General features: G+C 36.2%; 3 protein-coding genes and 1 long non-coding RNA gene across 4 annotated transcripts; all 4 read right to left on the reverse strand.

Annotated features, from left to right (window-relative positions):
- Positions 1–238: 238 nt before the first annotated feature.
- On the reverse strand, positions 239–3,443 carry LOC105387381 (ecdysone oxidase). Its single transcript, XM_048628260.1, has 4 exons — positions 3,245–3,443; positions 2,596–2,729; positions 2,153–2,313; positions 239–2,002 (listed from the first exon to the last, which is right to left on the reverse strand). The coding sequence occupies exons 1-4, from the start codon at positions 3,390–3,392 to the stop codon at positions 613–615; spliced, it is 1,833 nt and encodes a 610-aa protein (XP_048484217.1). The 5' UTR covers positions 3,393–3,443; the 3' UTR covers positions 239–612.
- A 4,163-nt stretch (positions 3,444–7,606) lies between these two features.
- Positions 7,607–11,268, reverse strand: LOC119691696. Its single transcript, XR_007267493.1, has 4 exons — positions 9,182–11,268; positions 9,030–9,107; positions 8,781–8,952; positions 7,607–8,015 (listed from the first exon to the last, which is right to left on the reverse strand). It is a non-coding gene; the product is annotated as an uncharacterized LOC119691696 (long non-coding RNA).
- A 4,006-nt stretch (positions 11,269–15,274) lies between these two features.
- Positions 15,275–20,222, reverse strand: LOC105387400 (facilitated trehalose transporter Tret1). Its single transcript, XM_038109683.2, has 9 exons — positions 19,555–20,222; positions 19,212–19,298; positions 18,530–18,768; positions 17,930–18,100; positions 17,399–17,551; positions 16,872–16,998; positions 16,398–16,633; positions 15,989–16,183; positions 15,275–15,640 (listed from the first exon to the last, which is right to left on the reverse strand). The coding sequence occupies exons 2-9, from the start codon at positions 19,279–19,281 to the stop codon at positions 15,275–15,277; spliced, it is 1,557 nt and encodes a 518-aa protein (XP_037965611.2). The 5' UTR covers positions 19,282–19,298; positions 19,555–20,222.
- An 87-nt stretch (positions 20,223–20,309) lies between these two features.
- Positions 20,310–47,755, reverse strand: LOC105392195 (orexin/Hypocretin receptor type 1). The gene is made up of 8 exons (XM_038109736.2): positions 47,511–47,755; positions 29,960–30,566; positions 27,172–27,319; positions 26,636–26,777; positions 25,979–26,091; positions 25,334–25,433; positions 22,309–22,421; positions 20,310–21,694 (listed from the first exon to the last, which is right to left on the reverse strand). The coding sequence occupies exons 2-8, from the start codon at positions 30,500–30,502 to the stop codon at positions 21,528–21,530; spliced, it is 1,326 nt and encodes a 441-aa protein (XP_037965664.1). The 5' UTR covers positions 30,503–30,566; positions 47,511–47,755; the 3' UTR covers positions 20,310–21,527.
- Positions 47,756–70,649: the final 22,894 nt, after the last annotated feature.

Below are 70,649 nucleotides of genomic sequence, written 5' to 3' on the forward strand. Positions count from 1 at the left end.
ATTAAATAACTGAAAAGTTATACGTGACATCCATGTCTTTATTTTGAGCATGCCTCAATGAGATAAAGCAACACAAAAAACTATACAAAAGCTACTTTTGACTCCAAAAAACTTCATACTGTCTTCACCACACACTAGATGCTGGTATGATCACGAGACTCACTAGTTTTGCCAAGCGAGTAAAATACTATGCCTAGGGTAGAATTTTAATGTGTTTATTTAGCCGGATTTTAAAATACAATCAATGTCCCGAGGTACAAGCGTCCCAAGGTACGTTACGTTACCCTACCTACTTAAATACTAAAAGAAGGTAAAAGTTCAATAGATACCTAAACTAAATCTCCTTGGTGTCCTGACCATCATCATGACCTTCCAGTAAAAAAGTTCCACTTTCAAAATGCCGACACCAATTAATAACACAATTTTTTAACCATTTTATTATAATTTTTTACTAAAATTGAACTTTTTTATTTGGTAATATTCTGGAGCGCTATTAAATGTACTTGAACTCGTCTTTTCCGTTTAGAAGTAATTAGGTGCTTCTGTCATTGGAACTTTTTCTTTCCTCGAGAGTGTTACAACAACAATAAACTTATGTGCTGATAATATTTATTATGTGGTGTGCTTTTTGTGGTGGTGGTGATGATGGTCTGCTTTTATCAAATCCGCTGCATATTCAGCTTGCATTAAAATGTAAGCCAGAGTCTCGCCTCCACTGAGCCTCAATAAAGAGCTAGCATCCACTATCCTTAGTCCGGGAACTCCATGTACTTTCAGTGTGTTGTCCACAACCCCACCTTCACCCATTCTACACGTGCTCGTTGGCATAAAATACGTTATCAGCATCTCCTCGATGTAACATTTCCAATAGTCATACGTGTCAAACTCATACTTGTCGCACGCTGGAAGTAAAAGTTTAACTGGTTTAGAATCTTCAGCCTTGAGAGGAGTTGAATTTTTCAGGCTCACTACCCTTTGAACTCCTCTGGTAAATCTGTCCAGGTCTTCTAGATCATTGAAAAATCCAGTGTGAACTATCGGATTGTCTTTCGGATCTGTGCTTCTTAAGGTGACATTGCCATAGGATTTAACGTTTTTCAATATTGTGAATATGGTTATGATTTCATTGTTGGCACTGGCAAGTGTGAGATCATTGCAGAGGTCTAAATTGTATTTAAAATTGTTAGTACAACCTATGTAGAGAAAAGGTGACGCAGCACCAAATATGACTGGTATTTGTTCAATATCAGCTTTTTGTCCGCCCGTTAAACTAAATTCGCCCAATACAACCGGTATCGGAAAGTTTCCTAAATTTAGTAATGATATAACAGCTTCAAGTGATCGCCCAACGCCCTTTGCTCCAGTTAAGAATACAGGCACAACAGGAAAATTATATACTTCTTCCCCCACTGGCAGTATAGCTCTGGGTTTGATATTGTGTTTTTCCAACTGCTCTTTTGGGCCAATTCCAGAAAGCATCAGGAGTTGAGGTGTTCTGTATGCACCAGCTGAGCTTATCACTTCTTTTCTAGCGTAAAACGTTTGAGTTTTTCCAGATTCCCTCATAACTTCTACTCCTATAACCCGATTGTTATCATCAAAAACTAACTTTGTGGCTAGAGTATATTTTAGAAGGTAGAAATTTTTCCTATTCTTTATAGGCATAAGATAGGCTTGAGCGGTGCTCATGCGAGTTCCATTGCCTATAGGAAACTGTCCAGGGCCAGTACCAATCCTGTTAGGGTTGTTAACGTCGCTTAGAATTTCATCGCCCGTTTCCTTAGCTGCTTGTAAAAGCCTGTTTTCTGCTGTCTGAAAATCATTGTTCTCGTCTGATATGTGAGCGGTGACTGTGAGCGGTCCATTTGTACCATGGTATTGTCTGTCTTCACTGTTCAAAATGTCGGGTATGTCTAAAGTTTCAGATTTAATGAAATATTTTAGACATGTTTCGTAATCCCATCCTGGTACATTCCAGTCATCGCACACGTATCGTTTACCTCTGAAAAAGTCATAAAGAGTTTTTAACATCATACTTTCCGTAACTTGTTGTTATGAAAACTGTTAACTGGTACTGAACTTTAATTCACCAAAAACTGTGTAAGCATATAAACTGATGATCGGTTATTTACTTTGCAATATCAAATCTTACCTGTAGTGACCCAAAAAAGATGAACCTGAACTTCCACCGAGCATTTTTCCAGAGTTTTCTATGATTCGATTGGTTTGCTGTGCATTGCTGTATTCGTTCGGTTCTAAATTGAATTCCCAATCAATTTCCCCTTTATCGGGAAACATCAGCAAAGCCGGAACCTATGTGCAATCAGAAATTATTAGGTGTTTTACTATTTCACTTCTAGTAAAATAATGGTCAAGGATAATATAATTGGCTTTTGACCTCATTATTCAATACTCAAATAAAATTAATGTGATGAATATTGGAGGAATCAATAACTATGTTTAGCAGTTTTTTTTACTTCTCATTCTAAAGTGGCATCTCCCCTTAGCGGAGGTTAGCAATCACCCTGCTGATTTCCGTCTTTTCGCTGTCTGATCTGACTTTAGTTTAGTTATTTTCACAATATAATCACTCACCACACTAGACACCGGCGGGTCCCCCCCAGCCTCGATCAGCAGCACGTCCCAGCCCTTGACCTCCGTGAGCCGGTTGGCCAGCACGCAGCCCGCGGTGCCGCCGCCCACGATGATGAAGTCGAAACTAGCGCCATCTGGAATTTGTTAAGTGATGAATTTGTAGAGAATGTTATAATAAGAACTTAAATATGAATGAAATAACGGGAGATTGTAAATAAAAACAAATGGAGTAGGTACCTACCACAAATAACCATGTATACCTTACAAATAAAATATACCCTATCGCGAATTTTAACAAGGATTTTCGTATTCAAAATAGCTATATTCAATATGACACAAATTACTTCGTAAATGTCTTCGTTTTGGCTTCGCGATAGCCCACCGAACGTTAGCAAGTAAACAACCTTAAGAAGGGATAATGTACCTATAGGTACCTAACTGATTTTGATATTTTTCATCCAGAACAACGATATTTTCCTTACTAGTTTCCTTATTTGTTGAATTTCTATGGCTTCAACTCACCTGAAATCAATTTATTCCATTAATTTAAATACAAACTGTATAAGTAGGTAAGGTACCTATGTTTATAGTGTGGATTATATAGTAATAAACATATAAGTAATAATATTGAATAACTGTATTTACTTACCTTGAACATTTGAAGTCTGTGGCCATATCGGCAACCTATCAGTTAGTCTCGATGTTAAAAGTGAAAAAGCCACCGATATAGCTGAATAAGTGAACGGTAGAAGAGCATTGCCGGCACTGTTCACTACAGTTGATAACAACCCAGACATGATAATACTGGTTTTAACGACTCCAGTAAACTGTTTAGGACATTTACGTTTTTCGGAATTTATATGAACGAGCTAAATATATAAAACCGTGTTAATTAGGCACGTTTGTAAAGCTGTGTCTACAATTTTGTTTTCGAGAAGATTTAACTTCGAAGTACTTACCTAGTATCAATAGTAAAAATTGGGATTGCCTTTTTCCTACAAACTCATATACACACATATACCGATCTCATAAACAATGCACTGCAGAAGAGCGTTTTTGAAATAATCTAAAATAAAACAAATCTGATATTTTATATTACTTATTTTTTTTGAATGCCATCGATGAAACTATCGATAGCATTGCAGTAGATGAGATAATATTGTTCATACTATCAATTAGGAACATTACAGTGTGCCATTCACAAATGTACTCGATAGGTATTGATCCGCGCCCCTTAATAACTATTAAAACCAAAGAAACTCCAGTGAAACGCCTGTCGAATTACTATCTACAATTTTTCAGCAACTTAAATAATGTAGGAAGTAGAGTAATAATATCTATTATCGTCGAAGGACTCCGTACTAGTAAAACAACAGATTTCGTATTGTGGTCGCAGCTTTATTTAATCACTAGCTGTTCCCGCGCGCGTCGCTTCGCCTTAAAAAGTTTTCCCGTGGGAATTCCGGGATAAAAAGTAGCCTATGTTCTTTCCCAGGGTCTAGACCGTATGTATACCAAATTTCATTTAAATCCGTTCGGTAGTTTTGGCGTGAAAGAGTAACAGACAGACAGACAGACACAGTTACTTTCGCATTTATAATATTAGTTAGGATAATGAAATTATGTTAATACTACGCAAATAGAAATGTTGAAAGCGTACAATATTTTGTTAATTATTAATAGTTTTAACCACTTGTGGAAGTAACATATTATAATTAATTGATCATATTTTTTTTTTGTAAAAGAAGAACCGGCAAGATTTTTATATTTTTAATTTACACTCAAGTCTATAGCTTCCCTATACATTATGCGTGTAGTAGTACAAGGTATTGCTCAAGTATGTATGAATTATGCTTATTGCTAAACTAGCTTAACTATTCGCGCATCAATAAAAAAATCTAATGGTTTTAGTAGTTTTGGTAAGTTTTGTTGAACTTGAAAAAAAACATCGTGCAAAAATCATCTAAATTAAAATTCATTAGGCTATTTCCCGTTACCCTGTAATAATTAATTGAATTTGGCCCATTACTAGCAAACACTTGATATTACGAGAAAAATCTGAAAACTAGGTATATATATTTTATCCAACTATAGGTACATACTACATACTTAAATCCATAAGTCGTAGCTGACAGCTACAACAATTATCTACACTTATCTACAACTACAAAATGATGTAAAACACCTAAGAAAACATTAAGAAAAGCTAAGTTACTGGCAAATATATTCAATATCGTAGACAAAGGTACGGAACCCTTTGTGCGCGAGTCCCACTTGCACTTGGCAGGTTTTTTTATTGCTGAAATTTTCGTCAACTGCAATGGAACAATAAAATGAATCATTGATGTAATCAAGACTTGCATTATAGTTGATTAAACAGATTAGGCCACAAAAGTTTATTCTCGTGTCATAAACACAGTTACATAAATCTTACGTCGTAAACTTTAAACAAGATGAATGTCATTGAAGGTTTAAAAAATATAATAAACTAATGTGTATAAGTTTTAGAAAACGTTTAACTTATTAATTTTTAAAAATACTGTCTAAAGTTGGCTATATTTGTTCATGATCAAGCCACCAAAGTTGGTGTATATTATTGGTTTTCATTTCAATCAATCATACAAAAGTCATTCTATTCCCAAGCAACACCAGGTGGATCGACTTATCTACTACAGTTACTCTAATGACTACTTTAACTCTTCATCATCATCGTCACGACCCATCACGTCCCCACTGCTAGACCACGGGTCCCCTTTCAATAAAGAAAGGGTTTTAGATTGAACTCGGCATAATGATCTCAATAAATTCTCATTGTTTTGAAATCTATCAGATTGAGTTAAGGAAGAAAACCAATGAAAAAATTTAAGGGGTCAAAATCAACCCTTAAAATAAACTGATCTGAACCATCTGATTTATAGCATTTTTGTCTAGGTTTTTATTTAACAATCAACACTACAGTCTACAAGAGTGCAAACTGCAGCAGCACGACGGTGTAGGTGGCGACGACGCCGATCACTCGCAGCGGCAGCCTGGCGTCCACCGTGAACAGCCCGCACGCGCTCCACGCGCCGTACTCACACGCACTCACACGCAACACGTTCTTGCATAACTTTTGAACTTGCACTGAGAAAAAAAGATTATAAGACCGCATAGTATCTTAGATAAATTTATATATTATGTGATGAGAAGGTTTAAATGTGTAGACCAGGTATAAAAATGCGTTCGTGAGTCTTTTTGAATTACAGTATACCATCGCTCTTACGGTGCAGGAAAACATGAGACAATCTGAACATCAAGATTTATCGAACACCTATCTCTGATTCCCTACCCCATTTCGAAACACTATTAATTGAATGACGTTTCTAGCGTGGTGAGAATGAAGTCCAAGCTTAGGAAATTAGTTTAGACCGTAAGGGGTGGCACAAAGTTTCCATTCGAGGGAGTCATGTCTAGATACTTACACTCCCGCATAGAAGAAAATAGAACATAATTATTATAAGACCCTTGTTTTTATGTTCTATGACTATGACTATATTCATTTAAAAATATAATTACCTATCTCTTACCATCATGGCTTCTAGATAAAACTGATAATATAACCGATCTGACGTGAAGAAACTTGGTATGGAATGTTTCACGTTTCACACAAATTATGATGAAAAAACTTAAAATTTTGGATATCCAAACCAAATACCGTACGATAGGTAATGTGAAGAGATCCATATTTATCTGGCTCTGGAAAAACAAAAAATAAGTCAGTGCTACTGAAGTTTTTAATAGAGACAGTTTTTCATATACTTAGGTAGGTAGATACTTACATTAATATTAGATCCAGTTAAGCTCACTTGTACATAAATAATAATAAATATAAATAGTTCCGCGGTATAGTAACATACCTGAAATGCAATTTATTTTATACACATTTATAATTTGGCATCGATAAAAAATACAATAACTTCATTTAATGCTGTGGTTACTAACTTACATGCCAAGAAAACACTTGTTCTGTCAGTTGTACTACCCGTAAAATACATTTAAACGTAGAAAACAGTAAATCGCTATCAACTATGTCGTCTAAATCTGGCGAAACATGTTGGGGCCCATCAGATAATATTTCTAGTTTTGAAGACCACAACTTGAGCTTTGATGTCAAAAAGTCTATTATGAATACTGAGTAAATTAAATGAGTATCAAAGAAAAATCTATTGAATGATAAAAACAATTCTAGGACGCTTCCACCCACAAAAAATCTTGCGTTTGATGTAGCTATAAACGTTTGTAGTGACAAAACACCAAACAGCAATCCATGGGTCCACTTTTTATATCTTTCAAATGTTTTTATTTCCTTATCCTGAAGGATATCATCAATTGATTGTAATTTCAACAGTATATCTACTATAGACTCACTCCTTAATATTCCTGATGCTACATTCACAATATATTCTAAAACTACTAACACAATATTGGCTATGAAAACAAATTGAATGGCTAAATACTTTTCTTCCATGGTGTCAGTTACAAAACTTCTTATTAAATGAAGAGATACAAAAGATATATTTGCCAAAATTGAGACAAAAATATAAATCCTCGAGTTGGGTGTTATGAAATTTCTTTTTAGTCGAAACTTATTCGATATTATTAAACTGTCAGCAATGTATAAGGGTTTAATAATCTCCAAAAATTCATTATTCAAATAATTATTATGATTTTTAGACAGAAAAGAACTTGTCATCTTGAAGTATTATTGGAAATGTGTAAGAAATAAAGCTTGTACGTAACGTATGCTTTACGTAAATCTATTAAATTGATGGCTTTTAGATTAATTAATACAAACAACATTAAGAAATTAGAGCTATATATTTATGACTGTATTATTTATTTTAGATTATTCTTATTATTTATTTTAGATCTACATTCTTGGGTACTTAAGTATAATATTTTATATGTATAAGGTATATTAAAAGAAAGAACTAAATCATCTAAATAACATGCAAATGTATGGTACTAATGATATAATAATTGTACAACATTCTGATAAAGACAGCAGTTCCGACAGCCATCATAAGAGAATAGCCTCCTTTTTGTTTTTTAAACATGTTTGAATGAATAATTATCACTGTAGCTACTGTGTTCCGGTGATTATACTGATATGACTGTATCCGTATAATCTATCCTAACAGAATCTGCAAAGGAATAATCACTTACTACGTACATACTCCTTTATCTATAAGTTGTTGGTCCATGTATGACTATCAAAGCCTACAAGAGTGCGAACTGCAGCAGCACGACGGTGTAGGTGGCGACGACGCCGATCACTCGCAGCGGCAGCCTGGCGTCCACCGTGAACAGCCCGCACGCGCTCCACGCGCCGTATTCACACGCACTCACACGCAACACGTTCTTGCAGAACCTTCGTATTTCTGAAAAAGAAAAACATCTACACAATCAGAGCCTCTATCGCAGGTTAATGTGGCAATACGCTAGCGTTGTACGATACTATACAAACATATGGAAAAAGAACAGCGCCAACGTAGTCACTTTTAGAACTAACAAATAAATGATGATGGCCACAAATATATGGAGGCTGGGACCAGCACCAATAGAAATGAGTGATACGTCGTTGAAAAGGTATTTTTTTGCAGCTAGTCCTGATTTTCTGTCCAATTAGAATAATCGTACCTTGAAAGTTTTTATATTTTATTTCTGTAATTTTAATGTTATTGTTATTTTTTCACATTCATTTTTATTTTTTTTGACAAAATGATCATCTTTCATTATAATATTATATTTGTTTATTATCTCAGTAAGTAAAACCAGTTGAAAGTAATTTCTCCCATTTTAATAATACGTGTTTACGTGTATTACGCCCTAACTGTCATCAGGCGAGAGAGTGCAATTCCATAGAAAAATCCTTCCTTCCGACGAATATATTTCAAAATGGACATTTTATACGCATTTGTCGTCATAATATTTTTTTTCTCACTTGAAAAGAGCTATCCAACGATGTATGACTCATCTTTATTGGACATAGGTCCCAAAACGCCCATTGTCATTTGCCTTACATTTTGACTGTGACAATTTTAATGACGATACGCAACGTTAACGGAGGTTCGAAAATCTTCTATATAATCGCTGCAATGGTGCCACATTATCATCATAAAAAACTGCAAAACCAACATTCTTACCTTCATCTTTGGATTTTTTTAACACATTCAAGCAAACTGCATTAGCTTTGGCCATCATTGTATTGAAAACTTCACATTTCACGCAAAGTAAAGTCAGTAAGATAAATAACTTGAATACCCATGTAAAGAAATGAAAAATTTACATAAATATGTGTCCTGGAGTATGAGGTTCCTGTAAATTAAGAGATTTTTTAAATATTCATATCATAAGATTTATCGATAACAAGTATAAGTAAATCATTAACTTACTGTTGGTGGTGCCATGGTCAAATTAGCCTGTACATGAATCAGACACAAGCCAAAAATCTCAACAGCAGCGTAAAATATCTAGAAAATATTTTAAATTAAATATGATTTCAAGAATTGCTCAGCTATAATAGCCAAAATAAAAATCAACATACCGGGAGGCCAAAAACCTTCTCTGTTAGCTTAAGAATACTAATAACACTTCTAAAAACTTTTAGCATAGTTTCGGTATCCTTTGAAATATTAGCCATAGTAGGTACTTCTACTGGTACTAAAGCTGAATTTATACAAACATCTTTAACTTTTACAATCCATTTATTTAGTCGATTTGTTGCATAATGAACGAAAAAAACGCTATAGATTATATTAACATCGAGGCTGAATCTACATGATGTTATGCAAAACTGTAGAATACTTGTTTGCCCGAATACGAAGTAGTTACTGGTTGCTGTTAAAATTTGGCAGGAAACAGAAAACATAAACACAGCTCTTACTAGTAACTTAGATTCCTTTAGTTCCAAAGAATTAATTTTTAGTTTTCTATCAATGTTTTCAATGTTTTGCATAATGTGGACAACATAGTCGCTTTTGAGTACACCCGAAAAGAAGTTAACCATGTATTCCAGAATTATGGATGTTAAATTAAGTACCACTAAAGTATTTAAAAAGTCAATATCGTATTTCTTTATCTCTGTCAAATTTATTCTCAGGCAATGTAAAGTTATAAAAATTGTATTGGCAAACATTGACACTATTTTGTAAATCCTTGAGTTGGGTACGATTGAAGTGCCTTTACAGCAAAATTTTGATGAAAAGAAAATGGAATCAGTTATTGTTAGTGGCTTGACAACATTTTGAATTTCTTTAAACAAAAACATTTTGCAACTGATCTTCTTTAAATTTGTAATTAAATGTAATGTTTTAACCCTGTGAAATAAATACTATTTGATTAATGTCTGAACCACCCTCTTACTATTATTTAATACTAAAGGTCAACCTTACTTCATGAATAAGTGAATACTAATCAATTAGAATAAGAAAGCATGGTTTTTTAACGTAATAGATAAGAGTAATGTTGGATATTACGTATTCCTGCAACACGTTAGAAACTACATTGACACTAGAAAAGGCTTTTACAATAATAGGCACTTCCGTAAACTGGCTGACCACATTTAATTTTAGAAACTAATATTTATACGACAACACACAAATATAAACAATAACAGGAATCAATCTACTTTAATTGCGAGCAATTTCTTTTGACGTAGCCGAAGGAAATTTGTTGTTTATTGAGAATTGAAAACGATAGAAAGAGACACGCGACTGTTACTTCAAAATAGTTTCCTACTTAATTATCGTAATTGGAAAAACATGCAATGAGTAATAAAAAGTGCTCCTTGTTTTCCGTGATCATAACAAAAATATTGTGTTACTTTCAGTATATTTTAAATTTGCTGCTGTTATAAACGATGGTTGTGTCAATGGAATTATTGCTGAATAACTATGTTTCAAAGGAGTTACAACATATCCTAAAACCACTAATAGTTGTGAATCGTTGCATTCTTTCATCTCGATTTCAAATTAAAGACAGCTTTATTATGTCAAATTCCAAAACTTTTCTATTTTTATCGTTTTTAGTTCACGTCGGCTTGATTGGATTTATTTGCACAACGAATAATGACATATCGACATATTTTAACTACCAAATTATCTCTTTAAGTGTAATGGTTTGTGTGGCATTGCTGTCTGTTGTTACTGAGTTTATTTTGAATTTCATTGGTGTAGTGACCGAAGGTAGTAGTGTTATCAAAATCATATTGTCCATCCAAAAAATTGATAAAAAGCTTCACAACAATAGCTTTAAAGTTTTTAAAGAAGACAAAAAAGTGGTTTGGGGTTTATTTTGTCTTTTGATGACTTTTCATTTGACTGCAACGATATCAACTGAAATGCTTTATAGAAGAGGCGCAGCTGATTTTATTTTCAACATAATACGGGTGGCTTATGATATAAACATGATTTACGCTATCTTCATACTAAATTTTACAATTACACGTCTGATTATATGGCGATCAAAGGTTGAAAGTTTAACAGCATCCAGTAATATATTGAATAAGGACCTACAATTAAGTTTGACAGAATCTATTGATATACTGGCAGATATTTTTCGTCGACTTTTGGAAATTATTGAATTAGCTAACACAGCGTTTTCACTACCAGTTAGTACCTCTACCTACTATCATTTTTAGGGTTCCGTAGCCAAAATGGCAAAAACGGAACCCTTATAGTTTCGTCATGTCCGTCTGTCCGTCTGTCCGTCTGTCACAGCCGATTTACTCGGAAACTATAAGTACTACAGTGATGAAATTTGATGGGAATATGTGTTGTATGAACCGCTACAAAAATATGACACTAAATAGTAAAAAAAAGAATTGGGGGTGGGGCCCCCCCCCATACATGTAACTGAGGGATGAAATTTTTTTTTTCGATGTACATACCCGTGTGGGGTATCAATGGAAAGGTCTTTTAAAATGATATAAAGTTTTCTAAAAAACATTTTTCTTAAAGTGAACGGTTTTTGAGATATCAGCTCTCAAAGTCGTAAAAAGTATGTCCCCCCCCCTCTATTTTTATAACTACGGGGTATAAAATTCTAAAAAAAATAGAGGTGATGCATGCTAATTAACTCTTTCAACGATTTTTGGTTTGATCAAAGTATCTCTTATAGTTTTTGAGATAGGTTGATTTAACTGTAATTTTGATTTGCTGCTACGGAACCCTTTGTGCGCGAGCCCGACTCGCACTTGGCCGGTTTTTTAATATTAAAAATTATATATTTTTTTGTTTAAAATTATTTATCTAAAAAAACATTATTTCACATATAAAAGATAATACAAATGTTTATTTCCTTAAAAAACGGCATAACTATCTATAAATTATCAAAATTTCTTGTTACAGATTTTTTATTACGTGGTAGATTTATTTTTCATTTGTCTTGTAAATGTTGAATCAAAAGTTCTTATGTCCGCAGTTTTCGTAAGTTTTTTTTATAATATTAACAACTTATTTTAAATTATAGGTAATATATACTTATACAGGGTGTTGCAAAAAGGGTGAGGTAAGCCGAAACCAGCATGTGCAGCTTGTTATATCTAAGTCCGAAACTGAAATCAGAATTTGAAAATTCGCGAAAAAATATATTCTTTTTTTCATAGAAACTATAAATAAATAAATATGTGGGGACATCTCACACACGGCCATCCGACCCCAAGCTAGGCAGAACCTGTGTTATGGGTGTCGGACAGCTGATATATCTACACAAATACATAGATAGATAGATACTAAATATAAATATCAACACCCAAGACCCGAGTACAAATATCTGTCTTTAAACAAATATCTGCCCCAGCCGGGAATCGAACCCGGGACCTTCGGCATAGCAGTCAGGGCCTCTAACCACTACGCCATTCGACCGTCTTAGTTGGTCACGTGACTTTTTACTATGGAGAATGAATAATTGAGTGGATGAATATCAATCTGCCATATGTCCACCTACCCGAAAAATTGACTTCTTGATTTGGTCGTGTTCTCCGTTAAAATGTCAGTTTACCTATGCCCTTCAAGTTCCAATAAGTGCAAGGAATCCATGAGAAAAAAGCCGTTAAAAAAGTAAGTTTTTTTCAAATCCTTTTTAGTCTAACCGTTTCGCATTACAAATTTTCACAAGTCCATTTCGGCCAATTACAGTGCGTAATTTTTTCAACATAGCGTCAGTCTTGGTGAGAATTTAGAGGCTGTGGTGTGTGCTCCCAGTGTTTTATAACGAATATGAATGAAAATGTTTAGGAAATTGTGATTGTGGACCCTGATAAAGCTCGGAAAAGGAACAGATTGAAGAGTGTAGCAAAAAAAAACGACAGAAAACTATGGCGAAGTAAGTTTAAAACCCCTTTTTTTCCAACCCACGTGTCAATCACAAAGCATTTTCGTAGTAAACACAGGGCCGTATCGGGTAGAATATAATACGGTAGGTAGGTACTTTTCTACGGATAAATTTTGGTTGATTAACTTCTTTGTATTTAATAGAATATAGACTATATTAGTCTTACTGAGTCCGGCCCATGATATTAGTATTTTTCAAACAACTATAAGTCTTGTATGGGCATATCAAACTGCTATAAGTCCAAACTGTTTACTAACTTTTTTACGCCTTTCTATGAGTGTTATTATGGATTTGTTTATTAAAATACATTCTTAAGGTCACAAGTCAACTGATTAAATCACGGGACAAGTTCTATGACCATTAAATAATAGAGAAAACAAAAACCTCCATTTTCCAAATTTTGCGTGGACGTGACATATGGCAGTTTGATATTCATCCACTCAATTTTTTTCGAGAATTTTTAAATTCTGATTTCAGTTTCGGACTTAGATATATCATGCTGCACATGCTGGTTTCGGCTTAGTATACCCTTTTTGCAACACCCTGTATACTTTTTTATTATATATTATTGATACTTGTCTTTGTAAGCTTAGACAATACAAGGTTCCCATCGGTGCAACCACATTAAAGAAAAGTATCTTAAGCACTAGATTTTTCTCAATACAAACTTACGATATTACCACAAAAACTGGACGCATGTTTAAATAGATGTTAAACGCTTTGTTATAGGGCCACTTGCACCAACATATAAAATGTAGATTAACCCTCAAATTCATAGAACATAATTATTATACAACAAGGTTAGAATTGTAATAATTGAAACACGCGATTATCAATCTTTTACGTCAGGGAATAAGTTGAAATTTGTAAAACACAATGTAAATTTTTTAAGCTATTGTAAAGTGTCAAAAAGCTCTATGAATGTTAATATTTTGGTGCAAGTCGTCCTTAGTGTTTAAACTCCAATTTTTTTCAGGTAGAAAATGATCCAGATTTTATTTTCAACTCTATTATCCACTTTGTTGCTTCTATATCAAAGATTGCAATTGCACTGATATTAGTTTGTGCAAAATGTAACATCTTGTACTCGGAAATCAAAGCTGCAAAGCGTGTTGTCCTAAGAACCCTCAGGAAAAGTGAAAATGGTAAGTATTTAGACTAATATTTTATATTGTGAAGTAGCACACTGCATTTCGACATATTATATGAATATATAATATATGTTTCTCCTTAGAATCAGTGTGTCAGAATATTCCAACAGTCACGGAACAAAAGTTGTTCAGAATAACTGCAGAGTCATCCCCTTTTGGCTTACTATATACTACTGATTGCTGGTAGGTACTTACTCAATTAATAATTTAAATTTTCAGAGGAAGTACATCGTCTATGTAAGAACGTGTTGCGTGTGAGTGCGTGTGAATACGGCGCGTGGAGCGCGTGCGGGCTGTTCACGGTGGACGCTAGGCTGCCACTGCGAGTGATCGGCGTCGTCGCCACCTACACCGTCGTGCTGCTGCAGTTTGCGTTATTATAAACTATTCAGTAGCTAAAACTTACCTCCATAGACACAGACAGACGCGGGAGGCCACAAGGATTTATACTATCATCATCATTATCAACATCATCAGCCTATAGCAATCCACTGCTGGACGTAGGCCTCTCCCCAAACACTCCACTGGATGCTATCTTTAGCTTTCCGCATCCAATCATAACCAGCCACCTTTCGCAAGTCGTCACCCCATCTAGCCAGAGGGCGTCCCACACTACGTTTTCCTAGTCGCGGCCTCCACTCTAGAACACGTTTACCCCATCGGTCATCGGTTCTTCGACAGATGTGACCAGCCCACTGCCACTTAAGCTTACTAACTCGGTGAGTTATGTCGGTGACTTTAGTTTTCTGTCGGATTACTTCGTTCCGGATACTATGTAGTGACTTAATAGTAATGATCTAGTGATAGTGAAATAAAGTTTATAAAGCTGATTTTTTCAAAAAAATCTTACAATTTGAGAATTGGTAGGTACTATTTTCCAATTATTTAGACGTGATTTTGAGATTAATAGCTATCAATCAGACAATCTAGTGACATTTGAAGGCAGATTTAGAGGTAGGTAAGGTGGTGATTATATGAATTGTATTTTTCGGTTAGAGCTTATTTATGAGTTGTGATTGGGAATGGAGTAAAGGTGGTTTGCAAAACCTTAAAATCTCATTATTTGTATCCATTGCATTGTAATGTGTCTTATTTTTATGATAACAATATAAAATATATTACAGTATTATATTAAAATTTAAGTACCTACCTACTTAGTTATTTAATTTCTCTGTAAACAACAACTCATTTTGTTCACTATTTTCTTTACATGCTAAAGGCTTAACAACCAATGTATTGAATTCTTTCAACAAAACATCAGTTTGTGCTCTGGATTCTACAGTTTTCCTAGAAGATTTCCCGTGGGTCTTCAAATCTTCATAAATCTCATCGACAGTCCGTATTTTTGTTTCTATCACGTAGAATATGGTGAAGATGAAGAAGATGATAGAGATGAAGACGAAGAACAAGAACAAGTAAGAATAGCCGATGACGGGCAGTAACACTGTGATGATCTTCAACTGGGCAAAGTCGACGAAGAACAATGAGCTCATGAGAACTATTGATGCTGTAGCACGGATCTGAAAAAAAGCAGTAAAACATAGTTGAGTATGAGTAGGTAGTCTATCGAATAGACAGTATTGGACGAATTGTATTATTATTATTAAAAAGCCGATTAAACTTCTTGTTGTAATGGTCGGCTGAGTTTCCATATAGTCAGCAGTTACAGCAGAAGACTTATTATCATATTATTTATTTATTATTATTATTAATATAATTTTTTGTATTTACATGGTATTAATTTGATGGCGGGCAACAAGTCGATACTTCTAGAAGATAACAGAAACCATTGCTGGCGTTGCTACACATCTAATGGTGGCTAATTTGTAGCTAGTGTTCCTATCTATGTAATTTAAAATAATACTCACATTAAAATGAAACATTTCAGTAGTGATAATGTAAGCGATTGGTTGCACACCGGCAGCATCGAACACAATTCCAACAGACAAAGCGGCGATGGGAACCCAACCTGGGAAATATAGTCCTGAAGCCGCCAGAAAGAACCAGATACTTATGATTGATAGACAAATGGCTTGAGCAGCTATTGTGATTAGAAGTAGAGGCTGAAAGAAACAATACAATTATAATTATGATTGCTGCAGTTCTTGATGTAGATATTTGTTACAAATTTCATTAGGTTATGCGTGGCATTTCCTGAACATATCATTGGGACCCCGTTATGCACTAGACGCTAAAGTCCAAACTCTCTTTCTTAGCTTAGACCATGTCCTACCACGATCCCGCAAGGATAATATTTTCAAAAACAAATATATTTACCTTACGTCCAGCTCTATCCACAATTTGTCCCGATACAGATGCTCCAATGCACTGTGCTAGAGCCAGTAGTATGCCTTGCTGGTTCGGGGACAGGGTCAGGCCAGCCCCAGGGACTTTGCCGGCAGCCCCGAATATACCCCCAGCTAATGTTAGAACAGCGAGAGACCCATTTAACTCCCTCAAGCCACACACTCCTATTACTATGAAGAAGGCCTTTGCTGTGATTTTGTCTGCAACTGAAAAAACAATAGTTAAAGTTACAGCTAATATTATAAGCTAAGATTTGGTACATAGCTTGCCAGACACAGAGAAAATAGACTCATTGCAATTCAGGACCGCATCACCATAACACGAAAATTTAATGAATAATTTTACATTGAAAAACCAATTTTATTGAATTGTATCATTATAATGTATGATGGAAAACGAACTAATGTTTACTATGGCAAATCTAAATTTGTAAAACTGACTCACATAAAAGTTTTGGAGCAAATTTGGGCGACCCTCGCTTCTTTTCCTTCAGAAGAGCCTCAAGGTCCGTCTGGACTCGCGGATCATTTGGATGTAAAGAACGAAACCAAGCAATGGTTTTTGTTGCTTCCTGAAATAGCAAATAGAGGTAGGTAACTATTCAAAATTCATAACAAGATAGGTAACTAACGGCGATGGAAATGAATGTAATAAAATCGTAGATGTGATCCTTGGCAGAGAGTTAGAAAAATAAGTTCATGTATTTGAAGTAAGAGCCGTGGCTGATTATGATGATAATGATGGTAGAATAAGAGATAAGACTGATGTATAAAACCGACTTCAAAAAACCACTAAATTGTAAGAAATAATTTAAGGTTTACACAAATTCTACTCGTATGTGACAGTACAAATATACCTAAGCAGGAACTTTTTTGATGTTGGTGCGATGACAAAGTAATCTGAAGAAATATGGCACCAACTTCAAAATTAATGTTACATCAAAATAAATATGACTTCAAGAAACAACTAACCTCAATTTTACCCTTTTCCAAAAGAAAAGACGGTGAATCTGGAAGCCATAGTTGCAATGCGATATGAATTACTGGTAGCGATACCATTATCCATAGAATGGAATAAAATGATACCACATCTGTTAAAACAAACATCAGCAGGTTTCCAAACGTCTGTAAATAGAATAAAACGATAAATTATAGGTATTTTGTCTTTAAAATTATCAAGGTTACGAGATGGCAAATAAAGTAATGTAAATAGTAGTGAAGAAACTTAAATTACGGAAGAAATAACTACAAATGATTGAAGCATTTGTAGGATTGAACAACAATAATAATAATCAAAATATTTGGTAATGTTGGTATATGTATGTAGTAAGTACATACATAAAAACAAGAAATCAAAATCAGAAAGGAATCAGCTAATCATAGTGATATAGAAAATGGGTGGTATGGTAATCATACTAATCATGCTTACTTAAAAACAGAAATTTCGCGTTACTTCAAGTATCATATTTTTCACAAACCCATAATTATCCAGAAGCAACTAACCAAACTGAGGCACAAGAAGGACCCAGTGAACCCTCTGATGGCATCCTGGCTGATCTCCTTCACGTACAGAGGGCAGACCGTGAAGGCTCCGCCGGCGCCGAAGCCTACCAGAGCGCGGGCGAGGATGAAGCCCGGGGGAGTCGCCCACACCAGGGGAATGCTCCAGCCTATCTGGAACATTGAGGAAAATTGAGCCGCTTGAATGCCATGAAATCAGACACAATAGGAATCAATTGTCTTCACATGCTAAATTGGGACTTCGGGATGCAAAAGGTTAGTAATCTGACGTTCGATCGAGGTGTTGGGTAGAAGAGTGTTTTAGACCATGAGCTATGCTATCTTCTAGCCTGTTGTTCTGAGGCCAGTATACGGTAGTGTTTGGATAATGAAAGGCGAAACTGAATCATGACGCTAGTGTCGCAAAAACTCGTTTTCTTTAGCTTTCATCTTGGAAGGAATTTATGCTGTATCCCCATAAACCATACCTTCAAAGGCCTTCAAAGAGGTTCATTTCATTGTGCCAACGGCAAAAGCAGATCAACTGTTTTTGATTACTCACTCATGTAGGTACTTATAAGATACTTTCATCTACTAACTCACCGCAGTAGGCACAGAGCAGAGTACCAAAGCCACCTTCCTTCCAAACTTATCCACAGTCAGGCCATACACGAACACAGTGACAGGCCCAGGGAAGTACAGGAGTGCCGCCATCCAGGACAGGTCCTCGTCAGTCAGCGGAGGTGATGATGGAGAGCCTTCAGCAGCTTCTCCCTTTAGTAGAGCCTCGTATGGGGAGATCCAGGTCATGGCCAACCCGTACAGGAATATTGGCATGCTTGCTGAAATTCATGCAAAAATGTTATAATATAGAGTTATGATGTCGATTAAAAAGGGACATAATTTAATTTTAGTGATGTAAAGCCTGTCTGGAAGAGATCGCTTTTAGTGATAAGGCCGCCTATTGCGTTGTATCCACTGTATTATAGATTGATATTTTGTATCCTGATACCTCAATAAAGTAGTGTTCTACTCTATTCTATTCTAAAGCAATTTTTTTGCAGCTATAACAAAATATTTACTTACATTCATAGTTTTTAACAAAGATTTTTAGGTTACGTTTAGTTTAGACATTGGTAAATTTTAATTTGCTTTCCGAATCGCTACTAATGATAAGTTAGGTACTTTATTTTTAAGAGATAGGTTGTAGTAGGTACTTATAACTATTGTAAGCGTATAGTTTTAAGAGTTGTGAATAGGAATATAGAAAGTGAGTAAATCCTACCGATAAATGATCCCCATATCTGTATGACGATGCGGCCACTGTTCTTCGGTTGTAATACTTGTTCCTCCATTGATATCACAACAATAGCTGAAAGAATTTATTAGATAAAATAGATAGATGTATTTCGTTCATATAAAAAGGTGTCTGGAGTGTCATTGTAGCTAAGTAGGGTTCTTTACCGATTTCAGCTTATTGTTTTTGTATTTCTTCAAGCAAAAATAGTTCCTTCACGGATAAATAACTGGAGAAACCACAAATTGAGAAGTCCACCCGGTGGTCAGTTTTGTCACAACTCATGCAATTACTTACTTACTGCTACTTAGGTAGATAGGTAGGTACTTACTTTTTAGCGCAAGGCTGTCGGGCACAATCCGTCATTGACAGGGACACAAACGTACTATCTAATTAGGTAGGTACCTTTTGCACAAAAGTGCCACTAACCACTACACCAACTAAATATTAAAATTGGTTTAACACATTTAACTCAATAAGTAAATTTATACAATAATGTAAGTAAAGGTTCTTCAACAAAGATACCAATTGCACACATTGTTTCCATCGCACACGATACAAGAATAAATAATAATGGAAATGTATTACTTTACTTGTAGCTTGTAGGCATTGGGTAGATAAATATTAAATACTTATACACCCGAGCCCGCGTTGTTCTATGCTTGTAAGTATGACCTTGCACGAAAAAATATTACCATAGTAATGCCTGCTTTGCATTTGACAAAATACTTAATATAATTCACTTGAAAATAGATAATTCTTGCTTTATTTCACACTTAAATTATCTTTCTAACTCTCTGTACACTGGGCTACAAAAATAAGTAATTATTGCAGTTACACGACTTAACTCGATAATAACTTTTACATTTTCACAACATTGTTGTCGGTGCGCGGTGGTTGCGTTTCTGAGACAAAAATGGTATTAAAGCAACGGTAGGTGAGTCTGTATAATATTTAAAAAGATAAACTATATTATACTGCTAAATCGTGAGAGGAAAAGATTTATTATTATTTTTTCCAGGATAAATCATTAATAATCTAAAGAGGAATTTTTAAATGAAACATTAATTTTTTTGGTAGTACGTATAATAAGGGTACTTAGGCAATATTTACAGTTTATTATCTTTTAGGTATAAATAATACATAGGTAGCTAAGTAGGTTTACTTAATCCTAAACCTAATAATTTAAATTAATAATTATGCACTTATGTATATTGGTACAAAACTTAGCGGTTAAAAAATTATTACATTATAATACAACGTTATCATAATTACCGATCTCTCATATAAAATCACTCGTCACAACACAACACTCTGTCATATGCCTTCCTCATCTAACACCTGGCCACCCTATTAATATTACATTCTTGCCATGCAAGTTTCAACTAATTTTCTTCAACGTTTTCTTCAAAGTAATCGGCCACAGTAGCCATACAGATCGACGCGCCGCTCATAGCTGTTTCCGGGCCTTTATTATACATAAAAAATCTCTTTTGCTCAACTTAGTTCCAATATTACCCCCAATAGGTATAACAAAGGACCATTCTTCGAGCCAATCACAATAGGGCTGTGCTGTATTCTATACTCATGTTCTGCTTATCTTGACGTTCTCATACCCCGGTTACATGGCATCTTTATCGACGTACCTATCATTTATGTTGGTACTCTTTTAACCTTTTGCGTCCCAAAGTCGCGATATCAAGCCTGACGACAATAGATTTCTATCGCGACTTCGGGATAACAAGGGGACAAGGGATACAAGCGGTTATTACACATTCCACCAATGCAATAGCCGTATTTATCATGAATCAGTATATACCAACATATTTATGTAGATTGCCAACGGTCTCGCACAGCCAGGATAATGTGGCACAGGCAGATACCCCAATAATGTCCTCTATCCAACTACTGACTACCATTTTGGCGGATTGTGGAAAACTGCCCCTCGACAACCTTTTCAGCTAAGTTTTCTTCATCATCATCATCAGCCTATAGCACTGGACGTAGGCCACTCTCAAAGCACGCCACAACCAGCGAGGCCTAATAAAAAAGGAAGACGTAGCTAGAGCTCAACTTGCTGGCCACCGACAGAGAAGGCAGAGCCTGGAGCCATCCCTATACTCCTCGGAGGAGTAGCGGGAATGAAGAAGAAGAAAGCACGCCACTGGATGTGACCTATAGTTTTCCACAATCATGACCGTGGTGCCCTTTTGCAGTCTTCAAGGTCTATGTCAAAAGTTTCCACTCGAGAAACCCACGTAAAGGAACTTCACTGCCTCTCAGACTAGAATAGAAGGGTTATGTCTAATGGAAAGACCTCGAAGACTTCAGCTCCAGCCCTTGCGAGGAGACCACCTTGAGGGGGGTGGGGGTGTACGAGATGGTCCTCTTCATGGTGGAGTTGAACTTGACGAAGAGAGTGGACCCCGACGCGCAGCAGAACGACTGGCGGAATTGCTTCCGGAATTTGTCTGGAGGGAGAAAACAGAAAGTTGGTTAAACATGGTTTGTTTTATGAGGTATCTGTCAGCCTTTTTTAAAAATGTTTAAAGTTTATTTTATAAGGTATTGAGTGCTGTAAACATTCTATTTTACGTGTGTGTTTACGTGTCTTCATCGTTATCTTCATCGTCCACTGCTGGACATAGGCCTGTGCAAAGGAGTCAACACTCCTCGGATTTCCTCTTACAGCTACAAAAGTCTGCTTGTCTAAGATCGTTGCTCCAGCGGTCGTCACACCATGACTGCAACGATTTGCAACCACGTTTCGGTTTAGTATGTAAAGAGTCCACACTTTTCTAGTTTTGCGTTTACTCTACGCGAACTTTACTTTACCTGAGCATGAATTTTCATCGTGACCGTGAAGTAGAATTCATCGAGTAATTTTGTATGAAAAGATGAACTGCGCCCCTGGCGGTTGGTAGCAGAACTAAAATTTATCTACAAAATTCATCGAGTAATTTCACGTCACGTTAATGATGAAAATTCATGCTAAGGGGTCTGATGCCTTGCCTTCTAACAAAGTGAGCAATTGGCCATCTGGGAAGGTAGCCTAAGAAATATTTCAAAGGTTTAAACCACGTACCACTCATGAAGTTGTAAATGAGCGGGTTGATGGCGGAGTTGGCGTAGCACAGCACGTGCGACACGAGCGCTAGCAGCGTCATCGCGTCGTCCTGCTCCATCACCAGCGTGTATCTGTGGGGGGAAAAGAGATGGATAGATGTTTTAATTAGTGTGTAAAATCTTAGCCAAATTTTCAAAATTTTAGATTTATCTTCGATTTTATCTGTACTACCGCAAAAAACTTTAAACACTTAACAAGTATTTAAAACGAAATTTGACAGATTTTGTAGGCGTTTGACTGCGCTAAACATCTTTTATATACTGTCTTAAGTTTTTGTGGTAAGGCCCTACTTATATCTTTAATGTTGGAGGCCAAGATCCACTTCGTGTAGCTGAGCCAAAGGAGTAACCATATATCTATAAGTACTCATTAAAAAAACGGCGATACGGCTCGTAACCTATCACAAATGTAGAGCGAGTCACCTCTGACTACCCCTTCGGGGATTACAGTCGTGCTCGTGAGAATAATATAATAATATATTATTATTCTGTATTTGTATGCATAATAAATTGTATATGTTTTTTTAATAAAATATCGTCGCTATAACTGCTAAAAGCAATTATCTCTAAATTCTGCTTGAAATAACTTAACAATACCATATTACAGGGTTTCGCGCTCTTTCATCAATGAAAACCTGCCATTTTATAATTTAATTGCTTTTCTAAGTATAGATTTACGATAATATGGGCTGCAAGAAAAGAGCCTACTCTACTTTTATGTTATTATAGGTAAGTAATAGTAGAAACAAGGTGACTCGACTTTTGAAACTCTAGTACATATTATAAAAACAACTATTATTTTTTAAATTTACACACCATGTATAGTGCCACAAACTTATCTGTTCCGGTGAGAGCTCCCGTAATTGTCTAATATTTCTTGATTCTATAAGATTTTAAGTAAGCCTGTAGTGGTAATTCACCCTTTCGGTTTTAATAAATCCATCTAATCTATATCAATATATAATTCATAGGTAAGTAATGAGATATGGATCAATTTAGTTCGCTCTCACCGGAACAGATAACTTTGTGGCACTGTAAGCATTGATGAAATAAATAATAAATTTCCTTGCAGCATATAAGTGTATCACGAAAACGTTAATATATTATTTAAAAAAACCAACCCAATAAGGACAAAATTACTCAAGTATAATAAATTACGGAAAACTTTTTGATCTTCCCCAGAATTCCAAGAAATTATTTATGCTAAACTAATATTATACACATGCCTTCATCACAATGTACATTTTCCTTTAAGTAGAGTTTAATTGCTTTTCTTCTAAGAATGTTCTATGTACAGTCAGGAAAAGAGTAGGTATGCCACCCCAGTGCAAACACTTTAATTTTAATGATCAACTGACTAATAAAGCGTGTCTTGATAGCATTGCTTTCAATTGTGTTTTCAATTAAGGAGTACAATAATACCACGTGCTTTTACGGTGATGGAAAACATCGTGAGGAAACCTGCACATCTAGATTCTAGATGTGTATCCTAAGTGCATTGTACTTACCCAAAAAACGGCGATATGGTTCGCAACCTATCACGTGAGTACATATGTGCTGCGAAAAGTGGGTGGCTCGCTTGTGAGCCACCTCTGACTACCCCTTCGGGAATTTTAGTCGTGAGTGCATATGTACATATATGTATATGATATGATAGCATGCCCAAGAGGTCTAATACGACCTAAATCGATACGGAAAAATTATGATATTCACCCTTCATGATTCTTCTACCCATGAGCTTTAGGATCAAAAAAGTTTGCGCTGGGGTGGCATATAAAAATATCTTTTGCTGATTGTACCTACCTAACTTTATTATTGATCTTGCATGTGTATGCTAATTTATTTAAGCAATATTGCTAGATGTCTGTTTCACACGAATAGAGACTTGCTAAATGTTTAGATTGTAATGATATTCAAATGATGTTTAATATTAGGTAAGAACTGGTAAGGACGTAGTAGCATTTTTATGTATGTCTGATTGCAAGCAACAATTCTATGTATCTTAGAAGAGGGTAAGAATACTATGATGTATCTTAGAGAAAATACTAACTATGTACTTACGTTATATTTATTACAATTTTATTGAACAATATAGTCCGCTACACAGTGTAGGCCACTTTTTAATTCGACAGTCATGAGTGTGAACGACAATAAAAATAACTAAGTATATTACGTATGTTACAAAATTAAGTGTTGTAAGTAATAAAAGGAGTGCATTATTTTTATAAGTATGGATTTTGAACAATCATAGCTAACCTTCAATCATCTTTCCAAAACGACTTCGTTACCGCAAATAGACAAGACACCATTCAACTTGTAATACCCCACTTTTTCAACGAGGGTCAAGGGTCAAACAACCTACCTGAGTACCGACAGCACATGTACGGGAAAGTATTTTACAATATCTTTCAAAACGATGTCGTTACCGCTAATAAACACACAGAATATACCGCTTAAATTATAGGGCCTTACCACAAAAACTTACACAGTATTTAACAATTGCGTAGCGCTGTCAAACGCCTACAAAATCTGTCAAATTTCGTTTCAAACACTTGTGTTTGTTGTGAGGTAGTACGGTAGTACAGATAACACCCCACGTTTTCTACCAGGGTCAAACCACCTACCTGAATACAGACAGCAGATGCACGGGGAAGTATTTAATGATCTCTTTTAAAACTAAATTGTTACCGCAAATAGACACGCTGATACCATTGAATTACAGTCCAACTAGAAAGTCATGAAAATAAAGAGTACGATTTTGCAAAGACTTTTTATCATTGTCAGTTATTTAGGTACTTAAATACATTTAAAAAATTAAATACCGATTGATAATGGCTTTTTAACGGATTTGTACTTTAATAAATATTATACATCTATCAAATCATAATATGGTCTTTAACAATTTGCAAGGATCCACTTCCGTTTTCAGGACTTTATAGTTGGACTTTATGACACCCCTCTTTTTCTTCAAGGGTCAAACCTACCTGAGTACGGACAGCAGGTGCACGGGGAAGTAGCACACGGCGAACATGGCCACCACGGCCACCAGCATCTTGGCGGCCTTGCGCCGCGTCACCAGGCGAGCTGGAAGATGAAAGAGCCTTGTTGAATTATGCTGACGGTACAATTTGACTTCTTATTATATTTCTAGTAAGTATGTGATGCACTGCACACAGCTATACATTAAGCACCCTATGACAGATCATGACGTTTGATTGGCAGATGCTTATTATTGCTTATGCTTGGGGAAAATTCATTTTCCCTTGAAAAGCAAAATGACAGATAAAATGTATGGATTTGACAGCTGTCATAAGGTTATTTTCTTAGATACTTCACTTTAGGAATCTCATACCGAAGTCCTACAAAATGGTAACAACGAGCTTTATCATTTCAAAGGTTTGGGTGTAACTCCATAAAAATAATATTAAAATCTAATGCTCCCATTTTGGAGTAGGTACACACTACACAACCTGCAGTTCCAGTGTTATTCAGAAAATAAGAAGCTGGTTGAAATTGCTATCTTGGAAGACAATTATGATGATGTCGTCAATCCGGACAAAAATACCTTACGATCGTAATTTGGTCACACATCTTCGGCTACTTGGAGACACCATAATGAAGACGCTAACCTTGCTCGGCTGTGGCCAGGGAAGCAGTCTCGCAGCAGCCAGGAATGCGGTTCGACCTCCAGAGCACCCGCACGATCTGGCAGTACGCTACGGTCATCAGCAGAAGCGGTATTCTGGAAATTGTATGCAAGATTCTGTTATGCTGTGGTGTGAATGAAAATGAGAAGTGAGTGAGAGTGAAATTATTGGAAACCTATCTCCCAACTTAAGTAGGGATTTGTTTAGTTTTCACAGCTGCACCCGATTTCGCGTATGGCTGCGTGGCATAAACGGAACACTTGATGGTTTTTTAATTCCCATGGATAACGATACAAGCGTACAGATACAGCTACAGCTTTTGGAAAGCTGTTTTCAGAATACTTATTCTATATCGACATATAAACTGTGTAAACTGTTCAGTAAAGGTCAGGAGCTAAATTACGGTACGGAGAAATTGCAAATATCAGGATATATCTTCGTTTGAAATAAGATATCATTATTTTTATTTTACTATTTTGTCAGGGCCGTAAATTTGTATACTACCTATGTGAAATAAGAACTTGATATCTTTATCCATTTCTGAGAAAACGATGATGACAGACAGACAAACTTTTTTTGGTTCCCTTTTTCCTTTTGAGTTACGGAAACCTAAAAATAACCCTCGAAAAAGATACTCACGTGTACATAAAAAGCACTTTGAAGATGTGCCACACGAGGTCGCTGGTCTCTGACCAGGTGGCCATGCACTGCACCAGGTACTCCAGCTGGAACCTCAGCGGCACTGTCTGCACCACCGTCAGCACTAGCAGCTCTGGGGCGTCTGTGGACGGTGGAAGAGTTATAAATGGAGGCTATTTGGAGGCAATGGAAGATTTACTGTCTATTCGATCTTTGTCTTAGCATCTGGAAAGAACAGATTTTCTATAACCTTCTCGACTTCACAGATCACGCATTTCTATTATGTATTCTCATAGGTGTCTCCACACGACGATATTATCGCTGATTGGTTGAGTGTGCGCGAAACATCAACTCGTCACGATTCTCTCGCCTATGGAGATAGGATAACAGTAAAGTTGTCGGGTGTAGGAAGGGACCCTTCCCCAGTGAATTATCAACTGTGCCTTATACACCTCACCCTTACGGCATAGAAATTATATTTCGTATCAAAGCTAGACAGAAATTAAATTTATAACATTACAGTAGCATCCACTTACTAAATGTGAGAGCGATGATCCATATCTTCAGTATGGTGACCTTGGCCCAGCCGGTGCTGGACTTGAACCGCAGCGGGAGGCAGATGGCGTACCAGCGGTCCAGCGAGATGAAGGTCAAGGTCAGCACCGACACCGTCACGGACACCGACTGGAAACCACACGATCAGCTGTTACAGATGTCTAGTACAGGTTTGATAGTTTGTCAAAAGGTTTACGTTTTCCCGCGCCTCTAGCGGAAACTATTATGAAACTTTTGAAAGATAAGATAATCCTGAACCTCCTGCAGGTTGACTGGTAGAGAATGCTCTTAGCATTAAGTCCACCTCATTGTACATCTACTTTTGTAAATTGTGCAATAAAAGCATAAATAAATAAATAATGTATGTAGATTTGCAAAAGTTTCATTTTACACCCACGGGTGATAAAAAAGTTCCACTCACAAAATGCCAACACCAAACGACCAAAATTTTTTCAAACATTTATTTTAATCTAAAATTTGAAGAAAATATTACCGTATTTAGTGGGTAATCCTGATGCTCTGTTAAATGAACTTCAATGTTGCAGAAGGCGTCATTAAGCTAACCTTTTCCGTTTAGAAGTCATTTGGTGATTTTCTCAGTGGAAGCTTTTCATTGCCCGTGAGTGTATTATGTCACCTATGACAGATTTTAGAGGGTCTCCTATTCAGGCATTGACAAAAGAATAAAGAGGACTTGGCATAAAAATCGGTACTTAAAAATATATCGTCGTCTCTTTTTAACTTATTGGTGTTATCGTACGTAAAAAAAAGGACAACAGTAGTTTTGTCTTTGCCTAAAATTACAACATTGCGATCGGTCGCCATGTTGATTGACCAAGATTGACATCCAAACACAAGGTACTTCAGCTGTCAAACAATTTGTTTGTTTACATTTTTCAAGAAAAAAGCCGCCATTTTAATTGACACCAAAGTTTAGGTAAGCGCATTTTTTTCGTTGATATGGCATGTCCTCTCTTTATTCTTTTGTCAATGTATTCAGGAGAGTTATTGATAAAAAATGGCGACAGCTGAAAGAGGGTGAGGTCAGACGGTCATCAACTTTTGTTTAATGACTTTTGGAAATTTGAACAGATTTAGTAATAATTCCGCCCTCGACGAGAGCAAAAGCAAACGTTTTTTTTTCAACACTAGTGCTACGATATTTTATTATTAAGTAATTATTTGAAATCTTGATTGCACATAAAAACATACACTCACGTGCAAAGAAACAGTTCCATTTATAGTGCCACAAACTTATCTGTTCCGGTGAGAGCGAACTAAATTGGTCCATATAATCTATGTCAATATGAAATTCATTAGTACAGTAAGTAATGAGGTATGGACCAATTTAGTTCGCTCTCACCGGAACAGATAAGTTTGTGGCACTATACGAACTGCAGACTTCAAATGGACCCATTTTTTTTAATTTATCATAGCTAATCTAAACAAAATCTTTACCTATTTAGTTGGTAATATTCTGATGCACCATTAAATGTACTCAAGTATTAAAGAAGGCGACATTAAGTTAGTTTTTTTCCGTTTACGAGTGTTTTGATGATTTTCTCAATGGAACTTTTTCATTGCCCGTGAGTGTAGTACAAATGCGAACTTAATGCTATTAGCATTCTCTACCAGTAAGTTAACCTTTGATAGACGATGGAACTACTCAAACATGGAACTTATCCCACGCCGCCTTTAATATTTAGAATGTTTGGGCTTAATATAACACTTTGCAACACCCTGTAGAAATTCCAGTAGTGAGTAGGTACCAAGCCGACACAGATTTCAGGCAATATCCGCCCTAAGAAAATTCCGCCCTAAGGAAAGTCAAATATATTTTTCCGTGAATTTCCGTTGTATTTTCATATCAAAGCCCCTAATTTTGGTTTGTATGTTTGTCCTAATTAAGCGCCGTGTTCTTGTCAGTTAACTGAATCAACATACAGTTAATACTGAATAAGTATTAAGTTTTATTGGGGGTCACAGCTTCCTACCAAAATCGGAGTGTTTGCGTAAAGACGTAGATACCTTCCTACCTACTTACAATCTTAAGGCGTTTATAATATTAATAGGATTTAGGTTGCTAATTTTTTGCTGATATCGTCGGTATACTTTACTATACCTACACCAAGAAGCAATAATTTTGTAACTGTGCTTAAAATAACAAACTAAAAAGTTCTTACGATTACAGGCTCTTTTGTCCAAGAAACCCCTAAAATTTACTTTTTTGTGGTTTAATAAGATATTAAACCACAAAAAAGAATTAAAATTAATTAAGAATAAAATAATAATTTAAAAAATTGCAGCCATTTGACGTTGGCATTTTGTGAGTGGAACTTTTCCATTGATCGCGCGAACTTCGCCGGAAAAAGCTAATCAAAGAACTTATATTATTTCAGACCAAACCCTTCTTTGTGTTTCGTCTATAACGTAATTAATTGCTGGCTTAAATCATGTCGTTGAACTTCAACTTCAACCTTTTAGTGAGAAGGCTTTCATGAAGGTTACCTAAATTAATGAAATTATGAAAGAAATTCGGTTGGTATTTTGAATCAAAGCTTCAAGTTTGGGATCTATCTCTAATCTTTAAATACATATTAGAATTTAATTGGATATGACGTGTAGAAACATAGGCCTTTGGCCTTACCAACTAAACTTAATGCTAAACGCTCTCAGTTGGAAAATGCCTTATAAATGTATCAAATTTAGTTTTAAACACCCACTAAACAAGGTATTAATTTTTTTTATAGTTACACATTTAAAATTTACCTGAAAATACAGCAGCACCTTACACAGAACATTCCCCAGGAACCATGTCTCAGTAACATCCCACAGCACCGTCGGCGGCAAGCAGAACAGTATCACCATGAAATCAGCCAACGCCAAATTAACTATGAAATAGTTCGTCACAGTCCTCATTGTCTTGTCTCTGTACACCGCGACACATACTAGAGCATTCCCTAATAGTCCTGTCACAAACACTAGCGAATGCGTTGATATAAGAACCCACTCATATGCTTTCGGGTAAATGTAATTGTTCAGCATATTCTTGTATTCTTGCTCTGTCATGTTGCAATAGCTTTCATCTCCGACACACGTTTCGTTTGCGTCTAATGTGTTGGCATTTGTTTGTGCCGCCATTTTGTTTTCCTCTATTCCTTTTGTGTTATTGCCGTTATTTATGTATTCAGTGATTTTGTTAACATCCTCGTCGACTTTTTCGTATGTTCTAGTGTTATTTTCTTCTGCTTTGTTGCAGTGGATTGTGATGAGTAGAAGTAAGAAGTTCGTGGAAAATTTAGTTAGAATCATGGTTGCTGCTTGAGATCAGTTGGATAGTCTGCGCGGATAGTCTTGTAGTCACATGGTTGGATATCTGAAACAAAAATCAGCAGTAAGTAATAAGAGAAATACACGTATCATTATATTGGTATATCTAGTATGTAAGTACGATATGGATTTCTTTATGGTTATGGTACGGTGAAGGTTTCGTGGAGTACAATGTTTCAAAAAAAACGTCTGTTAGTGAAATATCCGTAAGTTTTTGCCGCAGTGTCCTAAGTTGAAAACAGCATCACTCCCTGCGTCATTACAGTAACATTGGCAGTGAGCACTGCATATTAGACCCAAAAAAAATAATTAAGTACGGTGGCCTGCGCCTAAAAGTATACAGGCGGAGTTCTTAAAATAGCGATCCCTGATGATGAAGGGACCAGCTACATCTGTTATAAATCCGGGGACGTGTTGTGTCTGATATGTGTAGCAGTGGTATTTATGTGGATGTGCTTGAGCAGCATGTGAGCCTGAGATCGCTATTTTAAAAACTCCGCCTGTATACTTTCAGGCGCAGGCCACCGTACATCCAGTCAAAAAGGGCACCCCCCTGTCGCACCCTGCTCAAAGGTCCCCATTATAAGTAGTAGCTGTCGCGCCGTATGGCCACTTCTCTTGCGACTATGGGACTCTATATGGAGTGATAAATATGTCTAAATATCCATCATCACAACCCGTAACGTCCCCACTGCTGGGACAAGCGTCTCCTTCCAATGAAGGAAGGGTTATAATTATGGCTAGTCCACCACTCTGGCCTAGTGCTGGTTGGTGGACGGTGATGGTTAGGCATGGACTAGGCCTATAATTATACGAGTATGTGTATTCTGTATACTTCTTCTTGTATACCTACTTCTACTTTATTTAGATCATAAACATGTTGTAATAGGCTAAGTTTTTGTCAATAAATATATTCTATTCTATTCTATTCTATTCTATTTGTGTTTGTCGATCGCCAATTACAGAGATACCTTAACTATGATGTTGAGACGAGAATAAATTACTCATAAGTCGATAACCCTTTAAAAGTGGTTTCTGATTGTTGACACGGCAACCAACTACCGATAACAACGAAGGAAATATTAATTATATTTTTTATAAAACTTTTAAAAGGTTCTAGGTAAATATCAAACTACTAAAAGAGGGGAATGGCCTCAGCATCCTCATTGTATTTTGATTTGATTTTTTTGAAGTTATGTTTAGGTAATTCGATCTTGATCGCAAATAATCATAAAGTCATGAGAAAGCCCCGTAAGGGTCAACGCCTACTTTCGGCATCGGCAGGCATCAGGAAATATCATAATACATTAACTTCATGGAAATAAAGTTGATTTCTCTATGATAATATGGACACTAACAAAAATACCGCTTCAGCAATTATCATGGAAATTTCTACTTTATTGCACGATGTTAATGTATAATGCTATTTTTCATCAACAATCATGATGCCTGCCGATGCCGATAATGGGCGCCAGTACTCCAGTGGCATGCTTTGGGAGAGGCGTCCCGGCTACGTCCAGCAGTGGACTGCCATAGGCTGATGATGATGATGAAGTACTTGGAACTAAGTTTGTGAGGTGACTTTGTGTAAGTACATAATTATGTTATGCCATGGCAAAGTCCTATGTCCAGACGACTAGATGTTGATTGGCTGTCGATGATGAAGACGATATTATTATATTAAGTAGTATCAATATCAAGATAACCGGATGGCGTAGTGGTTAGTGAACCTGACTACTGAGCCGAAGGTCCCGGGTTCGATTCCCAACTGAGTCAGATTCTCGGGTCTTGGATGTGCCCGTAAAATGGCAATAGGCCCGCCCTCTATTACATTGGGACTAATATATCACTGGCGAAAAGTGGGTGCAGCAATGCACCTCTGCCTACCCCGCAAGAGAGTAGGTACATTAGTACAAGGTGTGAGTGTTTTTTTTATGTTTAGTTAATTCGATCTTGATCGCAAATAATCATAAAGTCATGAGAACACTCTGTAAGAGTGAGAGCCCTGTAAAATGCTATTGAGTGTTGTCGATCTCTTTTTTCACAGCTGGCGTGTCATAAAATGTCAAATAACAGATGCGTATCACGTTATAAAATAGAATTAAAAAAAAAATTAAGCTCATATTAAGTATTTGGTACTAAGTTTGTGAGGTGACTTTGTGTACATTTATGTTACGCCATGGCAAAGTCCTATGTCCAGTAGACGACTAGACGTTGATTGGCTGTCGATGATGAAGACAATATTATTATGTTAAGTAGTATCAATGTCATTTGCCTTTTTAGAGGGTTTTAATACTGAATTATACATGCACTCAATGAAATTTACGAGCTGAGAAACGAATCCGAAAAAAAATAAACAACTGTAAACTTTATGACCTGAAAATACAGCCTTTTTATTACTGATGTTATTATTATGAATTGTAATATTTTACGTCTAGAAAGCTTAAAGTACGGTGAGAATTTTAATATCGGTACAGTCTCCCGAAGAAATATCTGACCGATCTGATCTGTGGGGGTCCACATAGTTCAATTAGCGGTTACTTTGCTGAGAAGCGTTAAATAACATGTATCTTGGCAACCTGTCAAACACATGCATAGTGTAAACTTCTGCATATACAGGGTGTTGCAAAACGAGGAATACTAAGCTGAAACCTACAGCAGCATGTTGTATCTAAGCCCGGAAATGAAATCAGTACTTATGTCAAAATTCGCGAAAAAAATAAATCCATAGAAACTTTGTTGGTCACGGGACCATCCTGTATATGCCTATGATGCCCAGCCATAAATGTTTCAAGGGTGATACTGATAAGATAAATATATCTACATATTATATGATATCTAATCAGCAGATGGCAGATAGTTCTTGCTTCTTTAAGTAAGTACTTTAGCAAGAAAGTCAAGAACTACCACACAATAGATTTTATTAAAAGCTGTTCATTCTATACTGAAGCGCAATAATGAAACGCGTATTAGGTATACGAGTACATACCTAGCCTAAAAAGGGACCCATCTCAGTATTTCATTATTATTTTAATCCCTTTTTAAACGTTTTCTTAACAAACGCTCCACCGCCTACGCCATTTCAACTAATTTTCAACTAAAATAAATCTTTGCGTTGCGTCGATTGATTTGTATGTTTTTGTTTACACGTTCACAGGATGGATATCTATCAGTGAGCGACTGAAAACAGGTCAATGCACCTTTAATACACTCACGAGCAATAGAGAAGTTCCAGTGACAATAGCACAAGTTTAATTCCGTCTGCATTATTGAAGTACATTTAATAATAATAATATAATAATTATGTGGCGACATCTCACACACAAATATCTGCCGGGAATCGAACCCGGGACCTTCGGCATAGCAGTCAGGGCCACTAACCACTACACCATGCGACCATCAAATTTAACAGCGCATCAGAATATTACCTTCAAAAACTTAAGTAAGTATTAAAAAAAACTAAATTGCAAATGTTTTAAAAATTTGGGTCATAATTTTTATAACTGGAACTTTTTCTTTCCTCGCGATTTAGGCCTTTCACTAGAAGCGTCACAACACTCTGTAGGTCTAGGACAGGTTTGATAGTTAGTCTAAAACTATAAAAGTTTACGTTTTCTTGCATACTAAGTGGCGCCTCTAATGGAAACTATCATGAAACTTTTGACAGAAAATGTATGCAGATGACTGGAGAAAACGTAAACTTTTTTCGTTTTCATAATAAATAGCAAAACCCGTACTAGCCTCCTGACCCCGAGAGGTATAAATGTATACACTGTTATAAAACTAAAAAAAAAATACTACTGAACTGTTTTGTCACTTTGTCAAAGAACAAATTGTTTAAGGGATAGGTACTTTATACAACTTTAAAGGAATAACAGGGATACTCCATAAAACTTTTAATATAGGTATTTTTAAACTATATATTATATTTTTTTTCAATGTGTCACACGCCAGGTGTCAGGAGGCTAGAGGGTCTGGTCTGTCCTCGGCCTTCCTCATTCACTACATACTGCTTGTCTAAAGCCGTCTGTCAAGCTCAAGCGAAATGGACATAATTACCAACGCTACTTTTTCCTGTTTGCTCGTTCTCTCGAGAATTCAGTGATATCCCTATGGAAAAAGATAATTGTCTGCTATGCCGAAGGTCCCGGGTTCGATTCCCGGTTGGGGCAGATATTTGTTTAAAGACAGATATTTGTACTCGGGTCTTGGGTGTTGATATTTATATTTAATATCTATCTATGTATTTGTGTAGATATATCAGCTGTCCGATACCCATAACACAGGCTCTTCCTAGCTTGGGATCGGATGGCCATGTGTGCGATGTCCCCACATATTTATTTATTATTATTTATTATTATAATTATTATGGCATAGTCCTTCCAAAGTCGAAGCGAGCAACAAAGGTCTACTGACCATTGCTAGTAGGCAAATGGCATATTATCAATACTTTCTTTCACCATACCAGTTAGATTTAAAAAATGATAAACATAGAAAAAAATATTATCTCGGTATATGCAAGCAAACATTCTGAAAAGCGGATAAATTTATGTATTTTTTTCAGCAAATGCCAGTTTTAGTTTTTCTTCTGGCTCGGTCACGTCCAGAATTCCACTACGCGCACAAATATTTTTACGTTACACATTTTTCTATCCGTATCTGTTACGTTATTCAGCTCAATGGAATCCCAATGGCCCAATGCAAAATATAGATGGAATAATTTCTATAATATTATGTACAAATGAACGAGCAATCGAACAGCCGTGTGATCTTTCTTCCCATTCGATTCGATTAAGTATATTAATTTAAGTTCTATAAATAACATATTTAGAATAGTTATAATTTGTATGATTTTTGTGAAATTTTAATAAATTTATCTTATCTTATCTTATTCTTATCTGCTGGCCTAGCACGGGGCGCAAGACTCACATCAATACGTGACATAAGCTCTCAAGGGCAGGTGAGTGAAGCGCGATGCAAAACTTTGGTCACGTCTCGCGTATAATATATTCCCTGGTAAGTACAATTACCCAAAGACATAAGTTTACCTATCAGGGCACACAGATTGTTCGTATATATACGAACCTATACATATACAGGGTGTCCCAAAAGTCAACGTCATCCCTTAAAGGGCTGATAGGTCAGCTCATGAGAGGCAAGAATATCACAATATGACCTTAGTAAAAACTCGATAATTTTCGAGATATTGACACTTTTATAAATTTGCTGAAAATCGACACCTTGGATCAGTTTTTTGCGTGCCGCCGGTACAAAAATCCATATTGTTAGAATTTGTTTGGTGTTGCATCACCCTGTATAGCCCAGCTTTTGATCGCAGTCAAAAAAAATATCGAGTAATGCTGTATGTTTAAAAAAAAACACGGTTTTCAAAGTCATAAAAGGTAATCGTATTTTTTTATAAACAACTTTGACTCTACATACTGTAAAAAAAATATACCACGCAAACCTGGCACCTTATTTTAAAAGATTGCTCATTTAATGCAGTTTCCAAAATGGTATGAAACGTTGCTATTGTTTCAATTAACAAAAAAGTTATTGCTATTTTAGTACAAAACGACCTCGATGTAAAATTGTTTGAAGCAAATTTATCTGACTGAATTTATTAAGGGTAAGTCATGTTGGAATGAGTAAAAGTAAAATAAGTGGTGGGGTCAGCCGTGGCAACAAAGATGACGCAAAAATAGCTAAGAAAAAACTTACCAAACTCTTATAAAACATATTTTGCGTTTTTTACACCTTATTTAAAAAAAACAAACATTTATTGACTTTTATTTTTATTTCTCAAAATAATAACACCACATTATTATATTAAGTACATAATCAGCAAAAAATAATACTCATTAATGGTCATAATCATAATTTTGAGAGTTTGGTTTTGTTTAACAATAACTTTAAAATAAATAACAAGTAATTAGAGGTACTTAATGTTAATGACAAACTGATCTGTCCCTTTTTGGATACTGTGGGTGTACAATGTACACGTGTAAGCGTTTTACTTGTACAATATCACACATTAGCACTTCTCAGGAATGTACGCTACCATGTGCTACATTTATGGGGAATGTGGAGTTGCTATAGTCCACTTTTCTCGAGAAAGATACTCAAAATGCGTTTTTTTTAATTCTGTGACAACGTTGTCTCTTTTCCCACTCCCGGCCACACCATCTATTTTACTTTTACTCATTCCAACATGACTTACCCTTAATAAATTCAGTCAGATAAATTTCCTTCAAACAATTTTACATTGAGGTCGTTTTGTACTAAAATAGCAATAACTTTTTTGTTAATTGAAACAATAGCAACGTTTCATACCATTTTGGAAACTGCATTAAATGAGCAATCTTTTCAAATAAGGTACCAGGTTTGCGTGGTATATTTTTTTTACAGTATGTAGAGTCAAAGTTGTTTATAAAAAAATACGATTACCTTTTATGACTTTGAAAACCGTGTTTTTTTTAAACATACAGCATTACTCGATATTTTTTTTTACTGCGATCAATAGCTGGGCTATACAGGGTGATGCAACATCAAACAAATTCTAACAATATGGATTTTTGTACCGGCGGCACGCAAAAAACTGATCCAAGGTGTCGATTTTCAGCAAATTTATAAAAGTGTCAATATCTCGAAAATTATCGAGTTTTTACTAAGATCATATTGTGATATTCTGGCCTCTCATAAGCTGACCTATTAGCCCTTTAAGGGATGACGTTGACTTTTGGGACACCCTGTATACATATAATATATACCTACCTACCTCTCAGAGTTGAAAGATAAATAATATTTTTTCATATCACCTGTCACTCATCAGTGGAGCTAGGTATAGTGCCACAAACTTATCTGTTCCGGTGACAGTTCAAGTAAATGTCTAATATTTCTTAATTTTATAAGATTTTAAGTTTGCCCGTAGTGTTAATTTGCCCTTGAGGTTTTAATAAACCCATCTAATCCATATCAATATACAATTAATTAGTAAGTAATGAGATATGGATCTCACCGGAACAGATAAGTTTGTGGCACTATATAGTATATTGAAGTGTTTGTGGTGGGTCATAAACAATTTTGCCAACTGTACTCCACTCTTTTCGCTCTTTGAGATTCTTGGAAAACCAAATTAGATTTTTTATCCCTAAAACATATTGGATTTTCAGCCATAAGTTTAATCACAAAATCAAATTATTGTATATTTTATTTTTATAAATTTAATTACCTCCTTTAAAGGGAGTTGCAAAAATTATTTGAAAATTCCTGTTTTTTATTGCTTCTTCATAATTATGTAAGTAAAATACCAACAAAGTTTCTATGGAGAAACAGATTTTTATTCGCGGATTTCCAAAACTGGTAGAGCAAAAGTTGTTCAGAATGTATAGAATACCTTTTTTGTAACACCCTGTAGTTATTTATACAGGCTGGTATGTAATCAGTACCTACTGAAGCCAAAAACAGCAGGAAACATGATATCAGTAGTAAAATATGTATTTAATTTTGATACAGCGGCCTATTATTTAAATTAGATTTATGTAAAAAAAAAGTATACATGCTATTAACACTTTACTATGGACTACTTTGTCCGAAATAAAGATTTATTATTGTCATCGTCATAATTATTATGTCATACCCATCACGTCCCCTCTGCTGGGGCTCGGGTGTCCTTTCAAAGCAGAAGGGCAGGTCCAGGTCAGGTTTTAGGCCTGGTCCACCACGCTGGCCTAGTGCGGCTTGGTGGACCCCACCAAACACAAGCTACCTTCCTATACTTAGTATTATTATTGCAGAAAGGTTAGCTGGAAGAAGGCAATAAACCCCTCCTTTCTTAAATACTTTCACTGCGCTCTTGTTATTAAATGTTAATCATAATATTATTTTATGCAGTAAACAATAATGTTTTGAAATAAAACTGATAAGCCTTCTGTGAGCACTTATAAAATCCAGAGCTTGTTCATAATTTTCCAAAACCCTGAACGACTGCAGCACTTCAGAATATAATTAATTTTCCATTTCAATTTATTAATAAATACAGGCCATTGTCCGTTATATTATCTTTTGTTTACTTGCAGATAAACATTTAATTAAACATCGCGAAATATCGTTATGATAATGATACTTTTGACGTGTTTATGAAATGGGAACTATTATTAGTATCCAGTATTAAGGGCCGGTTTCACAGAAATCTGCGATATGGGTGTCGGACAGCTACATCCTAATCCTAACTAATATTATAAATGCGAAAGTAACTGTGTCTGTCTGTTACTCTTTTTATTTTAACGCCAAAACGACTGAACGGATTTAAATGAAATTTGGTATACATAATATATGGTCTAGTCTAGACCCTGAGAAAGAACCTAGGCTGCTTTTTTAACGGAATTCCCACGGGAAAATCTTTTTAAGGCGAAGCTCGCGGGCACAGCTAGTATTAAATGAACACAATATAAACATTACATTTAGCACCCGAGTCCCGAGTACAAAATGTGTGATCGAACCCAGGACCTTCGGCATAGCAGCCAGGGTCACTAACCACTACACAACTCGGTTGGCCATGCTCTGATGAGCCGTGACAACGCTGTATACATATACAGGGTAATTGGTAAGTAGACCTGATCCTTTCAGGAGGTGATAGAGGAAGGCATTTCCAGACGATTGAACCATATAATGCATTATCCGAAACTTAACCATTTCTAAGATATTTACCCCCTTATTCATAGAAAAGTTACAAGACGTTTTAACTAATAAACTGTTTTGTCCCTCTCTGTCAAAGAACAAATTGTTCTTTGTCGGAAAGGGACAAAACAGTTTATTAGTTAAAACGTTCTGTAACTTCTCTATGAATAAGGGGGTTAATATTTAAGTTTTTTTTTTAAATTGTCAAAATTCAAAAAATCTTTAAATATTAAATATCTTAGAAATGGTTAAGTTTCGGATAATGCATTATAGGGTATAATCGACTGGAAATGCCTTCCTCTATCACCTCCTGAAAGGATCAGGTCTACTTGCAAATAACCCTGTATAACCCTGCAATTTGATGAAATGTCTGGGACAAGGATCGCTCAACATTACATCTTTATATGGCTAAGCTATGACGTTAGTTGCTAGCCATAATTGTGTGTGTATGTGTTTGTGTGTGTATAACATACCTACATATACTATATATACCTACCATAACAAAGCTTTGTGTGCGCACGAAATTTTATACGCCAATTGGTGTAATTTATCACTGATGTGATGTAATGACATCAATTAACTCAAACTCAACTCACTCAAACTCAAATTTTTTTATTCATCGTACAAATATAAAATTTTCTGATGAACGTCAATTTTTACAAATTACTCTTAACATGCTTAACTTGTGACACTTATGTCACGAAACATTAGCCTGTATTTCGGTGTATTATTATTATTAAATTCTTCATTGCACAAAGTAAATTGGTACAAAGGCGAACTTAATGCTAGCAGCATTTTCTACCAGTTAACCTTTGGTGATGTTGAAAAAGTGATTGGTAGTGCTTAAGGCTTTTAAGAAAGAAGATGGTTTATATTGAGTGCTTAACCGAAATATTAATATCTTATAATATGGAATTTCATAAATGTTTACGTATACAAGCTTATAGAATAGAATAGAATAGAATATTGCTTTATTGAACACCACCATAAATCAGATATACAAAAAACATACTTGTAGACTAGAACTTATGTAGGTACAATAGGCGACCTAATCGCTGAGAGCGATCTCTTACAGGCAACCTTATATTATCATAGCTCCCAAACTGACTACCTGGGAAATGGTAATTAAAAAACTACTAGGTACCTATATAGTGAAAAGTCACTTGACAAAGAAACTTTCTACCTCTTATTATAAAACGTAGACCAAAGAGTACAGTACTGATTTAGAACCGGCTATTAGTCCAGACTCTGGACTCTGGACTATAACCGGCTCTGGACCCCGGAGTTTTCATATATATATCTATAGTCTAAAAAAATGGGCTGTATTAAATCTGCCTCCCGATTAAAGTAAGTACCTATACTTACCAAAATATACATTGTAACTTTGTAATGAATACACACACACACACACACACACACACACACACACACACACACACACACACACACACACACACACACACACACGCACTCACGCCTTGTACTAATGTACTCCCTTGCGGGGGTAGGCAGAGGTGCATTGCTGCACCCACTTTTCGCCAGAGTGTTATGTTAGTCCCAATGTAATAGGGGGCGGGCCTATTGCCATTTTACGGGCACATCCAAGACCCGAGAACAAATATCTGTGTTTAAACAAATATCTGCCCCAGCCGGGAATCGAACCCGGGACCATCGGCTCAGTAGTCAGGGTCACTAACCACTACGCCATTCGGTCGTGAGTGTAATGAATACACTCACGAGCAATGAAAAAGTTAAAAGATGATCCGACTAGCAAATCCTCTTACCACAGTGATAAATCCTAGTTCAATTTTACTGTTTTTAACCGACACACTAGGAAATATAAGAATAATATTGCATTAAGCTTATGAGAACAAACATTGTGCAGATTGACCACCTGAGCTGAGTAACCCGGTATCGGATAAGTGCAGCTTTTTTGTTGGTTCGTATATATAAAAAAAGCGGCCAAGTCCGAATCGGGCTCGTTTACAAAGGGTTCTGTGTAGTGCTTGCCATTTTGTGTAGTTCTAAGAACCATATTGTTCTTCATCGTTTTTGTTTAAAAAAAATGCGGTATATTCTACCCTATGTTTTCCATTAATGCACAAAATTTAAAAAATAAAGAAATAAAAAAAACGTATTTGAAAAATTTATAGGCTGTATAGTTTTTTAGATACCAGCTGCTACATACCATAATTATATAATTATGGGCAAAGTGGAAGGAAAGAGAAGGCCTGGAAGGAGAAAATGGACGTGGCTGTGCAACATCAAAGAGTGGACCGGTGTAAAAACCGTGGAAGAATTATTTAAAACAGCCGGGAATAGAGAGCGCTGCAAAGAGCTGACTGCCAACCTCCAATGATGGAGAGGCACTATAAGAAGATGATAGTTTTTTCGATAACAAAGAAGGAGTGGAATGGTGTGAAGAGGCCCAAGCAAGGGATAAGTGGAAAGTTCAGGGAGAGACCTTTGCCCAGCAGTGGGACACTAGAGGTTGAGAAAAAAAAAAACAAAGAAGGACAACGCATTCAAGCGAGATGGGGTCTTTAAAGAGAGACGAATGGACAACAAAGTGATCCTATAAGGGTTCAGTTTTTTCACCCTTTGAGCTACGGAACTCTAAACAGTGCCTCAAGCAATTAGCAGAACTTTTAGCTTCAACCCATCATTAGTCATTGGCAATGATGATTTCAAACAAACATCAATTACACCACGGCTTGTGTAAACACAAAAATCTGTTTAGCGCAAACGTGTTATGTTTACATCCAGTGAACTTTGGGAATGTGTACCAACTGATGTGTAGGTACCAGTACCTGTAGGTATTTGGACTTTTGTTTTTAAATATCATCACACTACCGAATGGCGTAGTGGTTAGTGACCCTGACTACTGAGCCGAAGGTCCCGGGTTCGATTCCCGGCTGGGGCAGATATTTGTTTAAACACAGATATTTGTTCTCGGGTCTTGGATGTGCTCGTAAAATGGCAATAGGCCCGCCCCCTATTACATTGGGACTAATATAACACTGGCGGAAAGTGGGTACAGCAATTCACCTCTGCCTACCCCGCAAGGGAGTACATTAGTACAAGATGTGAGTGTTTGTGTTGTGTGTTTTTTATCATCATCCCGTAATCATCCACTGCTGTTGATCTATTCCCCCCCATTCTTCTTAAGGCCATCTTACATACGGTCATCCGACCCCCATCTATTCAGAGCCTGTAACATGGGTATCGGACAGCTGATATATCTGCACAGATACATAGGTACATATTGTAGTTTGTGTACCTAAGTACCTTGTATCTGAATTTCAGTTTATCCTTTTATCTAGACAGACTGTCACGTATCACAATGTGCCATTATGTAAGCCATACTAATGGACTTCCAAATATGGATATTGATGCACTAAAGATTAAACTAGCATATCCGGTACACCCGGGGACACTGACGGTGGGGGGTCACTTCAGATAACAAACGAACGTATGAAAGAGAGCTGTCATGCAATCGGTAAGCTTAATACAACGAGATAGAGTCGTGGTAATAAGCGCAGTGCTCTGAAGCTTAGGAAAAAGGAAAGTCTGCACTACACACACGCACTCACGCCTTGTACTAATGTACTCCCTTGCGGGGTAGGCAGAGGTGCATTGCTGCACCCACTTTTCGCCAGAGTGTTATGTTAGTCCCAATGTAATAGGGGGCGGGCCTATTGCCATTTTACGGGCACATCCAGGACCCGAGAACAAATATTTGTGTTTAAACAAATATCTGCCCCAGCCGGGAATCGAACCCGGGACCATCGGCTCAGTAGTCAGTGTCACTAACCACTACGCCATTCGTCGAAAGTCTGCACTAATCACGACTCAAACTCGTTACATTTAACCGTTCTCCGTGGTCCACCACTCCACTTATGCGTGTCTAAATGTAGCTCTCATCTTTATCACGTCTTGTCGTGTACGTCTTGCGCCCTGTGCTGGAAAATTTTCAGATTTACTACAAGCATAATTAACATAATTACACTAATGTTTTTTTTGGACGTTTCGACCATGTACGAGTAATGTATTATGTTGATTAAGAATAATCAGTGAATAACTAAATTTGCAGCTGACTGAGTGGTGAAAGGTCGTTGGCAAAATAAAGTACTTAGGTGTTTTCTAAAATGAAGTATTTTTTACACGCACGGCTTGGTACGTAATAAAAATAACATAACCACGTTTGACGTGACTCGATTCCAAACATTCACCCCGAGTACATAGACTGAGTACTTACTACAAAGGCTTTGATACACTTATTAGGTAAGAGCTTCACAAATTGGCAAGAAACACACAAGTTTCTACGCTTTGTCTCAGACAAAACGACAAAATTAGCCTAACGAGGACGCTTTACAAGCCTCTTGTAGACTGTTGATAGGTAACTGACAGTTATTATAAGTCTCTTATAAGTTAACTAATGAATGTGTATGTAGGTAAGTACCTAACTAATGACGTATAAGTTTTCAATTTATCAATAAATGCTTTAAATTTGAATTTGAATTGAACTTCGGGCTTAGATTAAAAATGTACGAACAAGATGGAGTGTCAGTGCAAAGAAACGTCTCAACAAATAACTCCTCACTGAGCTCTTATTATGTTTTAGTTCGGATAGAAGATTTCTTGTTTTTATTCATTGGTACAATGGTTGTCATTAGGTTGAACTTAAAACGGTTTCATATTAAACAAATACGGTCAGTGTTTTGCTTTGTTTTTGTATGTGACTATGTGATACTCTTGTTCATATTATAGTGTTAATTTTAGTCTTCGGTTGTTAAGTTTTAGGTTGATTACCTATATGTAGGTATACGTATTATACTTAGTGCCAATTTCTCCATAGTCGGTTAGAGCATAACCAGGTATTAGTGGTTGACTTTTGACACATCTGTCAAGAATTTTATATGGAGATGACGTATAATTAATGAACCAATCCTGTTGCCCGAGCACAGGATTCGAAACCTCCGTTTACGTTGCGTATTGGTTGCGTATCGTCAAATGTCACTGTCAAAATGTAAGGAAAATTTGTTCGTTCCAAAAGTGGCATTTGTTTTTTCCATGTTAGGTGGAATTTCACCAAACGCTAAACGTATTTAGTAGCCTGTCATACGTCTGTCAGTTAGTACAAAATGTATTTAAAATTTGATTTAAATACGTTTAGCGTTTGGTAAAAGCGACCCTTCGTGTAGATTCGAAAATAGTATCGAATCCTATGCTCGCGCCTCTGGTCGGTTAGATAACCGAATATGGAGACATTGGCACTTACTTACTTTATGACTAAACTAGGCATTATACCGTATCAATAGCTGGATAATCAAGACTAAACGTGTACACACAGGCGCATAAACGAATCATATTTCAGGCCAATACAAACTAATAAATAACCTGATAAATTGATATTTTTTGTTATGCTTAGGCTGGGTAATTGGGCTATCCATCTATTATCCTCTAGCCCTCGGAAAATCATAAATTCGACCGTAGACCAAACAAAATAGAGCTGTAATAGTCATAAAAGTCGATAGTATTTCAATATTTGTTGATATTGCCGCGTGAATCACAACGCCTGAAAATAAACTATTTTTTCAGCTTCAAAGCGGAATCTTGAGGAAGAGTGTAGTTTTTGTTTTGCTGACTTTACTTTCTAATATCTTACTTTAGCTAATCACACCCTTCCTTAATCACTTTATTACACTGCCGAGCAATGAAAAAGTTCCACTCGAGAAATGTCGACACCAAATAATCCAATTTTTTTCAAAGATTTAATTCAAAAGTGGAACAAAACATTACCGTTTTTAGTTGGTAATATCCTGATGCTCTGTTAAATGTACTTCAATGTTGCAGAAGTAGTAATTAACCTAGCCTTTTCCGTTTTGAATTATTTTGGTACTTTTTTCAGTGGAACCTTTTCATTGCCCGTGAGTGTATGTCGACCAAATAGGCGAAATACTCAAGGAAAGCCACATTAGGAGTTTCCGAAACCGACGAGCGTGTATGAGGAGGCTTATGGATGTAGAGGAAGCGACATAAGTATGTCAGGATCGTGGCACGTGGAGGTCCATACCTAGTCTCTGCCTACCCCTCCGGGAGACAGGCGTGAGCATATTATTATGTATGTATTATGGGTGTTGATATTTATATTTAATATGTAAGTATCTATGATGTATTTGTGTAGATATATCAGCTGTCCGATACCTATAATACAGGCTCTGCTTAGCTTGGGGTCGGATGGCCGTGTGTGAGATGTCCCCACATATTATTATTCTTTATGTACTCTGAACTCCGAATCTCGGTCATTTGTTGAATATTTTGCATAATAACGGTATTGGATTAAGGGTAAGTAACTGTAAAATGTGGAAAACTAGCAGCTACAAATTGACCGGGTGGCGCAGTGGTCATTGAGTTAAGTCCTGCGCAGACGAGGTAATATCCGCCGGGTACTCTAGGCCGTCAATTTAATAGATTGCTTTAAGCAATAAGACCGCCTTTTTTGTACTATTTTATATATAAGTTGTGAAATTGTATTTTTTTCTATTATGGTGCAAAATAAAGAGTATTCTATTCTAGGTGTCTTAATAAATTGTATCGAAAAACGAAGGGCTAAAAGTACCGTACACGAAGGGCTAAAAGTACTTATCCCGTAATTTAATAAAAGATTTAGATACAGACCTACATATAGAAGGATGAAAAGTATTAGGGGACAGGACCTCGCCTTCGCAGGCCTTTAAATATGTAAAGGACCAATAACTGAACTATGGCATACCACTGGCATAACCAGGGAGTAGTGATTGACTTTTGACACATCTGCTATGAATTTTATATCGAGATGACGTTTTATTTATAAATCAATCCCTGTCGGTTAGAAAACCGACTATGGAGAAATTGGCACTTAATGTACTCCAATTTTGCAGACGGTATTACTAACTTTTCTCTTCATTGTCACTGGAACTTTTTCATTGGTCGCGACTTTCATGAGTGTATAACGTCAGAAGCTACGATAAAAATGCGGGTTCTTTCATAGTATAATTATTATTACGAACCATTGGTTTATCGATATTATCTAGATCATTTTGTGCTATGTTTATGGTGGACCGATAAATTAATAGTAGGTAGGTTTATGGAAACACTTAATTATTTGTAGTTTCAACAAAGTTAATGAATAACAACACTAATAGCTATTATAAAAGCGAAAGTTCGTGAGTGTGTGTATGTTTTTTAGGTGATAGAGAACGAATTTCAATGAAACTTAACAGTAATACAACTTATAAGTACCTTTGAATAACACAATATAAGCTAGCCAATATCTGTGGTTTTCCTGTATTCGAAGACGGGTGAAAATATCTTACCCGGCCGAGGATCGCACATTCTTGGGATTGGGACCGTAGTCGCAACAATGAGGTTGTATAATTTTGAATAATTTAATTTTAGGTTTGTCCCGAATGTCTAGATAGCTAAGTATCAATTATTGGATACATATCTGTGAATTTAACTATACTATAATAATATGTATATTTGTATCAGATTAAAATGTGATGTATCTGCGCTGGCCCAACATTTTAAAGAGTGGCGTCACTTCACTTCGGCCCTTTGCTCCCCAGCAGAGAATGTGAATAAGTAAGTACCTAAATGTTATGAAAAACAATCATTACCAATTAGGTAATTAATCATGAACTACACTTTTCCACCGCTGGACATAAGCCTCTATCAAGGTGTATGAGAGCACTTTTCTCAGCCTTATTCATCCAACTGTTCTATTCGGTCAGTCTAGCGGGCTGGAGGGTGTCCCACGCTTCGTTTCGTGTTCTTGGTGTTCACTCTTCTGCCCCAGAAGTTCAGCAAATCTCACAAAGCATAATTCTTAATAGCCTCCTCTTAATATTCATTACACTAAATTGGATATTATATAAATTATTGTTTTAGTTAGAACAGCTTCCCAGAAGTACTTTAGTCAATTGAGTGAAATTCTCGAAAGTAATTAAATTCCGGACTGTACTTGTCAGTTAAAATGTAGAGAAATTAGGAATACAGCTTTTAAAATTTGGACCTTATTTTTGCAGTAAAAGCAAGTACCTAGGTAGTAGCAATAAAAAAAAAGATCCCGAAGAATTGAGAACCTACTCCTTTTTTTGAAGTCGGTTAAAAAGTACACCGAATTTTGTGTAGAGACTTTCTACTGTTCTATGTATTAATTTAATTTATTTACAAATTGGAAATTTGAAACGGTATATCCTGTTAGTTCATAAAAAAATAAGTTTTAATAATAATAAAAAATCAGATTAGTAATTAAGAAAATACTTACATCAAACCATAGAGGCAAATAAACTATCCGCTACAAACACTTAAAAAACTTAATAACTGGCCACTACGAAAGACGAAAAAACTTAATTTAATAATCCTGTGTTCCTTAGAGTTTAGGAGTCTCACAAGCACATTCGATTTTTAAACAGCTATAAATTTTATTTTCTTTTCGCGCAAGTTTAGCGATTCGACCAGCCAGTCCGGCTAGAAGCGTGTTGGCGGCAAAAACTCGACTGACGCTCACAATCTGACTTTGTATCTACGTTTAGCCGCCCCCGCCGCCCGCCCGCCCAAAATGCGAGCATGTTGAGATATACAATGGCCCGCAAAATATTTAAGTTTCTACCGTTCCTTTGGTTGTAAGTTGGTTCCTAAGATTCATTTTTGAAATAAAAATGTCTCAAACCATTCAAATAAGTTATTAAATACGATTATAATAACTGGTTAAAATAGTAATAACTGGCGATTTTAATATTGACACACTCAAACCAGGAATAATTAAAAATCGTTTAGAAGCCTTATGTAATAATTTCAATTTAAAAATTCATATAAATGTTCCCACCCGGAAAAATTCATGTATAGACCATATCTTAAGTACTGTAATATTAAAAACGCATGTGCAAATGTTATACCTCTCTACCTTTCAGACCATGATACAACTCAGTTTTGGAGGTTTCCAGTGAAACAAAAAATTCAAAAACCTAGGTCATATTTTGTATACAAAAAAGATTACAGTCTCGAGAATATCAACAAGTTCAGAGTTTATCTCAGTAGTCTATCATGGTCAGATACATACTTAGAAACTGACTTTAACAAAGCTTTCAACAGTTTCTACGAATTACTTTGTTTACTCTACAATCTATGCTTCCCAACAATAAAAATAAAGGTAAACAATATGTGCTATAATAAAAACTGGATAAGTAAGGGTCTAAGGAAAAGTTGCGTCACTAAACGGAATCTACGACATATCTACTATAAAAAGAAAAGTAATGAAAATAAAAGTAGTTACTTACTTTATTCAAATATATTGAAAAAATGTATATTGAAATCTAAAAAGAATTGTAACGAAAAATGTATTAGTAAAAGTAGAAACAAGTGTAGAGCAACGTGGTCAGTAATAAATAATCTAGTTGGTAAAACAAAAAGTGACCCGAACAGCATATCAGAGTTAAATATTAATAAAGAACACATCTCAGATCCTACAAAAATAGCGACAGCCCTTAATAATTATTTTATTGAATCTACAAATACCTCCAACGTGACATCCAACACTACCGAACAACAAAGGAGATGTGTTTCGTATGCGAACTCTATATTTCTTTTACCCATGACTACCGCAGAGGTAAAAATGGAACTTATAAGCTTAAACGATACAAATTCAGAGGGATGCGATGGAATCAGTACCAAAATAATTAAGATATGCACTGATCAGTTACTTGAAATACTGACATATCTAATAAATCTATCATTTTCGATGGGTTCCTTTCCGGAAAAATTAAAACTTTCACTCGTTAAGCCACTGCATAAAGGAGGTAGAAAGGATGATCCTAATAATTATCGCCAAATAACACTCATACCAATATTATCGAAACTCTTTGAAAAATGCATGCTTAAAAGATTATTAAATTACTGCGATAAGTATAAAATTATCTCAAATGAACAGTTTGGATTTCAAAAAAGAAAGTCGACCACTCTAGCAATATTCACTCTTATTAGAACTGTTTTGACGAATTTAAATAATAACTATTTTACGACAGGTTTGTTCTTCGATTTGTCAAAAGCTTTCGATTTCGTTGCTCATGATCTTCTATTACACAAGCTACAAAAAATGGGCATAAGAGGACTTGCTCTACAATGGATTATAACATACTTAACGGGTCGACAGCAGTGCGTCGTAGTTAACAAATTACAAGCAAATGAGCTAATGTCGTATTCTTCTAACTATAGAGAAAACAGATGCGGAGTGCCTCAAGGTAGCGTGTTAGGGCCGTTACTGTTTATACTATATATAAATGATATACCGCAGATCACCTATCAAAAAACCATCTTATATGCTGATGATATTTCAATAATTGTAGCCACTAATAAAAAAAACAATTCAGTAAAGGACCATGAAGTGGACGTTAATGAGACCATTGACAAAATCATCGAATGGCTACAATCAAACAATTTAAAAATTAATTTAAATAAATCTGTATATATGCAATTTAATAATCCGGTTCAATCCAAATATAAATTTAAACTTGACATAGATAAAATAAAGAGTGTAACACAAACTAAGTTTCTAGGCTTAATTTATAGACCAGGACCTAAATTGGAAAATACAAGTAGATAATTTGTGTAGTAGAGTCAATAAATTTATTTATGCTCTAAATCAAATAAGAAAAATCACTGATAGAAAAACTGCACTCGGTATGGAATCATATTGTGGGGGAATAGCACGGATATAAATAAAGGATTTATTGCTCAGAAAAAATGCATCAGGGCTATTTGTGGGGTCCCTCCTGACGAATCATGTAGAGCCCTTTTCAAAAATCTGGATCTGTTAACACTACCTTCACTCTACATATACGAAGTTAGTAAGTTTGTCAATGAGAACAAAGATTTATTCAAAATAAAATCGGATTTAAGCTTAAGACCTCAAAGGAATGCTAATAGATTAGTTTATGAAGAGGTTAATATGAGAGGGAAATATACAATACCATTCCGTGTGAATTCAAGTCACTAAGTAAGCACTTGTTCAAAAAAAAGCTTTACCAATGGTTGTGTGATAAAAACTTCTATGATATTAAGGATTTATTCAATATTAATTATTAATGTTATGTGAATTTTGAATAGTATATTATTGTGTGACATTTATTTAGTTTTATACAAAGAAGCATGAAAGTTTAAAAATTTATTGTGACATTCTGTACTTATATTTGCATGCAATTATCAACTTGCTAAACATGTGACTCTAATATGTAAACTGTATCATCCATATACCGTGTTTTTTGCAAATAAAGATTTATCTTATCTTATCTTATCTATATTTTTTTATAAAACCTTGAGGGAAATTCAGAAGATAATCTGATAAGATAAGATCACAACTTTTGTGATTCCACTTCAATTTTCCACGTTTTTTTTTCATTAAAACCTTATTGAAACGGCATTTCATAGAATGGGTTACGTAATGGTTACGTAGTAACTTACAGTTCTCCATTACAGTAAATCTATGGTAGGTATGAGGAGGAAACTTTTTTCACTTGTATTGTTTCCGAAGTTCGTAGAACAAAAGTTGTGCAGTATCACCAAAATTACTTACTATACTAAATTATTACTGTCACTACTTTTGCCACATTATGAACTTGTTTGAACAACAGTTTTCGGATTCAAATAAAATAGTGCTTATTGATTTTGATAATTACTTCGTAAATATTACTTCGCGATAATAGGTTCAGGACTAACTAAATTTTAAAACTAAACTAAATTTTAAACTTATAACTTACGGGAAATTTACTGTAGCAACATTTAACAACAACAAAAATTTTATACCCACGGGATGGAATTCAGTGAAGCCTTAATAAAATTTGGGTCTGTTTACATTGATTGTTATTTTATTATCGAAGTTTCGTTGCGGCGGCCTTTTTATTACATCTCGCTTTCAAATTAATGAAAGTGTGAATACATTGTGACGAGGCCAGGCCTTTATTGGTCTCATCATTATCATCATCATCAGCCTATAGCAGTCCACTGCTGGACTTAGCCTCTCCCAAAGCACGCCACTGGATGCGGTCTTTAGCTTTCCGCATCCAATAATAACCAGCCACCTTTCGCAAGTCGTCACCCCCCCGTGGTACAAAAGTGTACAGCTACTTATGCAGCTGACTGTACCAATTAATTCTTTAGAAATGAGAAGGCTCTTTGGAAGAGGCCTATGTCCAGCAATGAAAGCCTTTTGGCTCATGATAATAGTTGTACAAGTAAGTACTTACGTAACATCTATCTAGACCAATAAACAAACTAGGCAAACGTAGTGTGGGACGCCCTCCGGCTAGATTTGAACCCACGAGTGAGAGCCCAGACCTTATTAGTTGTGCCACTATGAATAGTTATACACGACATTTATTTACTTACAAGACAAACACACATATACTTTACTTACACATCATCATCAACACAACCCAGCACTACGGCTGGGGCTGTCTCCTTCCAGGGAAGGGTTTCAGGCCTATTCCACTACGCTGGCCTAGTGCGGGTTGGTGGACCCCAACCCAACACAAGAAGCTTGTGCTGAGAGAGTTGTCGTGGGCAACCCAACTGTCAGATGTTTTCAAGCTGCCTGAAGGCAGCAACCGCCGTCCGTAGCACGGTAAATACAAAAAAAAAACCTGTGTATAATATAAGTATAGATGATAATGTAGATATAAATCAAAACGGTATTCATAGAGTGTCTAAATATTCATGAAATCCGTGAATAATTTTGTCTCAGAAAAATAGATACAGTTTCCGTTACAGCCAATATGTATATTAACTCCAAGGCGGAGATTTTATATCAGTATTTCATGAAGTTTCTGGGCCTCTAGTACGGGTTTTGCAATTTACGTAAACGAAAACAGTTTTGGTTTTCTTCTGTCACGTGCATACATTATCTGTCAAAAGTTTTATGATAGTTTCCATTAGAGGCACCACTTTGTACGCGAGAAAACGTAAACTTTTAGTACTAGACCTTCTGAATGAAACCGTCGTGAAAGAGAGCACATGTGATTATTAGATTCTTCTTCTTCTTAGGTGATTCACTCATTTGACCGCGCACCGCCGGCGGAGAGCGGATTATCATTCTTCTTCTTCTTCTTTCTCCTGCCCTCTTCCCAGTTCAGCTGGGGTCGGGCCTCCGCGTACTTCGGTGTAAGGATATTCTATCCCGGGTTGTCGATGTGGTCAGGTTTTGCGCTTTCATCTCCTTCTCGATATTGGACCACCATGTTGCTGGTGGTTGTCCTCTTCCTCTCGGTTGGGATGTGCAAGGCGATTCAATTCTTTACCGCGTAGTCATCTTTCGCCTCATAACATGCCCATCATTGTATGCCAAAATTACAGTTTATGAATTTTTGTATGTTAAAAAGTGCTGCGTGTGTGAATCGCCTAAAGGTTCCATCATCTGCTGTATTAGATCGTCTATCATTATAGCTACTGGTGCCCGGGATGTTACAGCTCGGAACAGCTCTATGGTGGACAAATTGAACCATTCGGCGAGGTTCTGTAGCCAGTGGGTTCTTCTACGGCCAGGTCTTCTTACATTCAAGTCAATGCTTAGATTCCAAATCAACACTGGATTTAAACGCAGTCAATTATGTAGGTCATAAACTAATATAACGTAATAACATCGTCGAATGATAATACTTAGGTACTAGGTTTTTCAGGCCCTTAAATCTGTAAAAACCCTGAATTTGTTTTTATTTTGACGGCACCGAATCTAAGGCGGTAGTGAAGCTGCTTCCGAAGCTTGGAATGGCTTGGCGGGTTCGAATCCCGCCCAGGGCAAACATCTGTGTGATTAGCATTTGTGTTTGCCTTGTGCCTGATTATCTATTTAATGTGTATCTTTCTATGTATTTGTGTAGATATATCAGCTGTCCGACAGCAATATCACAGGCTCTGCCTAGTTTGGGGTCGGAAGGCCGTGTGTGAGATGTCCTCACATATATACATATTTATTTATTAGTTTTATTTCGTTGCTTTTCGAGTTATAAAAACAACGGTACCTACATACATAGCATCAATAGAGATTTTATCTATATACCAGAATTAGGTCTTTATCCTGACGTTTAGTAGCACTACGAATTCAGAATCGCTTTAGAAACGCTGAAGAACCCAAAATATTGTTACAGAACTTTTCCTCGATAAAAAATAGACCTACAAAAACAGACTGATTTTGTGATCAAACAGAGGTCTCTGTGGTAATAAAGTACTCTCAATAATTAGTTAGGTAAATAAAAAAATATTTATGAAATAAAAGGACGCCTTATAACTGAAAGCGATCTGCGCGTAAGCTGAGCTCTGGGAATTGCGTAATTGATATTCAAAGTTTATTGACTCTAAGGAGTGTTTATAAAAATATCTTAAGTTCATTAATACTAGGTGCAAAAAGCTTTCCGCAACAACCTACCATTATTATTATGTACTAGCTGTTCCCGCGCGCTTCGCTTCGCCTTAAAAAGTTTTCCCGTGGGAATTCCGGGATAAAAAGTAGCCTATGTTCTTTCCCAGGGTCTAGACCGTATGTATACCAAATTTCATTCAAATCCGTTCAGTAGTTTTGGCGTGAAAGAGTAACAGACAGACAGACAGACAGACAGACACAGTTACTTTCGCATTTATAACATTAGTTAGGATTAGGATTAGGATGTTTTCCCTCTTGTGAATTCTGTACTAGCTGTTTTCTCGCGGGAATTCCGATATTTAGTGCCAATTTCTCCATAGTCGGTTAGAGAATAACTAGGGAGTAGTGGTTGACTTTTGACACATGTGTCATGAATTTTATATGGAGATGACGTTTAATTGATAATTCAATCCCTGTCGGTTATAATAATAATGATAATAATCCTTGTTGCTACGTCACTGTTATGTGCTAGCGACTGATTTGGGGGGCCCATTTAATGTGTGTGCGAGTCACCCCCTGCCTTTTTATCCGTGTGTGAAACATATAGGTCCAGGCAGGGGCCATAGTCCTTCCATAGTCCCAGATACCCAGTCCATTTAGCACCCCATTCCATAACCCTGTATTAGTTTTCTCCATATCCTACAATAGTCCTGCACTAACCGGGGATTTTCCTTGGGTTCACTTCTATAGTTTTCACAGGGAAAATCGTCGGTTAGTGTCACATTTCATATAGATTAATGTTGTCAAAAGGGCCTCTACATGTTGGCTTCGGCCCCATGCACGCCTTCCAAATGCCCGGGACCCCATGGTCCCGAGATGGTAACGACACAACATAATGATAATAATAATATGTGGGGACATCTTACACAAGGCCAACCGACCCCAAGCTAGGCAGAGCCTGTGTTATGGGTATTGGACAGCTGATATATCTACACACATACATAGATAGATAGATACTAAATATAAATATCAACACCCAAGACCCGAGTACAAATATCTGTCTTTAAACAAATATCTGCCCCAGCCGGGAATCGAACCCGGGACCTTCGGCATAGCAGTCAGGGTCACTAACCACTACGCCATTCAGCCTAGGTTAGGTTAGGTGAGATAACCGACTATGGAGAAATTGGCACTAAGCCTTGTTTTTAATTAGCCTGATTTGTGTCCCACTGCTGGGCAAAGGCCTCCTTACATTTGGCCCAACGATCGCGATCCTCCGCCACTTGAGACCACTCAGGTAGGAACTTGTCCAAGTCGTCCCGCCATCTCCGCCTAGGTCTTCCTCGGCGCCGAGGTCCGTCACTGGGCACCCACTCGGTGGCAACTCTGGCCCACCGGTCCGGGTGCATGCGACAGACGTGGCCTGCCCAGGCCCGCTTCAGCTATGCGGTCTGTCCGCCTACGTCAGAAATCTGAGTCAAGTAGCGTAACGTGGTGTTTCTGACGCGATATTTAGCCTATAGGTACTTTAATCCAGGGTGTTAGCTTACTACGTGCTTAATCCGTTTTTCTATTTACTTTACATAGTTACTAGAAATACATTAGATACAAGACCAGGATCCAAAATGATATAATTATTCATTACCAAAAATAGGGCACAGTTTTTTTTTTGTTATTTATGGGTCTTCCTAATGATATTATTATTCATTGGCAAAAATAGGGCACATACATACATGTTATCTTTAGTTATTTATAGATGCTTAATCTATGTATGTATATACATCTACCCAGTGATATGTTATTTAATTAGATTGGTTATACAGGGTTATTGGTAAGTAGACCGGATCCTTTCAGGAGGTGATAGAGAAAGGCATTTCCAGTCGAATGAACCCAATAATGCATTATCCTAAACTAAACCATTTTTGAGATATTTAATATTTAAGGTTTTTGAAATATTTTGCCAAAATTTTATGCTTAAAACCGAAAATAAAAAAAACTAGCCACATTTCAATATTTTTTTTTGGTTGTTTTGCATAAGTAACACCTTAATAAACTAATTAAAATAATCAAATGTGCACTATTCGACTTAAATTAGACATAATACCTCAAAATAGTTAAACATTTTGAAAAAATATTCAAAACGCAAAAACAAATAAATTAAATTAAAAACGATTTTCATATGACATTTTTTTGTGCACTTCAGCTTAAAAACATGGTCAACTAATAAGCTTTCAAACAAGATGATTCAATACCAAATCGATTAAGGTATCACCAAGATATGGCCAAAACAACCAGAGAAAGCGGAGAAAACTGAGCAGGGGTTTCCATACTAAAGTTAACAGGACTGAAAACAATCACACTTTTTACCTTTAAATTGGGCTAATTTTGTTAGTTTTCCTGTTGAATTTTGTCCGTCTGTTGAACATGTTTTTAAGTTGAAGTGCACAAAAAAATGTCATATGAAAATCTTTTTTAATTTAATTTATTTGTTTTTGCGTTTTGAATATTTTTTCAAAATGTTTAACTATTTTGAGGTATTATGTCTAATTTAAGTCGAATAGTGCACATTTGATTATTTTAATTAGTTTATTAAGGTGTTACTTATGCAAAACAACCAAAAAAAATATTGAAATGTGGCTAGTTTTTTTTATTTTCGGTTTTAAGCATAAAATTTTGGCAAAAAATTTAAAAAACCTTAAATATTAAATATCTCAAAAATGGTTAAGTTTAGGATAATGCATTATTGGGTTCAATCGACTGGAAATGCCTTCCTCTATCACCTCCTGAAAGGATCCGGTCTACTTACCAATAACCCTGTATAAATTATAATAATACTCGATAACCGTTGGGGTGGACGAGTTCTAAAGTGGAGACCACGAACAGGCAAACGCAGCGTGGGATGCCCTCCTGCCCGCTGGACTGACGACCTTAGGCGGGTAGCCAGTAGTGGTTGGATGAGGAAGGCCGAGGACCGAGTGTTGTGGCGCTCCTTGGGAGAGGCCTATGTCCAGCAGTGGATGATTATTGGCTGATGATGATGATGATTTAAATTAAAATCCTAGATCCTGTCAATCCTTTTTTTGTCTGAAAAACTAATTCACGGAGCCAAACTAAAATTACAAAATATTATTAAAATTGACTTAAGTAATTTAATAACGGATGCCTAGTAGAAACCATTAGTTTAGGTCTGAAAAATAAACTTGATGTTATACAGGGGAAAGCATTTTAAATTGGTCAGAAGTGGAGAAGTGGACTTCAAAACGATTAACTCAGCTCTCTTCTGTTAACTAGACACTTATAATTATAACTAGAACGAAATAAAAAACTAAATTACTTATAAAAGTAGTAAGTAATTCAATATAATTTTTCATGATTTCTGGGTTGTATCCGTTGCCTATTAATTGTTCCTTAAAAAACTAAATAAACTAACCTGAATATTTAAGGTACTTTCTCTACAGGGTTCTTGTTATCTTTCCACCCAGGGGGTCACTCTCTAAATCGACAAACGAACGAACAAGAATGGTCACGCAATTGGCACTGGTCCCAGCGTCCATAAATTTATTTATTTATTTATTGGAACACAATACAGAGAGTTAACAATACATGAACAATATTACATATAACACAAACACAGAAAACAGTTAACACTCCAAAAAATATGTGTCCACAGCATGCAAGTAGTAGTTAACTAGGTACATTTAATTATTATATTTAACATATTAATTATATTAATTAATTTAACATCAGATTACATTTTTAAATATTTAAAAAGTAAAAATAATCATATATAAGTAAGTAATAAAATTTGATTCAGATTATTATTAAAATTAAAATATGTCAGAAAATTTGAAATTCTTCTTAATACTGATTACTTATTTGTGCCCATCATCATTTGGTATGGACTTAGCTGACACCCTGGATGGCCTTGACGATGACACCTTGCCTATGTGTTACCATAGGCAATTTATTATGGCTTTTTATTAATATAGGCTTTTTATCGCGGAATTCCCACGGGAAAAGCTAGTAACCTTATAATGATGATTAGTTGTGATGTTTTGTTTTCATTTTTTTGTGAAAACTTTATTGGCTTGTGTGTGAACTTAATGTAAATTTATAAATAAATAAGTGAAATATTATAAAGCTGTAACTATGTTTTCCTAATAAAGAAAATTAACATAAAATTAAAATCATTATTAGCAGTGACTCCGGCAGCAATATTATAATTGAAAATCTCAATAATGACTTGTAAATTCTCAATAAAGGACAGTTTCTTTCGGTAATTTCGAATCTTTTCAAAGAGTTGGTTAGAAAATTGGATCTCAGTTAAGCTTCTTTAAGATCATCTTCGTGGAAGTATATTGAAAGGGGGTCCTTAATTACATTTAATATGAGTAAGCTTTTAAGTGAAAGGAAATTGTAAAACGGCACAATTGATTTTCGTTGGAATTGAATCTGTTCGTGCACGAACGGAAAAAGAGATAAGTCCACTCTCAGCATTGACAAAAGAATAAAGAGGACTTGGCATAAAAATCGGTACTTAAAAATATATCGTCGTCTCTTTTTAACTTATTGGTGTTATCGTACGTAAAAAAGGACAACAGTAGTTTTGTCTTTGCCTAAAATTACAACATTGCGATCGGTCGCCATGTTGATTGACCAAGATTGACATCCAAACACAAGGTAGTTATACATTCTCATGGCTTAGTATCCATCCAAACATAAATAGCACATTCCATTCCCATGCTACAATGTAGTCATATAGTATTCAAGAGTGCTGACAAGCCAAGAGGATGTTATGACTAGCCACGGTGGCAACGGCGTCACCGCAGGCGATTCTTAGATTTAAGCTTAGCAAGTAGTTCAGTTCCTGTAGAGACTCCGTCGAGATTAAACGTAATTAATCAAAAATTCTGTGTTTTTAAAAACGGCCTTCCGCGACGCTCTAACTTAACTGGCGCAGCCTTCCGGATATTTTCATGCGCTTTTCTCGCGTATAGAGGACTATATTTTGTCTTTCCGCGGGGAAAATAGCGACGTTTTCGCGAGTGTGAAGAAGAACCAGAAAACAAATAAATTTGTTAAGTGCGTTGGGTACGTTTTTGAGACACATCATCAGCTGACAACTGGAGGATATGGCGAGCGGTGTGTGAGTAAACCTTTTCACTATCCTGTCTTGTCCCATCTATTCCTTTTTGCTGGTAAACCTAATCTGATAGTTATCTGATTTTCATTTAGAGTACAAAAATAGACTCTCTATGTAACTGGTAGTTATCTGATATCATTTAGAGTACAAAAATCGACTCTTTATGTAGTTAAGTTTATAGTTTTAGGTGAATTAGATTAATTATTGTGACAAAAATAGCACGGTAGTTATCTAATATCATTTAGAGTACAAAAATCGACTCTTTATGTAATTAAGTTTATAGTTTTATGAAAATTAGTTTAGTTATTGTGACAAAAATCGCACAAAAAGTAGGCTAGTAATTGTGACAAACATAGCACAAAATTAGATTAGAAATTGTGACAAAAATCGCACAAATTAGGATTAATTTAGTTAAGATAATTAGATTAAATATAATAAAATGGCAACTGCCCAAGAAAACCATACAGAAGAGCAAATAAGAATTATCCCGAGAGATCTTTTGTGTTTGATACCTAAGTTCAATGGTGAACCGGGACACCTAAACCTATATATAAGAAAGTCTCAGTACATTTTGAGGAGCTTTTCCATTCAGGGAAATGCAGCTCAAAACCTGTATGTTTTTCATGCCATTACAAGCAGGCTCGAGGGCAAAGCTGCGTCTTTGCTCAGCGAACGAGAAGATATAACAACTTGGGAACAACTGTGTGCATTGCTACTACAACATTTCGGTGACCCTAGATCCGAAGAATGCATCGCGATTACGTTAGAATCGTTAAAAATCAAACCTGGCGAATCGTATATAGATTTTTGTAGTAGAATTCAATTAACGAAGAGCGCATTACTGTCCAAGGTTAATTTAATTGTAGACGAAGGTGTAAAAGCTGCAAAGATGATCATTTATAATAATTCGGCATTAAATGTCTTCCTCTATAATCTACCCGAGGACATGATACGAATAGTTCGTTTAAAGGGATGTACCACCCTAGAGGCGGCTTTAAGCGTCGTCACTGAGGAAATTAATTTCCAATTTCAATACAACTCGAAAAATAATAAATCCACCAAATTAACTTCACCCCACTCAAATACACCTAATGTTGTTATTCCACAGCAAAACCCTGGATTTAAGTTTGGAATTAATAATAATAATAATAACCAACAATTCCGTGGTGGCCTAAACCAAAATGCAGGATTTAGACCACAACAAAATTTCAAATTTGGTATACCTAACCAACAGATAAATAACAATTTCAGACCCAATAACCCACAGCAAAACTTCCGTTTTGGAATTCCAAACCAACAAAATAACTTCAAGTTCGGCATACCGAACCAGCAGTGGCGTCCACCGATGCAACAACAACTTAACGCGCAACACGGAAACCAAAATAAATTTAAATTCGGTATTCCACCGAACAACCAAAACAATAAACCAATAACCACTGACGTCTCCATGCGCACAGCTGCACCCCTTCGACAAAACATGTTACAAGAAAATAACGTCTTTTATTCCAACGAATTAGACGCGCAGGAAAATCACCTTTCCTCGGAAAATTACTGTTCACCGGAAAATTACTATTCACCGGAAAACGATGAACAGTACGGCTATTACTCGGATTTTACACAATCAGATGACGTAATTTACGAACAAAATGATGAAAACCAGGATTTTCAGATAGAAGCCTCGGAAATAAATCAGAAATAATACATTTAAACTGCGATAGCATTTTAAAATTACCACACATTGTACTACCTGAAATAGGGGCTAGATTTATGATAGATACCGGCAGTACTAGGTCTTTCATAAGTCCAAAGCTTGTAGAAAAATACTTTACCGACTATAAATTTGAAGAACCCTTCGAAGTCATCAGTACGCATGCCCGTAGTACTCACAGTGAGGCTATATACATCCCTCTACTGAAAACTTTCAGGAGCACCCTACGACACAAATTCTTTATCTATGATGTAGACAAGAGATATGACGGCCTCATAGGTTCAGATTTGTTAAAACAGTTAGGCGCTACCATTAACATGGATCACCAAGTGCTACAGACGCGCGATACGTGTATACCTATTATATATACACCACCTCATGAGATATGCCTGGAACCGCGAACAGAGACACGCGTTAAAATACCTACCAACTTACAGAACGGTACAGCCATCGTAGACTTCCTTTGTTTCGGTGAAGGCGTTCGTATGCCTACAGCTTTAGTTACATGTGTTGATTCGTTTGCCCATACTGTAATCCAAAACACAACAGATGAAATAGTCCATTTAAAGTTTACCGAACCTATTAAAGTCACAAAATTTGAGTGCCTAGTCAGCTACACACCGGTGGAGATTGACGAAGTAGCTCCTAGAGAAAAAGATAACATGCTAAAACAGAACTTATTGAAACGACGTTTAGAACACACTAATAACGAAGGACGTCAAAACACAAACGCTGACGCGCTATCGAGAATTAAATTAAATGTACTGGATAAAGACAACATTTCAATGGATGTTAATTTAGATCAGGAAAATAGTATACCTATAATCGAATTATCATCAGACTCGGAAAAAACATTAAGCATACCAACAAATAGGCCTAGATCTCCATTTTCCATTCCATCACCCACTTCCAGCACAATTACAGGTAGCGAAGGTAAAGAGACAATTGCATCCGTTACAGCTCATTCAGCAGATGACATAGACACCGTAGGTATTCCCATTCTGAAAGAAGCCGTAGATACAAAACAAAACCAAATCCTTGTCTATTCCTGGAATAGGAACGAAATTTCAGTGAAAAACCTATCTAATAAAAAACAATCGATTTTGGAAGTACACTTACCGTTAGATGCACCAAACCTCATCAAAGAATTCCTGAAAACACATATTAAACCAAAAAAGAAATATTTTCTTTATTTCGACGAAAAACAACATCGCATCCAATTCACCCAAGCAGCAATATCATTATTCCAAAAAGATACGGTAAAATTATTCGAATGCACGGAAAGAGTAATTTACGTCGAAGACGAAAATGAACAACGTGAAATAGTTCTCAAATACCATCAAGGGAAAACTTGCCATCGGGGGATTAAAGAAACCATAACCCATCTCCGTCGTACGTATTTCTGGAATAACATGAATGAAACGGTAGCAAGCATCATTAATGCATGCGAAGCTTGTAAAAATTTAAAATACGACCGGAAACCGTTTAAACCCGAATTACAACTCACCCAAACTCAAAACCGACCTTTTGAGGAAATCTTTATCGACCTGTTTTCCATAGAAGGAAAATCATTTCTTACTATAATAGACGCCTTCAGCAAACTTGGTCAAGCATTTGAAATACCTAACAAATCCACACCTGAAGTAGTAAGAGCGCTTATTAAATACTTCTCTATATATGGAGTACCCGGAAAAATTAGTTCTGATCCTGGATCAGAGTTCAACAATGTACTTATGCGTGAGACCTTAGACTTTTACAAAATCCGTTTACACATAGGGACACCTCATAATCCGAACTCTATGGGTTTAATAGAGCGATTTCATTCAACCATCTTAGAAATATATCGCCTAGCCAAATACGAACACAAAATCACTGACGCAGCAACAGTAATGACGTATGCAGTGATGTCATACAACCAAACCATACACTCAACTACAGGTCTTACACCATTCGAGGTTGTTTTTGGACACACAGACGCTAATAGTACATTTAACGTGAAATTCGAACAACAGTATCACCAAAAACTAATAAGCGATCACGCGAAAAGGACTAAATACCTATATAAATACCTAACAGATCATATGATCAATAAAAAGGAGAAGATTATTCAGAAACGCAGCGGTGAGACCGACTTTAATATAGATTGCGGTGACACAGTCTTTGTTAAAGGGATAAATAACCGACGTAGTAAGGATAAACCCCGTTTTGAGAAAGTACGAGTGGCTGGAGACATCTCTAGAAACATCGTACCTGTTATCGCGAAAAGGGACCGCTTTAGCAAGGTACCTATTAAAGATGTCAAACGCCCTCCGCAGGTTTCTCCACCTGCTACTGGCCGTGGTCCTCACGACCCAGGCCCTTCGACTTCAGCGAGTCAATAATGGCGCTGGAATTCTGCCCGTCCGAAAAGGAGAAGCAGTTATTAGTTCTGATAAGTGGATAGTTTTTAAGGTATTAAATATAAGCTTATTATGTAGAGATTTAGAATTTAACGTAAATAGATACGCGAACTTGAATAATCATGTTCTTAGTTATTTTAAAGGAAAATTAGACGTAGGAATTGCGAATATAAAAACGCAAACAGATTACATAAAGGATACAACCATCGGAAAATTAAGACAAATTTCCCCATCTAAAAGAATAAAAAGAGGTATTTTGAACCCTCTTGGTTCACTCATTAAGATATTTACAGGAAATCTAGATAACGATGACGCCATTAGGTATGATAATTTAATCAGCGAAGCAAAATTACGCACGGAAAACGTTGCGAAAAAACTATCATTGGTTACCGAAATGGTGCAGTCCTTTGTTAATATTGCAAATAGTACACAGAACAATTTCATCCAATTAGATAAAGCAATTTGGGAACTTCGTAAACAAATTAATATAACTAAATCTGTACAAATACGTGAACAAATCATATCAGTGTATAATCTTTTCTTTCATAACTTTCAAACACTTTTTATCAGATTGGATGAGTTGGAAACAACCATAGCTTTTAGTAAATTAAGGACTCTACATCAGTCAATATTAGATTCAGATGAATTGTTACAAATACTGAAAAAGATAGAGGAAAATAATAAGTTAGTATACCCTGTAAACGAAGCAAATTTAGTAAAGATAGAACAGACAATAGAATTAAAATCTTATTTTAAGGAAAATCAGATAACCTTCATTTTAGAAATTCCATTAATTAAAAAAGATATATATACATATTATAAAATACTCCCCATTCCTACCACCAACGAGTCCAACCAAACTACCCTTATAATTCCTAAATTCCCTTACCTTCTTATGAAAGGGTTGAAAACTCAGTCACTCTCTCAGCCCTGCAAGAAAATCGACGAACAATACTATCTATGCAATGAAAACGAGATGTCTGCATTCATTGAGGACACATGTGTCATAGACTTGATGAAACGCACCCCTAACGCCACGTCATGCCGACCAACTTATGTAAAGCTGGAAAATATTAAATTAACCCCCATACAACTTAATCGCTGGATACTCTATTCCAAGGACAACTCCGTACTTACCCAAGTCTGTAAGGACGAGGTTACACATCATAACATTCAAGGAACATACATACTCACTATGAATGAAAATTGTATAATTGAAATAGAAAAGTACAAACTGAAAAGGCGAACTCTACAATTTGAAAAAATTAAGTATTCTGACTTACCCTTACTCAGCTTACCAGAAATTCTACCCCTACAACCTGAAAAGGAAAGCTACCCCATCAACCTGGAGGAAATCGACCTTTCAGATATCCGTCTTATGTCATACCTATTGAAGAAAAGTGAAAGTGAAGTGATATGCAAAGTCAATGAAAGTGTTATCAATGTGAAAAGCATCAGTGTCGGAACAGTAATCATTTATGTAATCTTAATTTTAATCATTATTATTGTATTACTTTACCTTTACAGATATAAGAAGGATATTCGAAATCATCATTCGGAAACATCCCCAAATGAGGATTTCGAACTTAAGGAGGGAGGAGTTATACATTCTCATGGCTTAGTATCCATCCAAACATAAATAGCACATTCCATTCCCATGCTACAATGTAGTCATATAGTATTCAAGAGTGCTGACAAGCCAAGAGGATGTTATGACTAGCCACGGTGGCAACGGCGTCACCGCAGGCGATTCTTAGATTTAAGCTTAGCAAGTAGTTCAGTTCCTGTAGAGACTCCGTCGAGATTAAACGTAATTAATCAAAAATTCTGTGTTTTTAAAAACGGCCTTCCGCGACGCTCTAACTTAACTAGGTACTTCAGCTGTCAAACAATTTGTTTGTTTACATTTTTCAAGAAAAAAGCCGCCATTTTAATTGACACCAAAGTTTAGGTAAGCGCATTTTTTTCGTTGATATGGCATGTCCTCTCTTTATTCTTTTGTCAATGACTCTCAGCGATTATACTTTCATATTCTGCTCACGAATGCCATGTATGATTTGAGGTTAGCGTCCATACGCAACATCGTACGCAACCGACGCATCGCATTCAGTATTTTTTGTGTAGAAATTCACACAATTGTCGACGACGTTTCTCCATACATTTATAAATGAGAATCCGTTTGGCTCGATACGTACGATACCATAGGTGGACGCTTACCTATGACCGTGTCGGTGCCACACACTAGAGGCTGGTCTAGGGTTTGTGACTGTAGTGAAAGGTTATAAATTGTCACTCGCGGACTGCATACTTCAATATTAAAAAAAAAAAACACGCACTCACGCCTTGTACTAATGTACTCCCTTGCGGGGTAGGCAGAGGTGCATTGCTGCACCCACTTTTCACCAGAGTGTTATGTTAGTCCCATGTAATAGGGGGCGGGCCTATTGCCATTTTACGGGCACATCCAAGACCCGAGAACAAATATCTGTGTTTAAACAAATATCTAAGAAGCGTCCGTAGTCGAGCGGGCTTCAGTGATCGTAACTGATCACTGAGGTAAAGCAACAACTGACACGGTCAGGCATTGGATGGGTGACCGATTTCAAGTGGTTCTTTTCTGGACGCTTCCGTGCTTCGGACGGCACGTTAAGCCGTGGGTCCCGGTTGCTGCTTCGGCAGCAGTCGTTAAGCCTAGTCAGAGGCCTTCGGGCGGCTTGAAAACATCTGACAGTCGGGTTGCCCACTTACCCGACAACTTCAGTGCATTGTACTCAATCAAAAACGGCGATACGGCTCGCGACCTATCACGTGAGTACAATGTACAGCGAAAAGCGGGTGACTCGCTTGCGAGTCACCTCTGACTACCCCCTCGGGGATTACAGTCGTGAGCATATGCAAACAAATATCTGCCCCAGCCGGGAATCGAACCCGGGACCTTCGGCTCAGTAGTCAGGGTCACTAACCACTACGCCATTCGGTCGTCAAATTTTTATTTGAACTGAAAATCTAAATGGATCCGACAGGGGTGGATATTTTCCTGTTGTCAACTGTACTGTGCATATAATAATATTACCTTCTATTACAATACATAAAGGATTGACTGGGGCTTGATGCCTCATTCAAGGTGTACCTAATTGTTTCCTGATTTTGATTTGTCACGTGACTATTTACACGTGATTATTTTTTCGCTAATTCTAACAATTTGATTTCATTTCCGGGCTTAGATATAACATGCTGCACATGTAGGTTTCGGCTTAGTATACTCTTTTTGTGACACGTACACTGTATAAGTTAAGTTATGAAATGCTATATTGTGTATGTGTCTATAGATACTAATGACGAAAATAAAAAGAATTTTCATAGGCTTAAAGGGCATACAATAAAATACAATGCGGCGGCTGAGTGGTGTAGTGGTTAGTGACCCTGACAGCTATGCCGAAGGACCCGGGTTCGATTTCCGGCTGGGGCAGATATTTGTTTAAAGACAGATATTTGTACTCGGGTCTTGGGTGTTGATATGTATATTTAGTATGTATCTATCTATGTATTTGTGTAGATATATCAGCGGTCCGACACCGGGGTCGGATGGCCGTTTGTGAGATGTCCCCACATATTTATTTATTTATTTAATATATCTTTATTGGTCATCACAAATTAAAACATACAAAGAAAACTTAGAAACTAGGATCAATGAGCAATATCATCATAATGGGCATCACTATGATTTAAATTTCAACTTTATATCTCCAGGCGTCTCTGAGATAAAGGGTCTTAACTAGTCTTGACGTGAGTGATAAGGGTTCGATTGAACCTCTAGGGTACAAGATTCTACAAAAATTAGGGATTTAGGTCAAAATTACAGATTTAGGGTGACTAGTTTAGTTTAGGATGACTTTCACCCTTAGGCTTTTGATATGTTTACCTTCATACTTGTCCAAACAACAAAGGCAAAAATCAAGACTTTATTATACATTGTTGATTTTAAATGAAAAACCCAGACCTCTTATTATTTGAGTTGCGCCCTTATACGGCAGCGATAAGTTTTTTTTGGAATAAAACCCCAATTCGAACCCTTTTCAAAAAAACCTTTATTACCTACCCTGTTTTGTGGAAACCCTTAGAATTTAATTTGAACTAAAGACCGATGTAGACAAGTACACTCACGTGCAAAGAAACAGTACCACTTACATAATGCAGACACCAAATAGAATAATTTTTTTAAACCAGATTGGAAATTTGAAAAAAAAAACTTTAAGTTTTTAGTTATTCATATTCTGAATATTCTGATGCGCCAATAAATGTACGTAAATATTGCAGAAGGCGTCACTAAGTTAGTTTTATCAGTTTAAGAGTAATTTGGTGATTTTCTGAATAGAACATTTTCATTGCCCGTGAGTATATATAAGTATACAAGTCTCTTCATACATATACCATAGAAAGTACGTCAGCTTACTTTTTTTTTACTTTTTTACTTTAAAAAAAAATATACACTTTTCATCAAACTCCTGAATTAGTAGTAGCTGAAATAATATGCTACGGCGCGGCGTAGTAGTCCATAGGGAACTGTAGGCTACGACGTAGCAAAGTGGGCCCTATGGTGTGCTACGATCGCTATATAATATTCTAATATGTCATGAGATAAAGATTATCTCCCAAATTACAATTACAATTCAATATAAGTTGTATATGTAATTGTATCAGGAAACTTTTTGATAAACTTTTTGTTGAGCTTAATTATATATGTATAAGTCATTCAATATCATTAGCATACGTTATGTTTTCAGTTTTAAGCACCTAATGCACAACCGCTTTTATTTTAGGAAAACCTATTATTAGCCTTGTTAAATATTTCTAAACTAGTTCATAAGTACTACTGTAAAACGCTGTTGGTTTTCTGAATAAAGATAAATAAATAAATAAATAAACAAATTCATAGACTGTATTAAAATTAGATAAATTTATAAATGACTTCGAAACACGGGAGTTTAGACAAATCACAAATCAATTACATAGTCCAAAGAGTAAGCTCAAAAGCTTATTTTTAAATGGGTGTAGAGATTTTATATGAACAGAACTTAAATTTTAACTTAGGCCGTTTTTAGATTTATTTATTGAGGTTGAACTCATACTTATTTCACATCCCATAATACTTTCGGTGTTTGTTTGACTTAGGTACTTAGGGCTGTTATTTTTGGAAAGTTGAATAAATGTTATGTCTATGTCTGTACCTCACTCACGGCGCATGGCAACACTCTGTCCTTGGCTATTCGATGACGTCATCCTAGTAGGCCGCAGGCTTAGATTAACAATATACGCAAGATAGTCGGGTTCCGCTCATCTCGCATAATCTTTATTGACCAAAACTCATTTCGCATAACTCGTATGATCTAAACTTTTTTGGCCGAACCATCACTTTGCCAAGACTTATGTGGCATAAGGCTTGTTTCGTCTAAAACTCTTTAGGCACAATCTTGAAACACCTAAGTTTCGTTTGCTCAAATTTATGTTCGTCTATACCTATGTATAATCTTGTTTCTCGTAATGTTATCTTAATAAATAATATATTAAGTATGTAGTAAATGTACAAATTGTGGTATTTTTCTCCTACATCCCGAAAATCACGATATTGTATGATCAAAAAATCGAAAGTTAACGACCAATATAATTATTACAAACCCCATGAGATCGAAACCTAAAAATAGGTGCGACGACGAGCAAAGCGAGGAGGAGCGTGTTAGGTGCACATGTTCATCAAAACCAAAGCGGAGCGTTTTCCAAACAGCGGAAACAATACAAGGCACCAGTTTGCGCTATGTAGGGAGACGCTCCGTCAAAGTTAAAGCCAAACGAATATTATTACTTTGTATAAACCTAATAAACCTATGCCATAGCATTATTAGGCTATTCAAGATTGGGCCATACCATTATTAGGCTAAACAATGTTATGCGAAATAACTTTTTACTAAACGAGATTTATGCCATACGATTTTCGGCGTAACGAGACTTTGACCAAACGTTACTATGCAATACGAGATTAGGCAAATAAATCTTATGCCAAAAAAGGTAGAACCAAGATAGTCACATACGAAAACAAAACAAAAACTATTCGCATTTTGTTTACTGTCAAACCGATTTAAGCCAACCTAATGATAACCTGACCCTCTAGTTCGGGTTTTGCTATTTATGAAAACGAAAAAAGTTTACGTTTTCCCCTGTCATTAGCATACATTATTTGTCAAAAGTTTCATGGTGAACATTTATAGTTTTCGACAAACTATCAAACCTGTACTAGAGTACCTGAAGTAGCAGTGGGCTGCTCATATTTGTCGAAGAACCGATAAACGTTGGGGTAGACGAGTTCTTAAGTGGAGACCACGAACAGGAAAACGCAGCGTTGGGACGCCCTCCTTCCCGCTGGACTGACGACCTTAGGTCGGTAATCGGTATCCTGTAGTGGCTAGATAAGGAAGGCCGAGGACCAAGTGTTGTGGCACTCCTTGGGAGGGGGCTATATCCAGCAGTGGATGATTATTGGCTGATGATGATGATGATGAATGATAACCATTGTAACAAAGAATACAGTCACAAGTCTTATAACTGAGCTCATTCAAAATAAGAGCTCAGTGCTATAGAAGTTATTTTTAGAGTTGTTTCTTTTGCATTGACAGTCCATCTTGTCAGTATATTATTAATCTAAGGCCGCAGGGCGTCCCACGATACATTTGCTTTTTTATGGTCTCGAAAACTGGCATAATAATAACTTACTTATTATCTAGTTAGAAACACTAACTAAACTATCTTCCTTTTACTTGAAAAAAATGAAATGGATATACTTGAGTAAAATTGTATTAACTAGATATAAGTAAAATTGTATTAGTTTTAAGCAATTTCTTCATTAATTTATTAAGTACAATATTATGTGCATAATCATACTTATTATTATTTCACAAATAATTATACAACAAAATAATAATATGAACTTCTACACAAAGACTATAATGTCACTCAACTCTCTATAAGTACACCATCACTTGATGTTTATGATTTTTACGATCTCTCAGCGATGCATATTTGAATAACACAATATACGTACTCTGTGTTTCTCAAACTTTAACTTGAGAACAGTCCACTACACCTACCTTCCCAAGTGATGTATTAACTGAAGATCAACCGAGGGTCTAGTATAGGTTTGATAGTCTATCGAAAACTATAAAAGTTACGAAGTTACTTTTTCTCGCATACAAAGTGGCGCCTCTAGCGGAAGCTATCAGGAAACTTTTGAAGAGAATGTATACAGATGACAGAAGAAAACCTGAACTTTTTTCGTTTTTTTAAATTGCAAGCTCGCACTACAGGCTGTTTTTCTTATAAACATACAGTGCGGCAAACTTATCTGTTCCGGTGAGAGCGGACTAAATTGATCCATATCTTATTATTTACTAATGAATTATATATAGATATAGATTAAATGGGTTTATTGAAACCACAAGAGCGAATTACCACTACACTGGCAAACTTAAAATCTTATAGAATGAAGAATTATTACACATTTACGCGAGCTCTCACCGGAACAGATAAGTTTGTGGCACTATACGTCCGGGCCACCTTTAGCAGTCACCTGCTAACGCTAATCTGACGGTCAAATCGTTTCACCACTGTGACAAAACTTAGTGCTGCTCTAGTGTTTGTCAGCGAGACGCTAAGAAGTTAAATAAATAGAGACATACAGTGCTCCAAAATCTTTGACAGATCGGTTGTTTTCGATTATGTGACACATGATATTGACTCCTATTTCTTTCGAACAAGGT

This window comes from Plutella xylostella, chromosome 20 (assembly GCF_932276165.1).
Source record: "Plutella xylostella chromosome 20, ilPluXylo3.1, whole genome shotgun sequence".
Lineage (NCBI taxonomy): Eukaryota > Metazoa > Arthropoda > Insecta > Lepidoptera > Plutellidae > Plutella > Plutella xylostella.

Coding starts and splice junctions, on each gene's coding strand:
- LOC105387381 (XM_048628260.1), bottom strand. CDS start 3,392: ATGTCTGGGTTGTTATCAACTGTAGTGAACAGTGCCGGCAATGCTCTT. Junction 2,730..3,244: donor ACAGACTTCAAATGTTCAAG/GTAAGTAAATAC, acceptor AACAAATTCCAG/ATGGCGCTAGTTTCGACTTC. Junction 2,314..2,595: donor ACCCGCCGGTGTCTAGTGTG/GTGAGTGATTAT, acceptor GATTGCACATAG/GTTCCGGCTTTGCTGATGTT.
- LOC105387400 (XM_038109683.2), bottom strand. CDS start 19,281: ATGGAGGAACAAGTATTACAACCGAAGAACAGTGGCCGCATCGTCATA. Junction 16,999..17,398: donor TGGAAAAGGGTAAAATTGAG/GTTAGTTGTTTC, acceptor TTGCTATTTCAG/GAAGCAACAAAAACCATTGC. Junction 16,184..16,397: donor TGGATAGAGCTGGACGTAAG/GTAAATATATTT, acceptor TGTTTCTTTCAG/CCTCTACTTCTAATCACAAT.
- LOC105392195 (XM_038109736.2), bottom strand. CDS start 30,502: ATGATTCTAACTAAATTTTCCACGAACTTCTTACTTCTACTCATCACA. Junction 26,092..26,635: donor AAAGTGCTTTTTATGTACAC/GTGAGTATCTTT, acceptor TACAATTTCCAG/AATACCGCTTCTGCTGATGA. Junction 22,422..25,333: donor CACCTGCTGTCCGTACTCAG/GTAGGTTTGACC, acceptor TTCCCCCCACAG/ATACACGCTGGTGATGGAGC.